This window comes from Centruroides vittatus, unplaced genomic scaffold, assembly GCF_030686945.1.
Source record: "Centruroides vittatus isolate TY-2023 unplaced genomic scaffold, ASM3068694v2 contig_3119, whole genome shotgun sequence".
Lineage (NCBI taxonomy): Eukaryota > Metazoa > Arthropoda > Arachnida > Scorpiones > Buthidae > Centruroides > Centruroides vittatus.
In genome coordinates, this window is record NW_027122010.1 from 107,697 (window position 1) to 168,542 (window position 60,846).

General features: G+C 28.9%; 2 protein-coding genes across 2 annotated transcripts; one reads left to right on the plus strand and one right to left on the minus strand.

Annotated features, from left to right (window-relative positions):
* The first annotated feature begins 1,855 nt into the window (after nucleotides 1-1,855).
* LOC136973228 (BRISC complex subunit Abraxas 2-like) lies at nucleotides 1,856-37,476 on the plus strand. The gene is made up of 8 exons (XM_067267932.1): nucleotides 1,856-2,007; nucleotides 20,740-20,830; nucleotides 20,939-21,042; nucleotides 22,910-23,109; nucleotides 30,877-31,005; nucleotides 32,459-32,534; nucleotides 34,930-35,032; nucleotides 36,430-37,476. The coding sequence occupies exons 1-8, from the start codon at nucleotides 1,924-1,926 to the stop codon at nucleotides 36,657-36,659; spliced, it is 1,017 nt and encodes a 338-aa protein (XP_067124033.1). The 5' UTR covers nucleotides 1,856-1,923; the 3' UTR covers nucleotides 36,660-37,476.
* A 7,471-nt stretch (nucleotides 37,477-44,947) lies between these two features.
* Nucleotides 44,948-50,327, minus strand: LOC136973229 (hexokinase type 2-like). Its single transcript, XM_067267933.1, has 10 exons — nucleotides 50,183-50,327; nucleotides 47,633-47,795; nucleotides 47,423-47,562; nucleotides 46,918-47,127; nucleotides 46,744-46,843; nucleotides 46,467-46,659; nucleotides 46,241-46,396; nucleotides 46,026-46,165; nucleotides 45,824-45,960; nucleotides 44,948-45,750 (listed from the first exon to the last, which is right to left on the minus strand). Exons 1-10 carry the CDS (start codon nucleotides 50,207-50,209, stop codon nucleotides 45,667-45,669), a joined length of 1,350 nt encoding a protein of 449 aa, XP_067124034.1. The 5' UTR covers nucleotides 50,210-50,327; the 3' UTR covers nucleotides 44,948-45,666.
* Between the last annotated feature and the right edge of the window lie 10,519 nt (nucleotides 50,328-60,846).

The following is a 60,846-nucleotide window of genomic DNA, read 5'->3' on the forward strand; positions in this document are numbered from 1 at the left end:
CAGAAGGTAATTTTCGTTTTTTAAATAAAACATAATACAAAATATTATTGTAAATTTTTATAATAAAGTTTTAAAAAGCAAAGATGGTCAATACTCTGATCACTCAATTTGATTCTTATTTTACTAAAGAAAAATCCTGCTACCGAGAATGCCCTTTTCGATTCAATTGATGTGAGTGGAATCGTTATTAATACATTTAAGAGAAGACGGACGTTACGTGTTTTTTCACCTGTAGTCTGGAAGATTTCTAGTTCGTTTTCGAGATGCGTTACGGTACTTCTTTTGCCTGCCAGTATTCTTGATTTGTCTACCCCGGCTACTTTTTTTTTTTTTTTAACTCTTTCCGCCCTGTGGGCACTAAGAGGGCCTCTTTTAGTAGGCCCATTATGGGTTCGGCCAGGCCCACAATGGGGCGACCGGGTGGTGAGGGACGGGGCCCGACATATCCGAACGGACCACCCCCCGAAAAATTCCTGGGGATTATTCGACCCTTTCGGATTCGATCCCGGGTCCCCCAGAGCGGTAGGCTGCCACCTTTACCGCTCGGCCATCCGGCCGTCACCCCGGCTACTTTAATAGCGGCATCAAGCTTACAGCCGGATAATTCGGCAGTTAGTTTGGGTTTGATAATTCGGTTTATGAAGAAAAAATTGCATACTTCGTGCTCCTTTGTATTCTTACATAATTTGCAATAATGCAAATTATGTAAGCTACTGTCGAAATTGTCGAAGCTACTGGGCATGGTCCGATTTGTTGTTCGTTATTCTTCACCTTTACCTTCTTTTTTATCGTTGAGTTCAAAAGCAAAACAAACTTTTTTCTTCACAATATGGCGGTTTGTTGTATAGTGAAGACACTTTCGGTTTCAAGTGCTCAGCTAGTAGCAACAAAGCTTGTCAGGCCGGATGGCTGAGCGGTCAAAGCAACAACCTATCGCTCTGGAGGACCCGCGTTTGAATGCGGATGGGTCGATAAATCCTCAGGAATTTTTCGGAGCGTAGTTTGTCTGGATATGTCGAGCCCATCCGTCCGCTCCATTGTGGGTATGGCCGAACCCATAACGGGCTTGCTAAAAGAGCTTCTCTTAGTGTTCACAGAGCGGAAAGAGTTTTAAACAACCATACAGTATATTATATTTTAATATTAATTATTATTTTTTTCGTAAATAAAAATAATGACCTGTGGAATATTATTAAATTGCACCATTACTGGTTTATGTATTTTTTTCAATTTTGTCTGTTGTATTTCAAAACCATATTTATTTATTTCAGCAAAATTAAAACTTGCAAATCTTGACAACAATTTCACGATGTAGTAATAAAAGTTTTTATTTTCTTTTATTAGTGGGTTCGTATTAGTTTCACTATAAATAATGTAACGAATTCTAAGGCCATTTGTATAAAATACGCAATCGATATCATATTACACTATTGTATTATTTATTATATGAAAAATATATTTTTCAATAATCAGTAATCGGTATTAGAAATGAAATTAATAATTTTCTGTTATATTCAATGATAGATAAGACAGAGGAAAATACATATCGTAACAAACGAATTCCAGTAACGAAATATGTTATAGATTTTTTATATACAGTACTGAATATACAAATTAAGACTATATAAAATCTATAACATACATTACTGAAATTTGTTTTAATTTATATTAATTACACATAAATTAATTTCTAATTAACAACAAAATTAATATAATTTTATTATTGAAATTTGATTACAAGTGAATTCCCTAATTTTTATATTATAAGAAAAATAAATTTTTAAAACGAATTTATTAAATTTTGAAAAATTATTGGCGATAATTCAAAGTAATTTTTTTTTTAATTACGATTTTTCTAAGAAGAATTTTAAGTAAATATATATAAACGTGAAAACAGTACGCCGGACGCCAGTCACAAACAAAATGGCAGCCGATTTGAGTGTCAATATTAGTGGTTCGTTGTTATCTTCCTTATTCTACGAGCATCTAAATGGTCAAGGAGATCAGGTAAGAAAAACGAAAAGAACATTATATGAAGAAGATTAAAAACTCTTAACTAATAACCGTTCCTTATTATTTAACACAAACCGAAAGCAACTTGCGTGCTTTTCCAAGTTTCACTTTCATCAAATTGTTTCTTAAATGTCATAACTAACCAATGTGTAAATTCTATTAAATAAAACTTCATACCCTTTAATTAACTATGACGTTGCTACTTAGCTCTGAACCGATTATTTAATGCTTTTTAATAAATATTGTATTGATAAAAACCGAAACTAATTGTAAAAAAGTTATTACCTTCGTTTCAGAACTATTTGAGGAAGTTTCTATGCAATAGATTCATTTCCTTTATGCTGTATAATCATTTTCTTGAAATTTTTCTTCTGCAAGAATAATTTTGATTCTTTATATAATTGATTTTGCTATATACATTTAATAATGTATTATAATACACTATTTTAGCAAACGATACCAGAGGATAAAGTTGATATAAAATTAATATTTGATTTTGTAAATTACTTTGTGCTATTAGATTGTTTTGTATTTAATTATTAGGATTACCGAGGTTATTTAATTAATTCCGTTACGCCACATAAAGCTACTTCGGATTTAAAATAATTGAAATATGCTAAATATATAATAAAAATGCAACGAAATATTTTGAATTTTTTCTTTATTAAAAGTACAAATGATGTTTTTGAAAATTTCCGACAAAAGGAATCTATATAAACATTACATCTTATCGACAGAAGAATGATGATATGCATGATTTACTTTGTGATTAATTAATTTACTGATATGCAAATAGAAAAATTATTTTTCTTTTAAAAATAATTTATTCATAAACTTTAAATACATCTTTTACTAAATATATATAATGATCAAGAACATACTTTCTGAAATGAAACTATAATTTATAAATTACACATAAAACAAATAATATTGGCATAAATTTTTTGTGATTTTAAATTGAAAAACAAACAATAATAATGTTGATGTTATTGTACTTGGTGTGATTTCTGACACTACTGTTTATCCTCTTGTCCCTGTTTTTGGACACCACCATCATAAGGCAAATTTTTAGCCTTTTTATTTGCACTTTGCATTTCAAATTATTCTTTGTCAAAAGTACAACTTTGGTTTACAAAAGAAATTGGCAATTATTTCAGTAGGATTAGAATTTTTAAAAATTAAAAGCATTCTAAAAACTTACTAATAAAAGGTTGTAATCCTTTTTCTTAAAAATATAAAAATAAAAATGCTATTTTATAAAAACATCTGTGCTTTTTAAATCTTGTTAAGAGATTATATCCTTATTTTTAAATTTTTTACTAAATTAAAATTTTATTGTCTAATAAAATGCAATTTCAATCTTAACTTATAAAAAATAAATTAAATGTGTAATAGTAAATTAAGAATTAAATTTTTGACATAAATTTAAAAAGTTCCGTTGAGATGGAGACAAAAGAATTTTTCCTAGCAGAGTTTGCTGGAAAAAAAAAAATCATAAACACTCCAAAAATGCCTTAAAAATTGCATTAATTACTTTAATCTCTAATATTTTTGGCTGTGTTTAAATGACCTCCTTCAGGTTGGTTAAATAGGGCCAAAAGTGTTAGAGATTAAAGTGATCAAAAATATCTGAAAAATAGCATCTAGTGTTTTTACTATTTTGCATTGCATTTCTCAGTAGTTCAAGTATCATTATGTTAATTTTCTAGTTTAAATATTTTGCATTTATAACAATTAAAAAATTCCCTAACAAAAGTGAATAATTTCGCTCTGAAATCATAAAAAGTTTCTGTAATAACTATTATTTGTCAACTTTAAATTTATAAAGTTTTAACATGTAACATTCAAAGCAGGGAGTCTCCAATCTTTTTCTGAGAAGGACCATGTGAACTGTGAAAGACAAGTCTGGGAGCCGTGTATGAAAGATATAGTCAAAGATTAAGATTTAAATTTCTCCGAATAATAACAGACATAAATCAATGTGAAATTTGAAACTCCTTTTTTAAAAGAATGCCATCAAAATTAAGAATAAGTTTCTTGTGTCATCCAGTATTAAATCTCCTGTTAGAGATTTTAGATTGTTGGGATGATGTTTGATATTTTGATTTCGTGTATTTCCAATTTCAAAAAAATTTTGTTCCCGTGTAGAAGCAAAAATTGAAAATATCTCTAAGCCAACTCCTTAAGACTTATTAAAATTTTCTTCTGGCAGAGATTTTTAAAAATTGAATGAATTTCATTCTTTAAATAAGTTTCCATAAAGATCATTTGCCTCAAGTCTATTAACTCTAGTTGACTTTTGAAAAGTTCATACACTTTAAACTAGTCCAAATGTTGACTACAAAACTTGTTATTGAAAAGGAGCTATAAAGGCCAGATAAATATGCTTTGGGTTGTATTTGCCCCATATACTATCCATGTTAAAGTATTACATTTTTTTCCATTCTGTTTACAATTTTAAAATATATATTTTTTTAAATTGTAAATATCAAAATACCAAAAATTTTTTCTGCTAATATTACAAAATTATTATTAACAAGACATGTGATATTTTGTTAATTTAATTTAATGTAAAAGTATTTATGAACTTACAAACATTATATATAAACTTGAGATGATTGACTTTATTTTGTAGGCTAAAAAAATTTTTGAAAGATTGCAAATGATTCTAAATATAAGAAAAGACTGATTTGTTCTGAATGTATATTTTGGCAAGTTTTACTTTTAAAGAATTCTTTTTAAAGTTAGAAGGAAATACTTTTTTTTTTTTTTTTTTGAAGATAGTAGTTTCAGAGTTTAATTAAAAAGCAATTGAAACAGATCAAAGATATTTTTCAATTTTTATCATTTTAAAATATTTTTTTATACAAAATTTGAAAATATATGAAATCTCACTTTGAATTTATAATATAAATTCAGATTAACATATTCATGTGTTATGAATTTTATTATTAAATTTAATCATCAGAGTTTTGGTTATTTATATAATTTCTCAATGAAAATTTTATTGCCAATTAGATTAAGAATTTTTTTAGTAATTAGATTATTGAATAGGACAGTTTATATATTATATTTTTACATTTTATTTGTTAAGTTCTTCATTTATATTGTGTGCATGTGATTTTTGAGCTAAAATACTTTTTAATAGGCACAATTGTATGGAATATAATTCTGAAGATTTAATTTATATTTAATCCTATAATACCAAATTTGTTTAGATATTAAATGAGAAAGAGTGTTTATTGTATAGACTTGTTAAGTACATACAAATAATTCATAATGATTAAATTATTTTACAACTAAAATTTTTGACTTTTTTGTACTTTCTATTTTTGATCTTCTGTTTATTATACTGCCAAAAGAAGCAATATATTGAGTTTTGTTATGATAATATATTAACTGTCTACCCAGATGCCATGTTGATACAGTACTATAGTGTTAATAAATGAAAAAATAATTATCATTTAAAGTTTTGAAACTTGCAACAATTTATTGTCAATTGTTATTGTTCATTCTTTTGCCACTGTATAAAATGGTATTTTTCAATATCTTCAACTGTAGTGATTGTTCAAAAATTTGATTAATCTTCGCATAAAATAAAACATACAGTATTATAGGTCTCTATACATATGTCACATTCAAACTTTAATTTGAATTTATGTTTCACTTATAAAATTCATATGCACGGTTACTTTAAACTAACGTAGCCCAACTGCAACTCACAGCTAGGTATGTTGTGAGGATTGAACTTATTCTATTTAATACAGGAAACATTACAAGTTTTCTTATTATGTTCAATTTTATTTAAGTAAATCTAAAAGTAACAATAATAAGCCAAATGACTACCAGATTAAATTGGGCTACTTTTCTACAATTATTTTTAATTAGTAGTTAGGCTTATTACTAATATATTAGTAGTGGGTTTTGAGATGTTTGCATAAAAAAATTAGTTGTGTTGTATTCTTGCTATTGTCTGCATATTGAATAATAAAAAAAAAGTTCAATCCACACAACATACCAGTTAGTTACAGAACTATGTAGCTGGCCCTACATTAGTTGAAAGTGACTGTGTGTGAAATTAATTTTACAAAATGACAATATCACAAACATGAAATCATGCATCATGTAACAAATATACTATACTCTTACCTCTGATGCTTTGCTTACAAGCTTCTCTCCACAGTCTCCTATGGTACATTGCTGGATTTTTTCAAAAAGAAAAAAGTTGCTTAACTTTCCTGGCAATGTTTAAAAATTTGGTAGCATTATCTGTTAAATAAACAACTAACCCGTTATATATAAAGACCAACAACTGCCGAATTATCGGGCTAGCAAATGGCTATAGTAATATTAATAATTTAAGTTAATTTGGTACTAGAGTTAGGCGTTAGGCGCCATCTCTTGCTAAATTTAATAATTAGAATTTTAATTAAATAATTTAAATAAATTTAGGCTTAACTGGAAGAAAAGAATCGCCTCGAAGCGGGATACGAACCCGCAACTTCTGCTATCCGTGCAGAAGTTGCGGGTTCGTATCCCGCTTCGGGCTGATTCTTTTCTTCCAGTTAAGCCTAAATTTATTTAAATTATTTAATTAAAATTCTAATTATTAAATTTAGCAAGAGATGGCGCCTAACTCTAGTACCAAATTAACTTAAATTATTAATATTACTATAGCCATTTGCTAGCCCGATAATTCGGCAGTTGTTGGCATCATCTGTTATGATATTTTATTAAAAAACTTTTTAATTTTTATAAAATGGCAAATTTTGTGGGTAGAGATGATTTTGCAAAAAAATTGTAAATGCTAATAACAAATGAAATCATTATTAAGTCCAACCCTACTCAAGATTTGACACATGACCTCCCTTTGTCTCCCACCCCTTGACCTATAACCACCAAAATTTAATAACATCAATCTTCCTAATATAAAAATATCCCAAAATTGGATTTTTTTTAAACTTAAGATTTAAATTGTGGATGTACTTCAAAGATGGACTTCCATGCTTTAGAGCAGCATTTCTCAAAGTGGGCGATAATGTCCCCTTGTGGGCAATGAGTAAATCTAGGGGGCGCTGGAGGCAGGGTACTAAACGGTGACCAAAAGCAAAAGTTGGGGTCACTGACAGCTGTTCCCTTTCCTCTGTTAAACTGATGAGAGGAAACATTGCATTTAATGGTTTCCAGATGTTGAGAACAATGTACGGTAAGGGCACAAAGTGTGAGATTCATAGAAAAGTTTTCCTAAGAATATTTCCAATCCTTTCTCATACAAGAGAGAATGGGTTAGGGGCGTTGGGTATAACTTTATGGAACAAAGGGAGTGGTGGATCGAAAAAGTTTGGGAATCACTGCTTTAGAGAATGTATTGGCTTCTCTGTAATTTATTGCAGTATTCTGAATAATAGCTTAGTAAATTTAGTTTTTCTACATGTTTCAGATTGGTCTTTTCCTTAATTGGCTGTATGAGACTGACTTTGTTGATAAGTACCATACCTGTATATTGTTTTCAGTTGCAAATGACTTCAGTTGCAGTAATACTGTGGTCAGCAGGGCCTTTAGGATAGAATAATGATGTTCCTTGATACAAGTATCCCTTGCATAACATGGTAGTTGCATTTTGAAAAAGTGCTGTGTTATATGAAACTAATACAAAACAAACTTTTCGAATGTAACCCCATGTAATGAAAAAAAATATAATTTTGCTAAGAGAAATAAATTATTGATTGCTTTAATAAACATATTTCCAATGAATAATTAACTAAAAATTATAATTAAAAGTACTATATTACATGTTAATATTAATTTTAGTTAAATGAGGGCATTTTGTTTTTAAAAGTATCATTATTATTTGAGATTTTTTACTTTCCTGGCTGTTATATATAACAGAGGGTAAAATTTTTTGACCAAGGCAATTGGTCAAAAAATGCCTTCCCCAAGATTTTTACATTTTTGGACTTAAAACATCTGGAAATATCAAATGCAAAAAAAAATTTCAGGTTTTTCTGTATGTATGGATATTAGTGTGGGTGTGTGTATGGGGTGTGATTTTGTTCACCCTCTGTGCTTTCTTTGAAAATTTCTGAAATTCTGCAGGGAGGTTTGTTAGGAGATTCATGCTATTGAATTTTGGTGATCAAAGGTCGAGGGCTTGGGGAGATAGAGTATTGTGTATATCTCCAGTAGAGTCAAACTTAATGATGATTTTATTCATTATTAGCATTTACAATTTTTTATAAAACCTATCCCCATCTTCAAACTTAAGCTTTTTGCCATTTTATACTAGTTAAAAATATAAAAAGTTTATTAAAAAAATATTATAGATGGCTTCACCAAAATTTTAAATTTTGCTGGCAAAGTTGATCAGCTTGTTGCTGGTTTATTATTGATCTTATTGATCTTGATCACAAAAATATTAGCAACATCTTCATTTCTTTTATTTTAACCATAAAAAATTTTTATGATAAAATAAAATAAAAATACAGTGGAACCTCGCTTAACGAGCATAATTCAGAGTCTTACTCGTAATGCGAAACACTCGTTAAGCAAAACAATTTTTTCCATAGAAATTAATGTAAAATATGATAATGTGTTCCATGCCGAAAAAATACTCAAATGTTTTATGTGTAACGTTTATTCAAAGAAAAATTGTACAATATACACTGTTAAGGAGCATGAATCATCATCATCATTTCTTCTAGTGCGGAATGAACCATCCTGAAATGAGAATTTGATTTGCAGAAACAAAAAAAAAAATCACAGCTAATATATTTGATAAACACTCCAAACGATATGCCAAATTCTTGGGTTATGTAAAGGCTATAATTAAATATTAGAAATTAATTAATTTGACTAGAGGTAGGCAGTTATGTTTCCATCTCGTATTAAATTTAATAATTATAAATAGTTTATTTTTAATTCAGACATTTCTAAAATTTAATTTGAAATTGGTCATTAAATTTAATGACCCAAAAATTTGGCATATCGTTTGGCATGTTTATTATATAATGGGCTATGGTTGTTGGTGTTTATAAGTAATATGTGTGAACACAACTTTGGAAAAATATGTGATTGCAAGCGACACTAAGATGCTAGCGGAACAAGTGCTAAACACAGACTGATGGAGCATGCCGCATGCACACAACTCGGGACTTCCCCTCTCCTCGTCACTCATTATGTGAAACATCGCTCGTTAAGCGAGGCAAATTTTTATATTTTGTTTTGCTCGTTATGCGAAATACTCGTTGTGTGAGGTGCTCGTTAAGCGAGGTTCCACTGTATGTTGTTAATTGAAAATTTGTTTTAGAGGGTTGCGTTTGTTCGGTCAGGTACTGAGTAATTTTTCTTTTTCTAGAATCTGTATTTGAATACCAAATTGTTTGAGTTGAGAACAGTTAGAGTATTGAGATACTGCTGTATTTTGTTCATCATTTTTACAAATTTTTATGGTTTACCTATAGTTAAAAAAAAAGTTAATAACAGTTTTATCTGAGTGTTTATTGAGGGTTAATAACAGTTACCTAAAAATTCTACCTTTTTATTATAAAACACCTTTTATTGGCTTAAAGGTATGTATATCCCAAATCTTTCATATACTGAGGTATCAGTCTCTATTGTTACATAAGAGTATGCATAAAGAGAACAAAGGTGTAATGAACAGAATGTGTCTTCTAAAAAGTCTAGCAAGATGCAATGAAATCAGGCCTATTTATTAAAGTTATTTAATCTATAAAAACAAAACACAGTGACAGTCTTAGTCTGAAAGCAGCAACATCATCTGATTGAAAGGAAAGCTAGTACAATTTTTTTCTTCTTTGTCCTATCAGTTTTCATTAAACCTGACTAAAAACACAAAAAAAAATTTGAAAATTTCAATATTCTAAAAATTGTGGACAAATTTGAGATAACACATGTGCGTACTTGAATAAAAAATATTGAATAAATCATAGAAAATAAACCTACTTTTACCACTTGGTGTTCCTGTGTGATTTGTTCTCAACAGCAACCTTGTACTAATTCCAAAGGAAATAAAAGTAATTGAGAGAACAGCAAGTAATTAAGTGGTAACAAATAAAGGAGTTTGCACTTAAAGGTTGTGAACTTTGTATGGATGATTTCCCAAATTTTCAAATCGTATTAGAGCTAAACCAGAAACAGTGTTGTATGGGGATATCTCTAATTTTCAAACTGTGTTAGAACAAAACCGTGTTGAAGAAGTGCCGTGTTATATGAGGGATATTTATGTTAACAGCTCTGATGTAGATCCATATCTTGTTGAATCTGTTGTCCATAATGGGGACAGAATAAACCCCAGATAAACTATGCTTGTTGATAGGGACTTTAGCATTTCATAATAAAGAGAATATCGTTTTAAATAGATAAGGAGTCTCTGGATTCTGATGGAATGAATAGTTGCTTGTACTCTGGTTTTCTGTAAACTTTAGTTGAAATATGATCATCAATTAAGTGTAGTAGATGTCAACAATGACATTTAAGATTTAATGTTCAGGAAGTGAACTTGATGGTTGCTTTGTTGTTCAAAGTATATTATTTGCTGGATATTACTGATGTTATTTTGTTATTTGTACTGGGTTATTGCATGTTTTGTTTAATGATATACCATGTATACAAAGTTTTCCAGATACAGTCCCCACTGACACATTAAAGACTACTCTGAATATGAAGGCATGTAGCTGTGATCTAAACTCCTCTTGACAATTTTTCTGGTGTATCTCTTTTATGAATTTGCCATCCTGATGTTTTGATAATCTATTGGCTAGCATTCTCATGGCAGTGCCTAAATATATGTAACTGGAAATGATGTTTCCATACTTAAAGGTATGTATATCCCAAATCTTTAATATACTGAGGTATCAGTCTCTATTGTTACTTAAGAGTATGCATAAAGAGAACAAAGGTGTAATGGACAGTGTGTGTCTTCTAAAAAGTCTAGCGAGATGCAATGAAATCAGGCCTAAGTAGGGATTGAAACACACACACAAACTTTTTGTTGCTGACATCCATGGTAGAAAGTGGGAATAATGCCCTTAAATCTCTTTAGGTTAATGAAATTGAATTTTGCCATAGTGTAACCAACCTTCAGAATTGCCAACTTAACAAGCTTTAATTCTTTAATGCCAAAAAATAATGTGTGAGAATTTATCAAGAATATAGTTTGAATATTTAAATTGTGCAAATTCTTTTTGAAATGTTCTACTTTCAAGTGTACTCTAGTGGAAACATTTCCCTTTTGAGTGTATTCTTTTTAAACCGTAGCTTGAAGACCTTTCTAAATAAAGGACAAAAACATTAGTTTGATTAAAACTTCTATGCTGGAAGTGAAAACTGTTTTATTTTGACTGTATATTATTTAAAATGTTGAAACCATAGATTAAACTGAAAACAGACAGTACATATTTAATGGCAAAAATGTTATACATCCAGATAGAATTATTTGATAACTGCAAACCTTGGCAAATACTGTAGCTATATCTCAAACAGATATATAAGTGATTACAGTTGTGGTCCAGTTGCACACCAGGCATTAATAAGGTTTTGATGAGTAAAAAGGCACAATAAATACCGAGGTTGAGGCCGAAGTTTTAAATGTGAAAACGTGTACATCGGACGTTCAGCGCCGCTTTCCTGTAAGCCTAGAAGTTTGGCAATGGCATTTGGTAAGTCAGTGGAATCATGCTTGACATTCCAAAGACCATTGCCAAACTTCTAGGCTTACGGGAAAGCGGAGCTGAATGTACGATGTACACGTTTTCACATTTAAAACTTCAGTCTCAACCTCTCTATTAATTTATTATTTTTTAAATATTTTAATTTTTAAACGAAGGAAGCACATGCACAAGTCATGTTCTTTTTTTTTTTTTATTTTCCTCTTCTAGTGATTTTATTGTTTTACAATTTCAGTATTTACTGCCTATAAGTTAAGAAATATATATATATTTAGTTATTTATTATTAATTTTTGTTCTAGTTTTATTTTATTTACTTATTTTCTCAAACAAATAACACACATTTACTAATCGATTCTTCTTTATCTAGTGTGTTTTATTGTTCTATAGTTTCAGTATTTTCTGCTTGCTGCCTAAAGTTGCCTATTGCTTAAAATGAAATGTTCTACTAACCTAAGAGAGTTTATCGAAGAGAGAGAGAATTAGTATATATGGACTGTTTCATATAAAGTGATGATATTGTTTCTGAAAAAATAGATAAATATGCATGTATCGTACATCATTGTGTACAAAACAATATTCTCTTTTGTGCTGGCTTGGTGTTAAAAGCAAAGAACAAAATTGGAGAATTTTATTTTTTGACAAAGTAAAGTAATTTTATAACATCAAAAATTTAAGTCGCAATTTAACATTATTTTAAGTAATTTCTACTCTGAATGATTATACATTGTTGTTCCAAAAACTACATCTTAAAATATAATCGAGATGGGTTGATGATAATAAGTGCAGAGCCCAAACAGTTAGGAATTGAAAGTTGAAATTTGGTACACAGTTAGGGTACTTCATGAGAATGTACACTAAGAAGGGATCTTTTGAAATTCCCCCATGGGGGAGATGGGGAGGATTAAGACTTATTCTAAAAAACTCAGCTTCTACTGTACTGTTTTAGATAGTTCTTTTATTTTTAACTGCACTTTAGTAAAGTATACCATGACAGTGCATCCTAATAAAAAATTTTTGGAAACCCCTGCGGGGAAAAGGCAGAGGATTAAAGATTACCCTGAAGAGTTCTGCTTCTATTGTACTATTTTAGATGCGGTTTTCTGTGTTTTTGACTGCATTTTAGTAGGGTAGGCCATGAGAATACACATTAAGAAGGAATTTTTGGAAATACAACTCTCCCAGGGAAAAGGAGGAGAGAGTTAGTTTTAGTCAGTATAAAGTGTAAATAATAAAGAAGGAAAGCAAATAGTGGCACATAAAGTATACATTTTGGAAATTAATAAATATTTTAATCATTTCCACTGTTGGAGTAACCCAAAAACAATAAATCCAAAATAAACGAATTTGAACGAATATTTGAATTCATTCCAAATTTGAAGTATAATGTTCTAAACAAGTTTTCTTAGATTTTAGAATTTAAAATTAATGATGGGTTGATCGAAGAGAGAGAGCACCTGTGCTGGTTGTTGCACCTGGTGAAAACTGGTAAGATCGACTATAATCTAATAATCTTAATCTTTGCTACCATTATTTTCTGCCTGAGCAATGCTGGGCTCATCTGCTAGTAAAGTAATGAATATATGCGATTTTTTTTTTGTATCTGTAGGATAAAAATTTGATTTTTGGTGAATTTTTTAAAATAAAATGTGTAGAGTAACTTTGAGTGACTGCAGTTTGGATTGTTGTTTTGAAGGGTATAGTGCAACTGACTGCATCATAGTAAAGGGGTTAATTAAAATTCTTTATCTAATCTGTTAACATTTTGCTGCTACTTATCATAAAAATTCTTTCGGTATTTTGTAAAATGTTCCATAAAATATTTTACAAAAAATAAATATTTCTGAATCCATCCAAAAAATAAATATTTCTGAATCCAAAAATTACTTACAATGAGCAATTGTTTATTGTGACATCATCACAATGCCAGGCTGCAATTTTTTAGATCTTGATATACAGTGCTCTTGATTTTAGTAGTATCCCTGTACATCATCGTACTTTTCCTGTTAACAACAGTCATACCAGTCGTCATTCTTCTGGAGAAAATTTTTGAATTGAAATAATGTGACTTCCAGACCAAACTGGAAGTTTGTGTATAGTTATTTGGTTAATCGCCTCCAACTCTTTCTATTTCTGGTCTCAACCTTTCATCTATTTAACTCTGTCCTCAAGATTCAGAAAGGACAGACAGACACCAATGACAATTTACAGGTCTGCAATTTTAAAATTGCAGACCCATAAATTCAAAAATACATCCTTACATAAACTCTTTAAATTTCAATAACATCCAATATTGCCTATTGCTTACATGAAACTTCCTAAACTGTCTGTCAGATATTTCTAGATTACAATACAAAACCTCATGCCACATAACCATTACTGCCCCTATTCCTACTACACATAGTAGCCAACCCCTATCTACATTTAAGCTTGTATTATGATTTATCCATTTTGCTTCTTCCAATTTTATGTCTAAATGTACAGTACATAAACTTCTTTTGTTGTACGCTTTTCATTTTTAACTATTACTATTTTCTTAACTATTTCACATCCAGCACTATAACAATGTTGAGCAACCAAATTATAAAATTATTTTTGAACAAATTTATGTGTTCTCCAGCCACATTTTTAGTTTTCTTTTTGTTTCTTCAATATACTTTTTACTATCTTTACAACTAAAACAAAATCTATACTCAACATTGTTCCTCTCTAATAAATTATTTTGTATCCTATCACTATTTCTATTCATGTGATTCTGCATTGTATTCAATTGTTCTGAAATTTTTGGCATGAAATTGTTTTGTGGATCAGAGATTAAATTTCTGATCCGCAAAACATTTTCCTGCCAAAAATGTCTTTAAAGGTCCGAATAAATGAAAATCCTCCTTTTAATTTAACATTGTTAAATTAGCTTCAACCTATAATAAATTACATGTCAGAATAAAAAGAAAGCAGTCAAAAAAGAAAGAGGCATCATGACCATGGTGTCCATCCACAAATCACTGCTGATAAGTTTTTGGCCAAGAACTTGATGCTTTTTGTTTTCAACCTCCATATTTATCAGATTAAGCCCTAACAGATTTATTTTGTTTCCCAAATTAAAATCCATTCTCAAAAGTTACCATTTTGAATTTATTGATGCTATTAAAAAATTTGCTAGAATTGCTGCACATCATCCCAGAAGTGTTCCTTTGATGGCAGAAATGCTGCAATTAGTGCACACACTCAGGAGGGAACTACTCTGAAGGTGACAAAACTAAGTAGCTTCTCGGAAAATGCAAACAACTTCTAATTGCAAAGTTTGCAAACTTTCAGGACAGACCTCATTTAAAAGTTCATCTTGGTTAATTTGGATTCTATTGTTACTCAAAATTTTTCAATTGAAAATGTATCAAAGTGTGAATTTGGCATATTGAAAGCAGTTTAGGAATATCAAAGCATTATGTACTGTCATAGTGAGTTCACTGAAAGGTGAAGATTGCCTGAGTATGCAGTTTAAAAATTAACTGTGAGTAACATTTATTAAGAAGCTATGATCAGATCTAATTACTTTCAATTAAATAGTAAGGAGTGATTACAATATCATAGCAAAGAGACAATTTCCTGTGGAACAGTGATGTAATTTAAATCTTTGGTTAATGTGAGCCTAGGTATACAAAATGGCAGCGCTTCCGGTCGCCTTGATGGCAAGTGTTTTTAGAAAAGAAATGTAGATGGCGCTGATAGTAATGATGCCTTCGTATGCAAATATCCATCAAAAAATTCTCTTCAGGAAACATGAGGAATAATGTGAATTTCAAATTTTGGTTACGATGTAGACGGATTATGTACAGTACTTTGTTAATTTTTTAAGTGTCTGTGTTTTTTCAAAGTTTGTACAATTTACTCGAAGTCTAAAGTTATTGAGGAGGAAAGTTTGTCAATGGTAATTAACATGATAAACGTGTCATTAATGTGTTTAATGCGTGTTAAATGTCATAAAAGTGTATTAAAGGTGTGTTAACATTGTGTAAGTGAGGTAAAAATTTTGTAAAGGGTTTATATGTGGTTCAAATGTATGGCTGTTTAAAGTGTGCAAATGTGTGTTAAACGTGTTAAATTTGTCATAACCAAGGATATGTAATAGTGATTTCTGACACGAAAGACAACCGTGAACGACACATGGAAGGCTAGGTGGCCGTGGATCGCAGGTGCCAACCTCTATGGAGACGCTGCCTATCATAGATGAAAAGTCGAGAGATGTGAATCATAAGACTGCAGTTATTAAGAGGAGTAAAATTTATGTACAATACAGGCAAATTTTGTTCGAACCACTGATATATAGAATCTTGTAATTCACTTCGTCCATGCATTGATTGAATTTATAGGTAGTATGATGACTTTTTTATTTTTCGTTTCTGGTCCAAGAGTTGGAAAAGTAACCAAAAGCAGGGAAAAAAGTAAGTAGCAAATTTACGTTTTAAAAATGTTTCGGTTTTAAAAAAGATTAAATATAGGCGCGTTTATGTTATTGTTGATGGTCGCCATCTTGTTTGCACATTTGCGTGTGCACACAAGATGGCGACCAGAAGCACCGCCATTTTGTATACCTATGCTCACATTAACCAAATCTTTAAACATGAAATTGGCCTAAATCAGCCTTATCTGTTCAAAACGAAATTGGCCAATGGAAAAGCTGTTTGACTACTTTTTCTATGTAACTTACCATGTTTCTTTTTAATTAAACATGGGAAGTTATATAGTTTTGCTTTTTAAACATGTTCGACGCATTCCATATTCGAATTTTACTGGTCAAAAACCTGAGGAAGACCGTGATTATGATTGAAAACATTAGTTTTAACTGAAATTTGTTCTTACTGAGATTTAAAAAGGTTCTGGTGTGTTGATATAACTTTCCCTTGTATCCTGAGGGATAGAAACAATTTAGTCTCTAAAAACATAGAAGTAATTTCAGAGTTTAGAGTTAAGGAATCTTAGTATTTTTTAGGACCACCTCTTTACCTAGATACATATGGCAATAGTCAGTCAGCCACAGAAGCATACAAAAACCATAGGATATCAATTTTTTGATGTATGTATAGGTATGTTCTGAAGAATATCTCCCTGATTAAATATTTTTTTTTTGTATAATGTCTTTTTTTTCTTTTAATGCTGAAACTTTACAGAATGTACATGTCTAACTTGGAAGTACAATGAGTTGAGTATATAAAAAAAATTTATATTTACATTAAACATCCATACAAATATTTTTACAAAATAATCTGTGGGGAAAGTCTTGAGTTACATTCTGAATACAATAGGTAGAATCTCAGAATTGCAAGTTAATGGAAAATAATTGTAAAATATATTATTATACAAAAGAAATACCAAAAAAGAAAATAAATTAAAGAACATTTTGCTATAATAGAAAAAAAATTGCAAGCAAAAATACAGTTGACTCTGCATAAGTCGACACCAGGATAACTTGACACTCGTGGGTTACATAGTCTCATTTTTGTGGTCCCGGCCGACTTACACAGGCATCAATGTTATTAACCTTAAAAAACTCTGTTTACTTGACATCGTTTAACTCGTCACCACTGGATAAATCAACATACTTTTTCTGTTTCACACTTTTTAGAATTCTGATAAGTCGACTCCCCCCTGAAAAATGAGTTCACACCACACAACTTAGTTGTATAGTGTGAACTCATTTTTTCAGGAGGGAAGTTGACTTGTCAGACATTCTAAAAAGTGTGAAACAGAAAAAGTATGTTGATTTATCCAGTGGTGACGAGTTAAACGATGTCAAGTAAACAGAGTTTTTTAAGGTTAATAACATTGATGCCTGTGTAAGTCGGCCGGGACCACAGAAAATGACTAATTAACCTACAGTGTCGACTTATGCGGAGTCGACTGTGTATAAATGTAATAAATTTAAACACAGATATAGTAATTTCCCTGGAGTGGCATGTAATTGTAAATGACATTGATAAAAATAAAAAATTGTCAGAAGGTTAAAATCTATAAGTAGTATAATAATAAGTAAGATGTATATTGCATGATGTTAGATTTATGTGCCATTTTTAAGTTTTAGCAACTATCAAAAAGATGAAATATGTGATGCTGATGAGGATTGTTGAATTGAAATGCATTTATCATAATGAAGACGTTGAAGAGAAGTAAATTAATTTTTGTTTATTCTTTTGTATCTCTTTTAAAATAGTTTTAGCTCAAATAAATAGTCTATAAAGAAGTTTTTGGACACTAACAACTGATTACCTTTTAGATATTTACATAGTAGTGAGATTTTTGTTATTTTTTTCTGTAAAATTTTTCCTATGGCTATTATCTAGTATTCATATACCTAGCACAACTTCTTGAGAACAATGAGGAGTTTTTCAATTGAATAGTTCTTAATCCTAGAAGAATAAATATTCCTTTTCATGTACAAGTTTTGAAATCTCACATGAAACCATATATTCATATTAAAAGATTAAAATGTGTCACAAAAATTACCATTAAGCATCTGTTCTTAATAAAATTTTAAACATTTGGAAAGAGATTTTTTAACAATGTATGTAAATAATTTTAAACTTGGAATGAAGACTATACTGCTAATTTTACTAATAGTGTTAAAAAATTTTTTATGAAGATTTATTGATTTATTTCAGTAGAATATACATATTCAGGCTTTTATTTATATTAGATTACTAAATAAATTATAAGTGGTTTAAGCTTATGTTTGTTAATTATAATACATAAAAATCTATATTAAAAAACAGTAATTCTTTTTTATAATGTATAAAACATAACATATGAAGAAAGATAATAAATTGTACTAATAAATGAAAATCAACAACTTTAGTGCCTTTGACCGGTGTGCTTCTCTCTTCTTTCTCTGTAAAACGCAAACGTTTTCGAACCTCGTTGGTTCTTCGTCAGGCGTAACGGAGAAAGAAGAGAGAAGCACACCGGTCAAAGGCACTAAAGTTGTTGATTTTCATTTATTTTCACTCCGGTGTTGTTCCTTTATATAAATTGTACTAATAATTATTATTGTGAAACTGCCCGAAACTTAGTAGTTTGGTCTTAGCTTCATGATATAATTTAAAATTTTCAAGATGTTGGTAACCTTTTTCATTTAGAAATGTTCATTATAGCCATCTTCAGCTCTCATAGAATACAAAAAAACATTGTAGAATACAAATTCTAAATTGATTTGTTATTTTTAGAAAAAATTAAATTAGAACAAAATTTGAGATGTTAAGTTAAAAATGAAATTAGCCCTTTGCAAGTCCAAGAATTCAATGAGTGACATTCTGCCATGCGCAATGCTAAGAAATTTTTTGGATTTTAGTACTTAAACTTGGACTCAATACTAGATCCGAAATTGCATTCAGAATTTTTTTGTATTGATATAAGCATTGTTTGTATTGTTCTCTATGGCATATCCTTATTTTTGTAACAAGACAATCATCACTCAATAATTTGTGATTTTTTTAATTTCATGATGTTTTCATCACTATTGTTTTTAATATCATAATTATTCATTTTTTATACAAAATCAAATTTGTCTCCACCATCATACAGTAGATTCTCATTTAACAGATTGCAGAAACATGGATTCTCAGAATAATGGATTTTTCCCCAAGTCCTGCCAAATTAATGTAATTTTATCTCCTTTTCAGTGGATCTGTAACTGAGAATAATGGATATTTTTCTAGTCCAATCTATTGTAAAGTAAACATTGTGTTTTTACACCATTTGATTAATATTTAGGTATTTTCTGAGAATTTGTACAGTTTGATGATACACACTTGTTACATCTGGATATGTACTGTATAATGGAAGAATAATGTATAGAGAGTCAGTCAGTCAGCAAACTGATACAATTGAGGAGGAACCACTAGTGAATATTCTGTCACTGGTTCAAGTGTAGTATCAAAATTTAGCAAGACTGAGTCTTTCCAAGTCGTCCTGATGAGTTTCAGCAGAAATGAGCAGGCTAGGTAGCATTGTTAATATCAACTGGTTGTATTCAATAGGCAGAAAAGCAGCATCAAAACAACACAATTTTCCCTTGAAAGATGTTAGATATATGACCAGTATGACTATTTTTAAAGGAAAGTATGATGTACAAGGACAAGCCACTACTAATTTGAGATGGAGAGCATATATTTTAAATTAAGTAAATTAAAAATTGCAGCCCAGCATTGTCACAATAAATATTTGCTCATTTTCTCATTTTCTATGCATAAAAAAATTATATACTGCTTTGCATTCATAATTTTATACACTAGTATTGTCATAGTAATGCATGTTGCTTTAACAGTGCCAGATTTGTGGTGATTATTATTGATGTCACATTAGTGGTGCCTGTAGAGTTATGAATAAAATATGTCAACAAGTACATTTGTATTTTATTTTGTATTTTTTAAAATCTGGATGGGAGGTGATCTCATTTCAATGAAGAATTTGAAATTGAAAATACGTTTTAATTTATAGAATATAGTTTATAAAATATTTTTTCATTAGAAGTATTGAATGATTGAAAAAAGTTAAAATGAAATAATTTTATAGTGGCATATTAAAGACATTATGGAAACATTTTTTGAATTTCCATCATAATGAATGATAAAATGTTTTAATATATTTTGTTACATTAAATATTTGAATAATTTCAAATAGTTAAATGTTTTTAATTCTTATACTTTATAAATAATTATATACAACACAGTGAATGTTAACCGTCCAAATTGTTGATGATATATATATTTTAATATTTAGAGAGTTGATGAACTAACTTTTTTGTAGATTTTGTTATTAATCTCCTGTTGTAGTTGCTTTATTGAAGCTTAATGTTCCAACTTACATACTATGTTTCAGTTACATATATTTTCATTCAATTGTTTTACTGATTCGAAGTATGTGTTTTTATAGAGACAAATGGGAAATCATCTATCCAAATCATTTTTAATGAGGGAAAAAGATAAGAACTAAAAACATGTAAAAATCTGAAAACATTTGAAATTAACTTTCGTCAAATATTATTATTTTAGGAAGGTTTTCTTCTAGGAGAAGTAATAAGTCATATTACTGATACAATCAGCGACTCGCAAATATGTAGTGAAAAAGAAGAAACCAGTTTAAGTAAGATTTTGTTTGCTTTTATTTTGAAGTATAAAATTATTCTAAAACAATTTCTTGTTTAGGTTAGATACTCTAATACTTTATAATATATATTTTTTTTTCTCCCAGATATTTACACAATTGTGCCTTGTGAAAAACCATTTTCTTTTTATGACAGCAGTGGAGCAATTAAGCAACAAGCACTCGATTATATTTTACAAGGAAGGCATAAAGTAAGGATGATTTAATTTACAATTTTTATTTAAGTAATTATTCAATTTATATATAATGCTCTGTGAAGTACATTTATTTACTGATATATCATTTAATTTACAATTTTTATTTTGTATAGTAATTCCTCACTTAAAATTGTTTTATAATTTTGATGAGAAAAAATACATTTGTAATCATTTACAATTATTGTTGAACTTACATCCACATTGACATTAAATTATATATTACATGTTGTTAATATAAATTGTAAATGAACTTTCTCTCTTTACATTTGCCATTTTAAATTTTTATATATTCTCTATAACCTGTTGGAATTGCCAATTGTTTATTTTTGAACTGTGTGGTGGTATTTGCTGTTCAATTTATGCTTTGCAAATATTTATTCTTTAATATTCATATTTATCTATCACCAGTGATGAGAATTAAGCCTCTATCCCTGTAAGTACTGTACATGTTTATTACAACTTTCTTCATTCAGTGATTAGCCAAAAATTGGGTAGTTATCTTACTGGCTGCATGGCCAATGTGATAAGGCAGCGACCTACTCTTGAGACCCAGGATCAAAACCTAGCAAATGAAAATCCCTGGAAAGTTTTCATTAGTGGTCTGTCCCAGATATGTTAGAGCTATTCCTTCCACTTGGTCACCTTTCTTGTGAGACTGGACAAACCCATAATCATGGAAAATGGTCCTCTTAGTTCCCACAGGGAAGGTTTCAAAATAGGAAAAAATATCTTTTCTTAAATGCATATTTATTTTGGTGTTTAATATTGAAGTGCTTTAGGTCTTTATCTAGAAGTTTGGTGATGATTTTTGACAGATAGAAATGCCATAGAAATTTAAATATTGTTTACTGTATTTTACGGACTATAAGACTCACTTTTTTCTTCGAAAAATTGCTTCCAAAATTCAGGTGTGTCTTATAGTCCGTAGTGTCTTGTAGGTATTTTTTTTTTTTTAAATTGCTTAAAAAGTTAAGGTGCGTTTTATAGTCTGTAGCGTCTTATAGTCCGTAAAATACGGTATATCTATTAGGTATGGTCAAAAATCACCACCTATTGTAAAACCAATTTTACAATAGGCTAATAGATGATAAAATTTTTTTTTTTTTTTTTTGCTTAGTCTATTATTTTACTTTCCTGGCTCTGTTATATATATATATAATGGGGGGAAAGCAATGCAATCAGTCAAAAAATGACCCCATGCCAAGATGTTTACATTTTTGGATTTGGGACATTGAAACTTTGAGAAATGCAAAAAAAAAAATTTTTTTTTTTTCTGTATGTATTGATGTTAGTGTGTGGAGGGGCACAATTTTATTCACTCTGTTTGAAGCTTAATAGTGCCTATCATTTTTTTCAAATTTCTGAAATTTTGCAAGGAGGTTTGTGTGTTAGGGGTAGTAATTGGATGCTATTAAATTTTGGTGGTAAAAGATCAAGGGGTGGCAAGATAAAAGGAATTGTGTCATATCTTGAGTAGTGTTGGACTTAATTGTGATTTTACTCATTATTAGCATTTACAATTTTTATAAAACCCATCCCTACCCTGAAAATTAAGCTTTTTGCCATTTTGCAGTAATTAAAAATATAAAAAGTTTTTAATAAAATATCACAACAGATGGCACCACCAAAATTTTAAATATTTCTGGGAAAGTTAAGCAACTTGTTGCTGGAATTTTTTTTAAAGCAATGTTTGAATGTGTATTCATAAATTTTATCTTATCTGAAAAAATAATATAGAAAAAGTTAAGTCATATTTTACAATAAATATCAAGATAAAGCAATAATAATAATAATTTTTAATGAATACAAATGATATATGATAAAGCAAAAATTTTATATTTCTTATTATATTTTCTTTCAGGAGGTGCTGGGATGGTATAAATTCAGAAGGAATACAAGTTTGGAAGTATCTTTAAGAGAACAGAATGTACACACAAATTTGTCACATATCTTAGTCTCAACATATGAAAAATTTTTTATTTTTGGTCTTTTCACCAATTACTTATCCTCTAATGAAGCAACTCATTCTTTTGATCATGTCTTCCTTCGGAACACTGGAATGTAAGTATGGTTCAGTTATTATTATTTTATTATTCTGTTTTGTTTTACTTAAGTTAGCTTGTTACAATGTAATAATTTTTGTTACATTTCAGTTTTCCAAAACAATATAACTAAATTCTTTGTTATTGCAAAACACCTTTCTCACTTTTTCTAGGAAATTTTTAAATTAAACAAACTAATGTTTTCAGCCGGTTTGTTTAATTTAATTAAAAAGTTTGCTAGAAAAAGCAAGAAAGGTGTTTTGCAATAATATATTGAAGTTCTAGCTTACTGCGCATAGAATTCTCTTTTATGTTTTAATGATGTAATTTTTAGTGTATTTGTTATTTTTATCTAATAAAAATATTGACATAATTGTTGTCTTCTTTTAATTGAAAACTAGAAATTTATTTATTTTCTGTAGATGAGATCATTCAATTGTTTTGAAAAAATTTTTCTTGATAAGAATATTTATAGTTTAACATATTTCATATATGTTTGTTTATATTTTTAGACTTTGTTCATTAAATTTTTATTTTAAAAAGCTTTATAAGTTTCTTACTCTTTTTCAAATTATTTTTTTATTATTTTTTTTTTTTTTTGGTGAGAATTATTTTTGTGGTATTTCTCAGAATGATTACAAAAATACCTTTTCGAATTTAACATACATCTTTTTCACATTTGAAAACTTACTCTGAATTTAAGACTACTTCAACTATTCTTTATAAACAAACTTTAAAATAATACTATGAAATTTTTATTATTATTTTCTGTGTAATTATGCTTTATTTTAGATCTAATATTAATGTTTTTATTCTTTAATAAATTCTTTTAAACTTTATTTCTAATTAAGCTATTAAAATATATATATATATTTGTTGTTAATTTTTTAAAAATTTACTAGAAGATAAAATTTTATTATTCATTTTATACGCCAAAGATAAGTGTTACATTAGAAAAAAGATTTTTAAATAAAATAAACTTAAAATAGAAAATTTCATATAGTAAGGATGATCTGATTTTCATAGACATATTAGAATGGTAGATTTCTGTGATCTCCTGTTTAATGCTTCCTTAAAACATTTCTGTTATGGTCTGGTATAAATATAAATTTGTACAATTCAACTTTATTAAAAGGAAATATTGTAACTAACATTTTTTATTTTCTTTTGTAACAAATAGGTAATAAGGTAGGTAACATAAATTTCTAATGCTCAAAGCATTTTCTTATTTTCTTCAAACCCTGTGCATTGATAAAGGGGGTCATTCATGATTTCCACTGTTCTTCCCAGGCCCTTTTTTTTCAGTCACCTAGCCAATAAACTTTGAGAAGTGTATACATTAGGGCAGTGTTTTTCAACCTTTTTCATTGAGTGGCACCCCTGATTGAAAAATAAAAAACCATGGCACCCTTGACTGGCAGTGGATCTAGAATATGAATAATGGGGGGTAAATGAATTTTTTGCAAAAATGAATATTATGTGCAATGCTGGGGTGGGGTCCAGGGAGGGAACTCCCTCCCCGGAAAGAAAAATTTTAAAAATTGACAGTTTTAAGTAGCATTTTAATGCAAAAATAGTGTTTCTACGTGTTCAAAATCAAAATTTGAGTCCATTGAATTTTGTCGAAATACTGACAATGAGTTATCTTGAACTACACTTTAGGCATTATCTTGAAAATTTACTTAAGGTCTTAAACTTTGCGACAGCCCAATCATGGTGCCATGGCACCCAGGTTGAAAAACACTGAATTAGGGTGTCCCTTATTTTGATGAAAAAATTTTCTTGTCAAAATGTTTCACCATCCTCTAAATTTTTTACATTTTGGTCAGAATTACTCAAATATGAAGTTTTATCTCAATAGGATGACATTAACCCATGCTGATTTGAGCACAAAACTTGACTACTAGGAATTATTGATGAGAGGGATATTAAGAAGCAGTAAAAAATTAATAACTAAGAAATATAACATTTTATTAAGTTTTTAATATAGTAGTTGTTTGTAACATTCAATTACAAGAATAGAAACTACTAGGCATACTTTTTTTTGTAATCTGGATATATCTTTTAATCATCTTGCACATAACCCAACACAAACTCCTTTTTGTTCTTCATTCACTGTCAATAATCTGTGAAAGTTTTGCAATAATTTAACAGCTCTTTCAGTAGTGTCATTTAGAGCTATCTCTGTCCTTTGGGGCTGGTAAATACGAAGTATTGTTTTTCCACATTGAAGGTCATTTCTGGAGAAAACTGTATCCATTTGTAGCTGAGAAAAAGTCCTTTACTTTGAATTGATACAAAATCCTCAATTGTTGTCTCTAAAATAAGAAACAAATCAATGACACAAGGTAAATAAAAGTATGTTACTACTGTAAAAAGGAATTAAACTTAACTGAATAATTTGCTATCAATTTCTTCATGCAGAGGAATAAATTTCCTTCCCATACATCAATGTTCTCTGCCCAAATTGATCAATGTTTTTTTACTTTTGGTTTTAAGGTCAACATCATCATCAAAGAGAAATAGAATTGCCAGTTTTTCAGATATATACCACAAGTTTGGCTATGCTTTAAAGCTACTGTAGAAATTATTGTATTTATCACTTTATGATTTTAATGACTTTAGGAAGCAAAGATCTTGATTATGGGCATTTACAGATTCACTGCACTCAAGAGAATTATCACATAAAGCTTCCTCTTTTCTGATGGATAGTTTAAGTTTTGACCTTAGGTGAAACATTTTTAGGGAATAAATTGCTCTTGCAATCCATCAAGCTTGATGCCTAACCTTCTCACTTTTCCCAAAAGATCATGCACTCATGAACTCTAAGATTTGCACTCTCATTTATAGTTAGCTTAACCTCTCGTATGTTGTAAAATAAAATAGCCAGCATTTGTCTATTTGATGGCAGTTTGCTTCTGATTATTTGGTGTTTTACATTCCTTATCAAAAACAAACTATCCTTGGTACTGCATAATTCATGTGACATAATGTAAGTTAAAAGGCACACAAATACATCTAACATGGCCAGAAACCAAATACAAACTGACAGTGCTCCACATACAATAACCAGTCCAGCCCTGAGCAAAGTGCAGCACATCCAGATTTGTTTTTGACACATTGACGCTCAAGTCGGCATGAGTTAATATTCACTGATCACTGAGAAATTAAATATGGACATGTTTTTGAATGAAAGGAAGAAACTGGGCAAGTGGGCATTCAAAAAATTTTGAAGTTGGAAAATAAGGAACACTGTAGTATACATATGTATTTTTGTGTACATGTGGTGTCAAAAGGTGACTTTTTTGTATTTCTGGAGTGCAGTTTGATTTCAATTTTTGTATATGTTTACCAGAACACATTCAAAGTTTAAACAAATACTCATTATTTTAAATTATATAATACTTATATCAATTAACAGAGCTATGTGAATATATCTAATATTATGTTATCAGGACTTTGTGAATATCTTAAAAATATTTTTACCCATTTTACATCACTGTAAATACATTTACAAAAACAATAAATATGTGGAAACCTGATATTTGTGATGTATAATTTTGCTTTCTGGTTGCAAGGTTTTAATTATTTATAATTTTCTAAAATTTTTTGAAATTGTACTGAACCTGTTTGAATACTGTTTCACTGATGAAACCTGAAAGTAGACAAAAGTGCTTTTTTTTAAAAAAAAAATAAAACAATTATAACATTGTTCTGTTTGTTTATTGGTTTTATCTGGTTTAAACTACAAAGGTAAATTTCATAGATTGAGGGGTAGGGTGATTTCATACTATGACTGACTACACAGGCCAGTTATATACAGGGTGTTTCACAATGTTTTGACGATTTCAAAGTTGAATAACTCACAAACTAATCACTAAAAAAAGTTGAAAATTTTACACAAAGTACAAAATTTATTCAATTTTACTTATGAAATACTACATCAGACAAACAACGACCATTTGTGGCTACACAAGACTCGAGGCGTTTCAGCTAGCTTTTGAACACATTTTTCGTAACTGCTGGAGGAATTCTGGAAATTTCATCTCAAATTCGATCTCTTAATTGTTCCAAGCTTCTTGGCCAGTCGGAGTACACTCTCACCTTCAAATAACTCCATAGGTAAAAGTCTGGTGGGGTTAAATCAGGTGAGTGAGGTGGCCATTTGAAACAAGCACATTTGGAAATTATGCGGTTGCCAAAAGCTTCATGGAGAACTTCAAAGGTCTTGTTGTCTGTGTGACATATCATCCATCTTGTTGGAACCAAGTTGACCGGAGATGTCTATGATGGCGAAGGGTAGGGATTAGGAACGTATTCAACATCTCTGTATACCAGGCAGTGTTTACAGTTCCTTTGAAAAAATACGGTCTGACGATGCCACACCTGCCCATATGGTTACTTGTGCATTGTGTAATGGCTTTTCTTTGATGGCCTTTGGATTATCATGTGTAGGAGCCCAGTAGCGATAATTTTGTTTATTCACTGCGCCAGTTAAATGAAAGTGTGTCTCGTCAGTTATCAAAATTTTATCAGGATCAATTTCTTTTTTCTCGATTTTATTGAGCATCTCCTCAGCGAATCATCTTCTTTTTGGATAATCTCTGGGGTCTAATTTTTGTGTCACGGCTGATTTCTAAGGATGATAATGCAGATCATACTGTAATATGCGATGAGTGGATGCCAGCAAAATTTTTAGCACTTGGGCACGTTTTCTTAAGGAACGATGAGGGCTTTTCTGTAAACTGCTACACACACATTTGATGTTCTCGGGAGTTCGTATGGTCTTCCTATGGTCGTTTGACTTTCGATTCGATGCACTGTCAGTTTCATGAAAGTTTTTTGCCCAATTCAGTATTATTTTACTAGCAGGAATTAGCTATCACAGCTGAATCTTAAAATGTTTACAAAATTCATGCTGCACGTGCATGACAGATTCGCCAACATGAAAATAGCACTCTACTGCAAACGCCAGTATGCTATGATACTACATAGTAACCTATATGAGATGAAAGTTGACAGTCTGCACTACTAATAGAGGGTGCCACCGTTGCTGTATCTCAGTTTTAACACGAGTTATTCAACTTTGAAATCGTCAAAACATTGTGAGACACCCTGTACAACCTGACCAATCATATCAGATTAACTAGTGGCAAAAGCATTCACATTGATTACACTTACATCAGTAACTGATTTATTATGACCAATCAGAATGGTTAGTATTTCAATTCTTAACAGGCAATCATTTTAAGTTTTTCTAATTTAAAAAAAAATATATATCTTTGTAATCTGCCTGACAAATGTTGTAAATTTGCAGTTATCATCTTACCTTGCTTATAGACTTTTGAAAGAATTTATTACTATTTTTTCTCATTTACGTAGATTTTAATAAATCTAAAGTCTGATTGGTTGTAGTTTCAAGACTCTCAATGGCTGTAGCTCACCAACTGTTCCAACTCAACTAACAAAATATTAACTTTTTAAATCTGCCTGACTAAAAATACTAGTTGGTTCAGTTGATCATGGTGTAAAATTGCTATTACTTTGTGACATTATATGAAGAATCTGATGAAAGCATAGGGAGTGAAATTTGCAAAATTTGAGTGCACATAGTGAAATAAAACATCCTGAGTAACTGAGATTTAACCTGGAAGACAAAAATATATTGGTAATCATGTAATTGTAATTTTTGAAGAGATACTACTATGAATTATAACAGAAATGGAGATCTGCTTAAGTGCAAAAGAGTGTGTTGGAAAATATTGGTAATGACCTGAAGAAGACAAGAAATGGCTAATTTGCTGTCTTGATCATTTTATGTTGTTGCTTTTATTTGAAAAATGATTTTTTGCATTCAATATCACATTATCAGCAAGTTTTTACTTTCATGTTTCTGGTAATAATAAAAACTATTAGGTAACAAAATTATTGTTTTTTATTTTGATGAATAAAATTATTTTATTGGTCAAAATATTCACTTTCGCATCTAATTTCACAATTACAGTCAAACCTGTTTTTATGTGGGGGATAGGGACCGCATTAAAAAAATCTCACGAAACTTCACGAATGGCTGTAAATAATAGTTTTCGCGACACAATTAAAAAATATTTTTTTATGCGGTCAATAGGGACCGCATAAAAAAAGTCTCACATAGAAAATAACTCAAAACCGTACGAAATAGAATTTATTGACAACAGATGTCAGCACTTGACTGCATCGTCTGGTCTATCGTCTGTTTTACATATTTTTGTCCAGGTGGTGTTTTGTTGACTTAAAAAGTAAATTATTTCATTTTTCACATATTCATGCAATAATATTACTATAATAAGTGCATTTATGCTATAATAAGTTTATTTAGCTATAATAAGTCAACGTAAGACATGACGAATCGCACGAGACTAGTCGCCAACTATACCGCACAAATTAAAAATTCACATTAAAAAAAATCGCGCGCATAAAAACAGGTTTGACTGTATTTCACTTTCTCAACAGGAGGACAATTTGAAAATACTCTTTTTATAAATAATTTGAATGGCTCCTGAAAAAAATCTTCCTTTGTGTTTTGTGGACTTTGAGGGGTATTGTTAATCACAAGTATTTGAATGTTGGTCAAACCTTCACAGCAGATTTGTATAGTGAACAGCTACAAAGAGTATATGAAAAATTAAGGCTAAAACAGACATTTTTATTTGGCAAATCATTGTTTTAGTTTTTTACAAGGTAATGCTCACTCACACTCACTAACATTGGGAAAGTGTAATTGAATTTGAAGGTGAATATTTTGAATAAAATTATTATAAACAAAAAAATACAAGCATTTTTATTTACATTTAAAAACATTATTTATTTGGCTACCTGATATTTAGTGCTTATTGAAGGATTAAAAATTAGTATTCCTAATGAATAATCACAAAAATATCTATTAGCAAAGCAAATATCAAAAAGTATTACTCCAGTTAAAAGGTTGGAGAAAATATTGAGTATATCATCCTGGTGTATTAGAAGTGGAGAATAGTTATCTATTAATTATTTTTGCTTCCCCTTTTTCTTTTCTATAGTAACAGGGTAACAGTGTAACATGGAGTTCACTATAGATTTATGCAGTAAACATGCTGTCACAAAGTTACTACATGTAATGGAGTAAAATTGTGACAAATATTTTTTATAGTATTGTTTAAAAAATAAATTAACAATTAAGAACTCTTCGTAAGAGAGGGAAACGTAAATATTCCTAAAATAACTAATGTCATCTTTGTCAAATAATCTGGTAATTAACATTTAAAAAAACAGTGTCATATTAATCCCAGTTTATGGTATTTATTAAAAGCTTTTTGATTTTAAAAAAATCATTATACTTAAAAAATGGATTTCTTAAAAAAAAAATAGTATAACTTTTCAAAAACTGTTAAGTGAGGGAAAGATGTATTGTAAAGAACTGTCTAAGATCTGAATGACTGGAACATTTATACATATTCTATAAGATAGTCAAAGTGATTTATTAAATTATAAATTTGAAAAACCATTGATCATTTTGAAGCTGGTAATGAAATTTTTCCAAGGACTTTTCATTTGGCATTTTTATGTTTATTGCTATGGAAAATATTTTAAAATTTTTAAATAACAAAGATAATCTGAAACATTAATTTATTATTATTAACTACATTAATATATTTTATTATAATTTAAATATTTATCATTATTAAAGATTATTATTGTTATAAATTTAAGACTTTTTTAAATGTGGATTTAAAATAATTTAAATCAAGTTAATTTTATTTAAATTTAGGTGTTTTGAATCAGTTCCATTGAAAGTAATAAATTTAGGTGGAACAAGTCACTCAGAGTATCGTCTGTATCCACCAGCAGCTATTAACATTCACTCAGGTCACTACAGCCAAGTTATACATTCTTCAAGGTAACTTTGTCTTTGTATGTATGAAAAAATAATACATATTGCTTTTTAAAAATGTTAATAAAGAAACCATTCTTATCCAAAAATATTATTTTGTAGAATATGATTACAGAAGTCATTTGTAAATTAAAATATTATGGTAACTTTTTAAAATTTTAATGTAATTTGATACTGGGCTTTGCATTAAATTTTCAGATATTAAAATTCTTAAATATATAATATATATTTAAGAATTTTATATACACTGGTGTGTATATAAAATATACACTAGTGTGTGCAAAACATTAGCAACAATTGCTTTTTGCTGTAACTCTGCAATAAATCACCTGGGAGACATGAGATTCAGAATATAGAGACAGTATTTTGTACTTAAAGGATGAAGAAAGCATACCATTGAAAAAATGAAGAGAATGCATATAGTATGGAATCAAACAAAAAAAGGCTTTATTGAAAGAGTAGCGTTGGTACATGAAAGAGTTGCATGTCCTCATGTCATTTATGAAGTCGTCTTCCTGATATTTGCATATGAATCATCTTTCTACTGAATTGAATGTTCATTGTACTGATCACAACAAGCCCTTTTCTACAATTTTGTGGCTATCTGCTTAAAAATTTCATCGTTGCTTAAGATTTGCATGCCATTGTATATATGCAATAAGTATAAGTATAAAATCATCAATTATAAATTATAATATTAAAAAACACCTTTTTCACTTTTTCTAGCAAATTTTAGTTTATTTAATTAACGTTTTCAGCTATTTAATTAAAATTTGCTAGAAAAATGTGAGAAAGGTGTTTTTTAATATCTAGAAATTCTAGCTTACAGCACATAGAATTATAGATCATTAACAATATTTTTGCATTAGTGATTTGACTTCCATAATATTTTCTTACTGCTAGAGTCAAAATTATTTAATGTGAAACTAATTTTTTTTTCTCTCCTTAAGTAATCTTTTCTCTTTACTTCTTATTTTTAAGAAATGAAAATATATTTAATATTTTATTCATACATCGAATAATAGTTTTTTTCACTAGTATGTATTTTTTCATGACTTTTTGTTTGTTTTATGTACTTAAATGTCATGATGATCAGGGGTGGCCAACTTTTGTGCACATAAGATCTACTTTTTATCAGAAAAATGTGTCGCGATCGACTTGTCATAGGCATAGTCTAAGTGGGGAGGGGGAAGTGTGAAATACATACTATGTTTATACACTGTTTCAGTACGAAGTGCACTCACTGCTTATGAGTCGAGTCATAACTGCATGCATACAGTTGCGTTCGGTTACAAATATAATACATTAAGTCAAGACATCGCTAGCGATCGACCAAAATTGGCTTGGCGATCGACTTGTTGGCCACCCCTGATGATGATGATTTTAATATTTTATGAAACAAATTTGAGATTTCAGATGTTTAATTTCTACTTTGTTATATAAATTAAATATTTTTTAGGTTAGCTTCAAATGTATGTGATGTTAGTGTCAGACAAATTCAACAAGTTCATTCTGCACTTCAGTCAAAATTAGAGGTATGTCTTTCTTTTATACTTAGTGCATTTTTTAGAACTAGTATAATCTAGATCAGAATAGAGATCTAGACCAATGTTTTTTAACATCACAATCATGTCTAATTTAAAATCATCCATTGCCTAATGTTCTTGATGGTGACATTGACTACATTCTGTGTGACTTCTACTACTCGTGGCAGACCGTAGATGGTTTTCATGCTTATCACTTTGCTTATTACAACAATACTTTGTTCTCTGAGATATCTCCATTTTCATATTTCATTCTTGGCTTCACAGCAATGCTCATAACTAACAAATGCATATGCCATATTAGTTCCATATTCCATGTTGCATGTTAACAATCTTCTATACCTTCAAAAAAACCTTTTCCAGATTAAATTCTCTAGTATCTAGTGATAAACAATCAACAAATAACTTCACTTTAGACATCTTTAAATTTTGAACACTTTCTTCTATTGTGAAATGGCAATTTATATTCTCTCCAAACAGACTACATAATGTCTTTTTTTTTCTATTCAATGTGTAATAATTGAAGTGTAAGTAATGCTTCCAGATTAGTTGAAAATAGTAGCCATTAATTAATAGTTACTATTCTGTTAGCATCCATATTGTCAGAGCACATTTGGATAAGACTGTATCCACATGTTTCCCAAAAGATCCTCTTAATTGTATTTTTTATGTATAAGAAAAGTCTGCAGGAAACTAGTTTTTCTGTAATATTGTTATGTTTGATTCAGGATCACTAAATCAAACAATGCTGTTAAATGATTTTGTCCATACAGTATAGATAATTTCCTTTTTTTTGGACTGGGCCAATCTTTCTGAGGATTTATATTTAGGGGAAGGTGTATGATAAGTATTTCTTCACAGATAGGTTGCTCTTGTACAGTCGTAATGATTCAGTTGTTGTTCTGAGAAAGTCCTTAGACTTAATCAAACGTCTCATTTTCATTACTATGAAAGTAACGCGATGGTATAGTAACTCTTGCCCTTAGCTGTCTTTCTGAGTCAGTTTGGGTGATTTTTCCATATTACTCTCCTTAGTATTTTTGAGACAATTTCTTTTGTTGTGCCTGTCCATTTGCTTTCTTGAGCTTTTCTGCAAAGTTTGACAAACTCCTTGTTGGAAGCCATTCCTCTTTTTATGAGAAGATGTATTCTCATGTCAGAGTCCATCTTTTGTAGGAAACAGTCTGCTACTATAATGTCAATTAGCTGTTGAAATATTGATATCTGTTTGCTACTGAAACAAAGCTTCCAAACAGCTTGTGAATTGATGCCAAATTTCATTAGATAGTTATTTAGTTCTGATAGTGTCATTTGTATTTTGCTAGAGATAACTTACTCTTTTAGGGTAGTTGATTAGAATTGTACATAATCAAGTATGGATTCTTCTGGAAGATGTAGAATGGCAGACCTACACTTTTGTGAGAGAAATGAGTGTGTTACTTTTACTCTCAGTTCTTTGGGGACTTCAAAAGCAGTGAATAATTCATTTAGATTGAATATCAGGTTGGAACTTTGGCACTCTCATCAGGTATTTAAGACAAGACTACTTTCGTTCATTTCATATATCTGTCAATCTCATTAATTCCTGTTGCACTATTCGTATTGCCATTTTGATCATTGCTAATCTTAGGCATTTCACAGCCAGTTCTTCAAGCCTAATCTTAGTTTATAGTTCTATTTGGCGTTTTCTTATTTCCATTTGTATTCTTTTTTCTTTTGCTTCCCAATGTATCATTTTCTCTTCTGCTTTCACTTCAATCTGCCTTAACGTATTTTACAACTCTAGTTTCTTTTAATTTGAACTCATTATCCTGTGTATGTGAATTGTCCTGGACCATAATTCTTCCTATTCCTTTTCAGTTTCCAATTAGATTTCTTCATTATCGGAGTGTTTTGAATGATCCATATTGATATTTGATTTCTGTTTTTGTCTTGTCTTTTGCTTTTTATTGTCCCCAGCTATCATTTTGCTGGAGTTGATTTTGTAGCATAAGAAAGAAATTTTAAGTGTGCACAAGAAATAGAATTGACTCACCTAAACTTTCTTGTCATGGAGTATTTTCTTTTCTTTTCTTCCCATTTTGAAATTCATTCTTGAAATTTTGTCATTTGTAATGTTTGATGTCCTTGTTGAAATTCACTCATTGTTTTGCTGATCTTGCCATGATCTTGTTGAAATTCTATTGACAATTCTATGGACTTTGGCAGTTAGGTTTTGAGAAATGAAAATAAAGAGTTCAACCACTATGATTAAAACACAAGTCAAACATTAATTTTATTTATAAGATTTTGAAGAAAGAATTAAATGGAATGGATATATAATATTTTTGTTAACTAAAATGTCTTGACAATTCAGAAAATATTTTAAAAGAAATCTGTGTTTTAGGCTTTACAAGAACAAGTTGGAGATGGAGAAGCCATTGTTGCTGCCATGGCATTTGAAGTTTCCGAATTGCAAGCAAGATTAGCATCTTTACAAGCAGCTAAAGGTATTTTTCAGTTTTTTAAAATTTCAAAATATATTTTTTATATATATAATATAAAATGTGACTCATGTAAATTTAATAATCTTACAATGATTTGATTTTTTGCTGTTTTGATATTATTAATAGAATCAAGTTCATCTGATTTTTATTTTCATTTTATATAAAAACTTTTTTAAATGGTTTGCCATAAATTTTAATTAATTTTCATCTCATTTTCAAAATTCTGCTATTTTGAACCATTCAATATTTTTATTTTAATTTACCATTTACTTTTAGTTGAAATTTTTTAAATACTTAGTTTGGTTATGGTTTATTAACAATACAAATATATAACTGGATGGATTAGATTATAAATAATTTTTAACTATTGATACACTAATAATTAATCTTTATCCATTTATCTTCTTGATGATGATTTTTTTATTTTGGCATTTCACTGATTTATTTATTTATTTAAAACACAAAAACAGTTTTCAGATTTTAAATATAGTAAAAAAAAAATGTTTAATATTATAACAACATTCATGAAACATTTTATTTAAGACGTTGAAATTTTCAATTAGATGCTAGTAAAAAATGTACACAATACACAATTAATGTGTATTGTAATCTCTTTGGTTATGCATGCAATCTTTAGAAGATGGCATTAAAAAATGTAAAGCTTTTTCTACGGAAAAATCCTTTAAGAATTTTTGGAAAATGGAATCAGATAGAACCAAACAGTTTTTGCACTAGAATATGATTTCATTCTTGTATTAATGTATGGTTAAGAATTTTGAAAATTGAATTTGTTAATTTTCTACAAATTTTTCTGACTAAATATTCATAGATAAGTAACAAATTCAATTTTAAGAATTCTAAACCATTCACTAATAGAAAAATTAAGTAGGATTTTAACACAAATAAGTGTTTGGTTCTATTTGCTTCTTTTCCAAAATTCTGAAAAACAAGATTTTCCCATAGAAAAACCATTAATTTTTAATGCCATCTGCTAGAGATTGTAACCTCTTTGATTATGCATGCAATCAACAAGATTTTACTGATTTTCTGTGAATGTTTGATAAAATTTAGCTTGTTAGTATAAACATAAATAAAAATGTAATGAATTATATTGATTTATTTTCATACATTTTCTATGATAACTTTATTTTATATTATAATTAATTTTTACTGGTTTTTTTTTTCAAATTAATTTTTAACAACTAATTATTTGAAGTAATTGGCTGATATTAATATCAGTTGTTACTTTGAGAATTTGAATTGAGAATATACTGATATTAGGAATGCTCTAATAATCAAACTTCAATAAGTGTTTATCTATTAAAAATATACAATAAATTTATCAATATAATATTCATAATATTATTTAGTTTCTAAAATAGACTAATTTATTTATACAGATAGTGTAAAAGAAGAAAATAAAGAAACGGAATGTAAATCTCCAACGAATCAGCAGTTAGAAGAAACAACTGAGAATTGTAACTTAGTAAAAGAGACCAAAGATGATAAAGAATCGCAAACGCCTGACATGGAACTTCCCCTACAGGAAGTCATAATGTCCAAAGATGCAGACATACATAAAATGTCTGAATTGCAGGACAACAAATTAGAGAACACGCCGGTGACATGACCTTCCACAAGACAAACCACACCAGTGCCATTAAGAATTTTTCTGCCAGTATGTTATTTTTAATAGACCTTGCATTACCCTATCCTTTACAGTCTCACAAATTTCCACAAGAAATATTTTTTATTTTATGCCTATCAATCAGTCACTTTCTGCAAAAAAGAGAAGAATGTTTGTTACATCTAAAAATATTCAACAATTGTATAAATCAATGTTTATTCCTTGTAAATATTTGATAGAAAATTAATTTCAACTATGTAAATTTAACAAATAGTGTTTCTAAGATATTTCATGCCATTTGTGTAAATAGCAGTATTTACAACTGCACAATAAAGGAAATACTTGCTCATTGTTAATGTACTACTTAAGTCACATTTGTCGGAGAAGGGGAGAAAGAAAGAAAAAGAGAAAATGTGGGTTTTTGTTTTGAACCCCAAATTATGATAAAGATTTAACACAGGATAATCACATGGATCCTTCTGGCAGAACAGATTGCAAATATAAATATGCTGCAGTCATTCTGCCAAAAATTATCGGTGACATTCGTAGCTATTCGAAGGTTATCGAACAAATTCAATAGGATGGTAATTTTTAATGTCTAAAATTTTTCTCTAGTCATTTTTAAGATTTTTTAATCAAAAAAATATATATGATTAGATTGTAAAATATGGTCGCAGATAATAGTTTTGTAAAAATGTGGTGGAAATATGGCAGATTTTATTCTATGGGCCAATTCCAAATTTTAAATTGAAATTCTCCTGTTCCAAATGTATATTGTATCCTCTCAAATTATGAATTAAAGCGAGATTTAGAAAAGCTCCATTTTTATTTGATTCCTCCTATAAAAAGATGAATAACATTTAATAGAATTTGTTCAGTGAATTCACATATTAACCTAAATCAAATTTATGCACAAGATCTTTTCTAATATTTAGAAAGGAAAGGATAATGCTACATATTACTAAGAAGCATAAATTATATTAGCTGCCTGAGTTAGATTATTAGTAATTGTATAATAAGTGACCAAGATGGAACATAATGTATTTTTTTTTTTTTAGGAATAGAAGAATACATTATATTCCATTCACAGAAATATTTCACTTTTTTTCTTATTTTGTGTTAAAGTTGAAATTTTGCAAATAGAAAGTATAATTAACCCATAAACTGTCAGAGTACATCTATATTTATTAATTTTAAGCCTGCTTATTAGTTTAAATTTTTGTTTATTATGGCATGTGGCAGATTGTCAATAATCAATATGTAGCCTATTTGTGACAGGACTCTGAAAATGCTCTGTCAGAACATGTAAGCTTCGGGGCAATTATTCCAGATATATCTTAATTTTTAACCATACTCAGTAGCTTCAATAACTGCATTATGTCAGGTTGTGCAAATTGGGCAAGCATACAAACAACCACGAAGTAAGCAAGTACGAAATTTTTCTTCATAAATCTGATTATTAAAGCTAAACGAACTGCCGAATTATCGAGCTGTAAGCTTGATGCCGCTATTAAAGCAGCAGAGGTAGACAAATCAAGAATACTGGTAGACAAAAGAAGTACTGTAACATATCTCGAAAATGAACTAGAAATCTTCCAGGCTACAGGTAAAAAAACACATAACATCCATCTTCTCTTAAATACATTAATATCGATTCCACCTACATTAATTGAATCGAAAAGGACATTCTCAGTAGCAGGTCTTTTCTTTAGTAGAATCAAATTGAGTGATCCGAGTATTGGCCATCTTTGCTTTTTAAAATCTTATAATACAAAAGATTAATGTAAATTTTTACGTTTTATTTAAAAAACGAAAATTACCTTCTAAGTTAAAAATGAATTTTGAAGCATCTTTTTTTAAATTTTAAACTCAATTCAAAGGGTTTTTTTTTATTTGTTGTAAGCAGTTTCCAACAAACTTTAATAAATTTTTTTTATTTGAAAATTTCTATGTAATTCAAAGTAATTTTTTATGCATATTTTACACGGCATTATTTTGGAGGTTGCAGGATGTATAAATATTTTTCATTTTTTAAGTAACTTTATATCATTCAATTTTAAGATTTGTTTTATATCTTAATAGTAATTGATTATATCCCAGTTCACTTTTTAACCAGAATCCCAGGACAAGCAAAAGACCGGGAAATGAGAAACCCTAATTGGTACATTTAGCAACTCTGAAAGAAAAAATTAACTTTTATTTTCCGTCATTGAACACAGGTGTATGTTTAGGTTCGAAATCTCTATAGAAATTTCATCTAATATTGATTTGACATTATGTGAAGAATTTTCATCTATAATTTTATATGGCGGGCTTAAAATCAAGCATGCCGAGTTACCTATTGATACATTTTGGATTGCTATTAAAGAATAATACCCCGCAGAAGATAAACAAGCTTATCCGTTCTGATGCAGTTTGATATTTGTGTGTTAGTATTTCAACCCACAATAGCATCAAAACAAAAACAAAAAAAAACAGAGAAACTACTTTGCATCGAAAAAAAGAGATTTGTCTTTCTCAATTTAAGTTCCAACATTGAAAACGTCGTCAATAACATCACGCGCATATTTATCGTTGATAACTTTTCTTCATTTATTAAATAAAGAAACAAGTTCATACAATTTCTCTTTATCCATAGTTCTAGTTTTACGCAATGTCCATGATGTCTAATACATATTAAAAGAACTTTTCAATAAGTTTTTGAACATATGTACAAAATATGTCAAAACTAAGTCAAAAGGGGTCTAGGGAAATCTAGGGATTTCTGGATGAAAATCTAGGGAACACAAAATTTCATCTGGGAACTCTGTTTAACAGTTTATAGTATTTGACAATAGGAATCCATTGTAGTCTGATTTGATTGGATACTTGCTCACGTGTGACAAAAATGCATTCCTTATTAAACAAAGTATATATGTATATGTATATATATATTCAAAATAAACTTTTATTCATTTTCTCTTAAATCAAGAACAGTATCTGCAATAGGCCTATATATCTTGAATAAATACAATATAATAAAATTATTTGTTAGGCTTATTTTATACATCATAGGAAATTTGTTTATGATTTATTCCTATTGATCTAAATAGACTAAATTCTTTCTACTGCATTCAAATACCTGAACATAAGAATCTCATTTCATGTACAGTACAATAATTTAAAAACTAATTGTACTGGCTCCATAAATTTGCATGTTTGACCATGCTGGTTGAGTACTGGAGTTTGTGACTTTTTTCATGACTTGTCTATGACTGAAAATGCATGTCAGATTTCTCTTTCACAGTGGTCACATTTGTGAGGCTCTCAATGAAGGAAAATCCAGTTGTTGACCTGCATAAACAATTGTGCAACTATGCTGGTTGCAGTTATCAACTTCTGATGCATACTGGCTTATTCTGTTATATGTAACAGCTGAGAAAGTAAAAATGACATCATTGTTTTATATCTGTAACATCTAAAACAGGCTGAAAACTTTTGGTGCCTACCTCATAAGTCTTTACTTCTAACTTTCCAGAATAAAAATGAAATTCAATAATATAGAAAATTATTCTAAAAGTAGAGATCTGACTCGCAAATTAATTTACAGTATAAAATGATACAGCTTAAATTGATGATTAATGAGGATATTTATTAATAATTGTTCAATAAATTTATTAACAAATCATTCTCTTATATAAAATATTTGAAAATGATAGATTTTAAAAATTTTGAGTTTTCAATATAATCTCATAAACTGCTTCAATAAACAAAAAGTTATGGATTTAATAAAAAATAAACCTATATGTATTGTTTGAAATAACTAAAGAAGTGAAAATGCATTTATATTTGGTTTGATTATAATCAATTGAATTTCTTTGTTACATAAAATTATGTTTAAAATAAAACTCAAACGTAACTGCCATAAAAAAATTATATAAAAATAGTGTTTATTCTTCACATTCAATGTTCAGTAGGTTAATTAAATTACAAAAGAATTGCAATCTAAGTCAATCATTTTGCATAATGAGCAGAATTTTGCCATTTTAAATAAATGTTTATGCATATGAAGGAAAAAGAAAAAGAATGAATAGTTAGAAACAAAGATGAAAAAGGATGATTGTTGCATTTAATTTTTGTTGTATGTTTGAAAGCTAAAGAAATGTTTCTATAAATTCAAATAAATGTTGGTTAAGAAAAGCTGTGTTAATATGAATTGTAACCACATGAATCTTTTCCAAAGTTGTTACCCTAAGAGAAGAATTTAAATTGTCTGCAAAGTGTTCAATGTAACAAATTTTCATCAGCTGGTATTGTCCAAATGATATGACATAAGCAAGCATTATTATTAATGGCCAAAGAACATAAATGCTCATCTTCTAAAAGAAAATTACTACTGGTATACATATATGGTAACTAAAACTAAAGTTCTGTTTTAATAAAAATGTAACAATAAATAAAACTGTTTAATATTAGTAATTAATTATTTTTTCTTTACAAATGTATAAATATTTATATTGTAGCATTTATAATACTGTATTTTCCAATTTTTTTTTATATGTTCATATGAACTTCCTTCCCTATTTCTTCTTTTGGATTTAGTGTCAGTTGCTAAATGATGCCTTTTAGTAACCACATTTTTACTTTTCTCTTTACAAAATATTATCATTGCTGCTTCTCCACACCTTGTTTCTTGATAAAAATGTAGTGAAGGCAGACATTTTAGTCAGTCATCAAAAGATGGTCCCTGACTAAAGAGGGAGTCTCCACTCCATTTGCCTTTTATGTTTGTTCCAATTGGTCCACAGCATTCATTGTAACTGACAGAATGGCACATTTCATCTCATTCATTTTTATCATGTCAGTCATCAGACTTCTTATCCACATATAGAACTTTTTTCCACCAAGCAATGCTTGTCCTAAGGCTATCAATACATTTTATACTATTTGCTAGTATGGCATAAAAGCACATTCTGGCCAGAAAATAACCCTAAATGTAACTACAATGCATGCATAATTTTGAATCATGAATGTATTTTGAACAGCACATACCAATTTTTTTATTACATTGTTTTAAAACTGAATTTCAAATAAGTATAATTTGACCCATTATATAATTCTAGAATACAGAAAACTAAGATAATCATTAGAAAGTAATATATAATTAGTTCTATAAATTTCTTCTATTCAAATCTTGAGCTCAGCCAATTTAAAAAAAGGAGTGAATACCAGGTTTTGATTATATTTCAGTAACAGACTGATTATGCTTCCAAATTGTAATAATTTTTTCATTTGCATACTTATGAAAAATTTTATATTGAACAAAATGCACAACTATAGTCTGCACAGTCAATGAATAGACATGAGTGTGACCGAGCTGGAAGGGTCTGTCAGATGAAAGGTGTAGAAGGTGATTTGATTAACACATAACATTAGAATTAAGTGTAAGTAATAAAATTTGTAAAAATTCCAGTAATGAGTTGCTTAACTTTCCCGGCAACATTTGGAAGTACCATCAGATAAAAATTTATATTTAATAAAATATCATAATTATTACAAAATGGCAAAAAACTTAATTTTGAAGGTAGGTATGGGTTTTATAAAAAATTGTAAATGCTAATAATGAGTAAATTTGTCATTAAGTCAGACCCAAGATAGTCACACAACACCCTGTATCTTCCCAGCTCCTCAATCTTTAGCCACCAAAATTTAATAGCATCAATCTCCTACATAAACCTTGCAAAATTTCAATAAAAAGCACAAAAGTTATTAAGCTTCAAAGAGGGTGAATAAAATTATGCTCCACACACACCCATACATACAGAAAAACTCTTGAAATCCTCAACATTTCAAGGTTCTGAATCCAAAAATATAAAAATCTTGGAAGGCCATTTTTTGACCAATTGTCATAATTTCCCTCATATAATAGCCAGGAAAGTAAAAAATAAAATTGTTTATCATAAAGATGGTATAAAAATGCTTTAGAAATGTAAAGAAACAGTTGAGAGATTCAACTTCCAACAAACAGTTGCATATCTCCTTTCATATGACCTAGATCCAGCTCAGGCTGACTCATGTCAACTCTTTTGATGCACATACTATAACATTACACAAATCAAGACAAAGCCAATTATTTTAAAATTGAATTTATCTATTAATTTTTTTTTAACCTGTTGTGTTCCTATAAATACATATTAGACTTCCATGTTAAAGCCTTCATGGTTTTCATTTTTAATCTAAAACTTAGTGGCAATGAAAAATTTTCATAGGACATTTTATTATTATTTTTTTAATAGAAATTATACCTGCAATTGCTTTTTAGTATACTGAAATCTTGAGTCTATGATTTGTATCATCAAGATTAAATGACGACTCAAATTAATTTATGTAACAATCTCCAAATTCAGAAGAGTTTATTTTTTATATAAATTCACAATAGTTGTGAATTTAACAATTTACACTACTATAGTTGTAATACAAGCAAGAAAATTTAATTTTCATAAATTTTATAATGTTTAGGACTTTTTGGTATATTTGATATGAATGCTAATACAAGTTGACAGCATGCTGACTAAATGGATACAAGATTAATTAGTTCAAAACATTTTATTGATCTGGTTATTGAAGATATTCCTGCAGCTCTTCAGGGAGAAAAAGTAAGATCACACTAACTTGCTTACAGTCAAAACTCACACTGTATATACCAAAGTATTAAGTATGAAGTGCTTTTAGATTATATATTTGGATCATATACCTATAAAAGTATCATTTTTTGCCAAATTTGGTTTCAGTAATCATAAAAATTTTACAAATTTTTGTCATCTCTTTAATGTTTCATGCATTTTAACACTAAATAATTACAATTTTAACATGTTCACTGTACAAAAAACAAACTTTCTTATCTTTAAAATAGATTTATATAAAATTTTTATTAGCTAAATGGAATTCTGTTCCCAATGTGTGAAAGCCAAACATTTTTAAGATACAGCTGAAAGTGGGAGGGAGACTTCCTGTAATAATCACATTTACAAAAACAATATGTATTTAATATAGCTAATACCCAAACATTTTTCATACAATCTCCCTATGTGCTATTATGTTGTAAAAAATCTAATATAGCACCAGCGTCTAAGAATCCACAACTCTCATGGTAAATTTCATACTCTGAAAAGTAATTATAAAAATTGATATCCATACATTATCATTAGGATTATACAATGTTTTTATGAATTTCTTTTTAGCATTCTATTAAAGTAAATTTTTACCCGAGAAAATTATTTTAAAAGTTAATACTGTATTCCAGTTTAACATTCTTGTATTTAAAAATTTTTTATGCTTATTACCTTTGGTATAATTTTGAGTTTACAGAAGAAAAATTATTTGCAGAGGTTTATATAATTGTTTTATGTAATTATATAAAATTGTTTTGAATTAATGAATTGAATTTATGGTTGTAAAGCATACACTGTTGATAGAAAAAAAAAATGGGCATTTAGGATACTTGTATGTAAAAGTTTAATCCAGAATCCTCTGGGAAGTAGCCAATCATCTGGCATACAAATTTGTTTAGACATATGGTATCTAAAGACTCCTGGAAATATTTGTGTTTATTTTTGCAGGCTTCTCAATTCATCTTGATACAGTGCTGACTTTACAGTAAAAGTTCAATGCAATGTCCAGTAATCCAGTATCACTCTGGTTCTGTAGTTGCTAGATTAATGAATTCCTAATGTATTTGAATAAGAAAAATAAGGACTCAGAGATTTTGCATTTTAAAATTTGAGGTTCACTATTTACATAGAAAGGTAAGGAAACTTTTAAAATGTCAATTTATAAGACAGCATTAATTCACATAGCAATTTTCAACTGCAGGTGTACAAAATTTCAGTTTAATGGTTATCTAATTTTTCATAATTGATATTTAAAATTTGTTCCAAAAAATATTGTTTTGCAATAAAAAAATTCATTCATTAAAGATTTTTTTTACTATTAATATGTCAATTTTATGTTTTTTAGAGCTTTTTATCTTGTAAAATCTCTTTCTCACATCAATAAGTTAGTAATTTAGCTCCAAAAACTTGATATTTTATATCATCAATTGAATAATGTAAGAATTAAAAATATTAGGAGGAAAATTCAAGTTAATAACTTTCTTAGTTAAGTTTTTCAAAATAATATACTTTTTAATAAATTTTTCTTCAGAAACAAAAAAAAGTTGGCTTCCAAAATGCTTTACAGCATAACTCACTATAAACAATAATAAAACAATAATTAATAAACAATTAAAACACAATTAATTGAATACATTTCAATATAGTTGCATCTATTTATATATAATATATACATAATATATATTATATACCTAAGTTTATTGAAATTAAATTTTAGACAATATATAACATAACCTATCAAACTTAAAATAAAATTCTATATACAATTCATAAATCTACAAAAGTTTAATAGTGGATATTGCACCATTAACAATGTTTTTATATATAATTAAGTTATCTACATCCAATACATATTTTGAAAACGGAACAGTTCATAGACTTCAAACTTTTAAATGCAAGTTGGAAGATTCCAATAACATTAAAAACATGTTATATGTAGTCACATTCATCTGCTTTTCTTTGCACACGAACAAGATCTGGATCCGCGAAATACTTTATCCGTGTAGATCAAATAAAATTTTACAATTACCGTTGATAAAATAATTACTGTGCGTCTTGTTGAATCTATTTCTTAAAATTAACATTAGATAAAATTTTTCGCGGCCAAATCAGAAAAAAGGGAAAAACATCGCAGCTATTTAAAGTATTTATAAATTAAGAATGTCAAATAATAAATATTCCAAAAATATAAATAATTGTCAAACTTATTATGCACCAACGTCGGTCGAGAGATAAAATAGTAGATGGACTAAATACTGTTCTGTTGTCCTCAATGTACTCATTTGGTCAATAAAGATTATGGATTTAAATATTTTCCTAATAAATGCTTAAAATAATTTCTAAATTCTTCAGAAAATCAATTATTTTTTCTCTGTTCTTACTGCAACTGCAGCTACTAGTGCTGCACCTCTACCACTTCCATCTTCTGATAACATTAGATCAAACTAGAAAAATACCAGATTGTTAAATTTTCTTTTTTTTTTTTTATTTTTTAATTTTAAAATATTTTATGTGTACCTTATATTCAGGATTTGTTAATTCTGCAACTTTTTCTTCCATAAGTCTTTGAAAGTGTGGATGATATCTATACACGGAGCCATCGACTCCTACTGTTGTGTGAGGTCGTTGCATTCTGTCTAGAATTGTTGCAATTCCTGTTTGATGATAAATTTATTAGTAAAAAAAAGAAACATTGTGATAATTTAAAAGCAGAAATTACCAGCAGATACAAGATGAGCTGCACGAACTGAGATTCTCGCACAAATTAATTTCATACACTCAAAATCTTCCTCTCTGGCTCCCAAGATATTCATCTTCTCAAGAACTTGTTTTGTTTGCAAATAGCTATTCTTTGGATCACTGTTATGTATATTTAAATAATGTTAATCTAATTCGATTTAAATAAAAAACAAAAACACAAACTCAAAATGTTACCTTTCAATCATAGATATATATTTTGATTTAAAAGCATATGGTGTGTTCATTTTTGTTGTTGTTTTGCCATCAAATAAAAGTTTCTGGTTAATTGCATCAATAAAGACCCTTCGAGCAATTTCTCCCATATACATTCCAGATATCATTTTTTCAAATCTGTGTGAAAAGTTTGCATTAGCATCTTAACTTTGTTTCCAATAAAACAATTTATGAAAATGATACTTACAGTTGCACTCCAGGATTTAAAGAAGCTGCATCAACTTCTCTATCATATTTGGTACGAATAAATTCAAGGCATCCATTATCACCAAAAGCACCCCATTCTGTATTAATTATTACTTGTTTTGGTTCATCACTACCTCCATCCCATAATTTCACATTCTCTAACCGTTCCATATAGCAAGCATTAGTTCCAGTACCTTATTTCAGAAAAAAAAAATTTAATTATTTTCATATAAGATTTACGTTATAAAGCAAAATATTGTGATAAAGATTTTATTTACCAACTATAATTCCAGCTCTACATTTTGGATTTTTATGAGCACAAGACATCAATGTTCCTGTAGTGTCATTTACCACTGCTACAACATCAATATGAACATTCTAAAAATAAAAATTTGAATTATAATTCCATAAAAACAATGTTAAAAAAAATATTAAACACTCAGTTCACACACCTTTCTACCCATGGCATCTCTTAATAATTGAACAACATCTTCATTTTCTACTCCTGTACATTTAAATCCTTTGGTCCATGTTATCAGTTTAGCCTTTGTGAGACCTTCTTGTTTACAAGGGAAACTGAATGTAAATCCTAATGGCAAGTTATTTGGCAGTGATCTAGATTTTATGAACTTATTTAGACAATCAGCAATATGATCAAAGAGCTGAAAGAAATCAAATTATCCAATTTAAAAATAAAATACTTAATGTATAACATTAAAATAAAACACAATTGATATTAAAATAAAAAAGACATAATTTAGTGTACACGTAGTCCGGCTTGAGAAGTTCAAGGTAAATTACATTTCTCAAGAACAATTGAAATGAATTTTTATTGAAAAAATTACAAGGAAAGTATAAACGATTATTTTCAAATTTGGATTATTTTTCTATTATTTCCTCATTTATGAAAAGGTCAATAAGTCTCCTTTAATAAATATCTAACTTATTAATCCTTACTTGCGTTCCACTTCCTAACATTATATATTCTGGTATGGCATAGATTTCATTATCCATCATGAAACTATCTTTTTCCAACTCAATAAGTAGTACTCTAAAGTTGGTTCCTCCAAGATCCAAAGCCAGAAATTTTCCTTGTTCTATTGAGAATAATGAAATTATATTCAAGAATACAAAAATGAAATTTCTTGCAAATCAAACGAAAATTACCAGATCCATTAGGAACATCTCGGACATATGTTATTAACATTTTTAACGTTCCATTGATGGTAGTATCGCCTTTCAGCCCACAGTTGAAGTTATGGAGGAGGATGTTGCTCACCTTCTTAAGAGTATCATTTGGCAGCACAAGATCTCGAGTTAGAGCTTCAATCTGAAAAAAATTAATTAATTATTAAAAATTCTAGAAGAAAAAAAAAAGGAATAAAATTAAAAGTTGATAAACTTGAAAGAATTATTTAAATTTAATGTCCTTGACATAATGAAATATGCAAGGCCATCTTAATATATACTAACATGAAATTTTTATATAAAGAAAATTTTAGTCATAATTATTGTAGTGATGAAATATTAAAATATGACTCTAAACAAATAACTTCATAAAGAAGCTTTCTAGGTCATAACTTTATAATAAAAATGAATATATTTTTGTAATAAGAAATTATATATATCACACAGAAAATATTTGGAAAATATGCATTATATTCTTAAACTGATTCTTGTGATTCATAGGACATTAAAAATTTTAAAGTAAATTTTTATATATATTTTCTTGTTAATCTCTCTAAATATATTTTTAAAAAAATCTAAAAGTTCTGTGAAATAACTTTTAAAATTTTAACCTTCAAATTTTTAAAACCTGTTTCAAAAAATTTGAAATTACACAAAGAATTTAAATAGCTTTAAACATATATTTTTATATTTTCTGAACATTTCTGGATCTTTGAATACTTTTTCAATGCAGTCTTTTTATAAAATGTTATTTGGAAGAAACAAAAATTACAGATTTTAAATTAAAGAATTAAAATTTTTGCAATTGTTGAAGAATCAATACTAAAGTAGCTACACAGTGGTAGAACTTTGGTTAATTCAAAGTTCATTCACTAAGAAGATTAAAATAGACACTCCTTAAATAACTGGAACTGAAACATGTGTTTAAAATATAAATTTAACAATAGTTTCATCTTCTATGGAGATTTTTATGATGGGTTAGATACTTTGCATAAAAATAAATTTCTAGATAATGTTTTCAAAATGTATATATAATATTTACAGAAAGAGATAACATTTGTTTTTAATTCAGACAAGACTGATAGCTACTGATAAAGTTATTTTGAGGCAATGCAGTCTTGTATGTAAAGTATTTATCAGTTAACACTTTAAAAATAATCAAAAAATTAGATACTTGAAAAGAGTTTTTGCAAAGATGATATTCTTGAAATAAAGAAAATGAAAGTAAATAATTCAAGGTTGGCATAGAATATTTTATATAACAAGTTTTTAAATTATGAATAAGTAATATAATTTTAATTACTTTAGTACAGATTTAAAAAACAAATTCCTACAAAAATGAAAACGAAGAATAACTGAAGCCGAAAGTTAATTTTTTAAGTGATGCAATTATTAGAGCATGGCTCAATCAAAGACTGTAAATATAATAAAAATAAAACATGTATATTACAATTAAATTTAAATTATTAAAGCTTAAAGCTTATATTTGATACATCCTGTTAAACTTTTAAACAGTGTGTTACCATAACATACAGCATTTCAAAGTCTAAAGACAAAAAACCAAATTAATAAAATTTTATTAATAAATTCCTGAACAGTAATTTTAAAATTAGATGCAAAGCAATTCAGTTCATTGTCTAAAGCAATTTTTTTTAATCTTATGATCTGTTATAACAATAAAAACAAACCAGTTTGTTGTTTTACTAAACAAATTTTTTTGCCTTTACTAAATTTTTAATACGGAAGACGTTCAATACAATTTAAAACAATTAGAAAAACGAGTAGATAGCATCCTTCCTGCACCCGAGAAACAAAAGAATCGTTTTTGAGAAACACAACTGCACGTATAGAAATAGCCGTAAAAGATTTACGTAAAGTTTAAAAGAAAAATTTCATTTCCTTATTCTAAAAATTTATTTCTTTTTTAAATGATAAGTTTTAGATATTTAAAGAATAAATATTGAAACTTCTAACGGTAGTTAGAAGTTTTTGAATTTAGTAAGTTTTTCATTTAGCCACATTGTAAATGGAGAAGAGTAATATAGATTTATATGGGATTTTTCAACAATCTCTTCCTTTCCAGCTTCATCTCTCAGGTGTAATCTACATATTTATAAATTAAACTATAATAATGTAGGGAGAATGTTAATTTAAATGGATAAAAAAATAAACAAAATCAACAGTTTTTATAATTTATATAATCAAATTAAATTAATTAGACTTCAGATCAAATATATAATATATAATTTAGTTTATTTCTTGTTATATGTAGTGATCTGTTTAATTAAAAAATATATTTTGAAGTAACTGGTTTTTTCGAACTTAGAAGAAACATTGACTAAGGAGAAAAATCAACGTTTATTCCACATTCCTTTCAGAAAGAGATGATGAGATTTTGGAATGTGAAGTTCAGGAGACGTTCGAGGTCAAAACGGACAATCGAATTATTAGCTCTCGTGTTAACATCTAGCCATTTGTACACTTATAAATAGTATCTGAAACGTAAACAGATTTGAAATTGATATTTACCTTAGCTCTTTTATCCTTACTTGCCATTTTCTTCGGATAAGATAAGCGAGACAGTACGATCCACCAGATTTCTAAAGTGACGTCTGATGACGTAGGGACGTACTTTTTAAAAGCTGTATATTTCGCAATTCCTGACGTCACGGAAGGTGTGTTTTCTGATCCAATACGTGAATTAGTACACGTATACAGTCACGTAATTGAAATTTTTATTTAATTCGATGAAAATTATATTTTAATATAAGAGTTATTAAAAGTAATAATTTCAATGTTATATAGACGTTATCTACCTAATTTAAGGATTTTGATTGAGATGACATCATTCTAATGTTTGACTATTGGTGGACACAGGTAATCGTACGATGACGTCATTTACGTGTATTTATTGCGTTTGCTTAACATTAAGTCTTTCCAGGAACTTAATTTAGGGAAAGAGTTGATGCCATTCTGCCTATTTTCATTAAAAGAAATGAAAGTTTTTGTTTATTCTTATTAAAAGAATTGACAACATTGATTCTAAAGGTTTAAATGAATTCAATAATCTTCGACGTATCCTTTTGTTTATTTTTTTCAAATTTATAAATTGATTGACGTCATTTTTTAAATCAACACCTGTTTTTCTATTTAAAACACATTAACAATATAAATTGACTGATTTTTTGAATCAAAATTCAACGTCACATCGATACGTAAATATTTAATCCTTAAATTTAAATTAATATTTACGTAGACAATTTAAAATTTAAAATGGATATTTAAAATTTTAAAAGTTTTGTGACGTTAACAAAATTTCAAATTTTCAATTATGACGTCGATTATTTCCCATTAAAAAAAAAAGCACACTCTCGAAATAGTTCTAGCCACTCCGGAAATAAATATTTATCGATTTACATGCGTTTATTTATTGTTAGTGTATTTCAGTCATTAATTTCTATCTCATTATTTAAGCAACGATCAGTTATGCAATTATGTCGTTAGAAAATGTTATGTTCCAGCAATTTTTTACGTTTGCGTCATTATATCCGCTAATAAAATAATTTTCAGCTATCTTTTACAAGTGTTTATCTATTAGTCAGACTTTTCCCTACTACTCTTTGATATCTTTACTCTTAAACCGCTTTTTTTTCGTTTCCGGGAATTTTTACTATCATTTTTTAAAATCAAGTTCAAATTTTATAAAATGCCATTAAATATTTCTTGTTTTCTACATGAAAAATGCGTCTGTTTTCTAATATAAAAATATTTTCAATGCCGTTTCTTATGAAATTGTGTGTTCAACTGCGTCTAGATACATTTATATGTGTGTAGGCTACACAGTATTTGTTCTTTCATTTGTAAGTCTAATTATTAATGCGTAGGGTTATTTTGAATTCAAGAATATATCAAAAGTTTTACTCGAAATATAATGTTTTCTCGGAACTAATTGGTTTTCTAATTTCCGGACTTTGCCGATCTCTCTCGGGATGTTTTCCTCCTTCAGTAAAATCTTCTAAATTAAACATTAAAACAAGAAATTTATTTAGTTCGTCAGAATATATCTCAGCATTACATCAGAATATATTTCTTTGCGTTTACAGTGAGTGAGCTAATTTAAAAATGACATCAAAGTGCAATTAAAATACAGACATTTACGTGTGTCTTACGTTTCCTTGTTACGCGCATACATGTGTTATATTCTTTTTAAAATGTTATATTTATACAGGTTCTTAAATTTAGATAGTTTTCCGTAAACTTGTTATGTTTTTTTATTACGTAAGAATAACAAACTGAGCTCATGTAAGTTTATAATCTGCCATTATTGCTAATATTTTTATTGAAGATGTTTGAATTTTCAGACAAAATGATCTATAAAATCCTGCAAAACAAAATATTTTATCCCGAACCTCTTTTCTTTTAAGTAATTTTGCAATATATTTTTAATTCCTAGAATATATTTCCAACTTGTTTTAAACGTTACCTCATTCTTCTGTTATTGTCTGAGACAGTGCAACAAGTTCTACAAATTGTATCAAACTGTAGATAGGATTTTAAAGTTTTTTATATATATATATACAATAAGTATTTCCCAAACGGGTCAAGGAACTAATTTTATTATTATTATTTCTTTCTTTACTGTAGATTTTTAAATATATTTTTTAAATTTATATAATGATGTATAAAATATTTCACCTTGAATTGTTTCGTTGTCATAAACTATAATTCCAAAATTGGTCTTTGATCTGTTTAGGATTAAATTTTTAGTACGTGTTCCGCGCTGTTTTTGGAATCTTTCTCATAATATCGCAATATATAATAAACAAATTGATATTTCCTGTTAAAATTTGAACCCGTTTTAGTTGCATTTTCAAATAGAGATCCTAAAAACGATTGCATGTAAATCTGGGTTAAAATGAATTAAACAATAAAATATTTACTCTCAGTTTCTGAGCATATGAATATCGTAAAGTAAAATTAGGTAAGGTCAAAATGAATTTGTGCAATAATGATAACGTATACAAATCAAGTTCGGTCGTTGACACTTAAAAAATTTTTTCCACAAAATATATGAATAATCCAAAAAATGGCAATCCTTAAAGCATAACAGAACGAAACTGCCATCTTGTGAAAATTATTTATACTTTATTAATTCTTTTTGCAGAAAGTGGCTAAAGTTACATCACGTTAGGTACTTGCAAAGCTGTATAATGATCGTTATTAATCATAAATCGTACATTAAATAGAAGTGTGACAATACAAAATTTACTATTCATTGACTTATAATATAATACTACTTAATATACTTAGTCCATGAATTACTACTTATAAATGAATGTTATATTTCTATTCTGATGAATGAATTATTAATTTCAGAGCCAAAGAATCTGAATAATGTAGTATTGCTTTATTATATTACTCAATTCCTTTGGTGAACTGAGCTAGAATGTTATTTAGAGCACTTTTTCGGTTTTATACGTCAAGTTAAATATTTTTTTATTTGCATCACAATTTCGTTTAGTAATAGACTTATATTACAATAAAATGTGTTAATAAAAACTAATCTAATCATAAATAGTTTAAGAACATTTGTTTTCAATTATATTAAATTTTGACCTTGTAAAATTATTTATCGTAAAACTATATTAAATTAGTTTAATTTATTTTATAGTCATTGATTCATTGTCTAGAAATAAATTTTTATATATTCTTCTTTCAATTATCATTTGAAAAAATATAAGGGCCGGCAGTTCATACATTCTAAAATAAATTGTTTCGTTATGAATTTCATTTTTATAATTCAAGGGCATTTATATTCCATCACACATGATCTGGACTAACGACGTTTCACATGAACAGTTAGAAATGAGTCACCTCACATTCACTTTTACTTTCCCGGCAGTTATAACATAACATGGAGAAGTATTGTAATCGTGTCAAAATCTCAACGTACAGAGACCTCCTGACCCAAAAAAAGTAATTTAAAAAATTCCTTGGGTGTGTGTGTATTAGCATCTGTTTCATTTAATACCTCAGGATGGGATAAAGATTAAGAAACGAAATTTGGCCTGGTAGCTCGTGTATAAGAGGCTTTGATGGTATTAAATTTTGGAGTACATAACTCAACGGGGTGGGGAGATAGATAGGATCGTGCGTCATACCTCGAGTGGAGTCGGACTTAACGAAAACTTTACTGGTTATTGACACTTTTGACACTAGACAATATTTTTAAAACCTCATCTCTTCCCCAAAATTAAACTTTTTTTTTGCCTTTTTATAATAATTAAAAGATAGATATTGTTTAAAATAACATAAAAGTTATTTTAAACAATACCTAGGAACAGATGGCGACACACAATTTTAATTTCAAGCTAGTATCATAGTAATTCTTGTATAAATATATAAAAACAACGTTTAACAAATTACTTTGCTTGTTGACAAGTCCACATTTCCACAAACTGTCAACTGGTAACGAACGACGGACGAATAAACGAAAAGCAAAGTAATTTGTTAAACGTTGTTTTTATATATTTATACAACAATTAAATGTATTACCGTCGGCCATGTATTATATTTTATATTTACTTAAATTGTATCATAGTGTTTTTTTTTTTAACCTAAAATCTTTATTTAAAAAAATATGCATAATAATTCAACAAAATTACTCCTTTTAAGCTTTGTTATTATTTAAATTTTATATTCTAATATAATTAAAAGTGATCGGACTCCATGGTTTCCTTAATATCTAGATTTTGTGCTGGGAAAGTCAAGCAAGAACCGTTGTCAGCTTTTTTCAATTTAGGTTTATGTTAAATTAAATACAAACTAATGTAAACAAGCTCATAAGTGAAAATAGTATATAACAAATTTTTTAATTGTGATATATATTAAAAATTATTTGAATAATTCGGTATGAAAAGTCTTTCTCTCATTTACACTCTTACGACAGCTCTACGAGTATCAGTGGATAAGCGGATAATAGGAGGAAATAACACCGTACTTAGGATCTTAAGTAATGAAGTTATAGCCTATAAATAAACATTAAAATTACATTTTATATGTTGGTTATTATCTATTTCTCAAACTGATGGAGCTTGAAACGCAGGGAAATGCAAAAATTTGGGGTTTTTCTTCTATGTATGGATGTTAGTTTGTGTGGGAAGTACGATTTGTTCACCCTCTTTGAAGCTTAATAACTCCTGTGCTTTTGGTCGAAAACTACTGAAATTTTACAGGGAGGTTTGGGTGTTAGAGTAATTGAAGCTATTAAATTTTGGTGATAAAAGTTCAAAGAATGGGTAGATAGAATGGGTTGGACTCAGGGCCGGATTATCGAATAGGCAAAGTAGGCAAATGTCTAGGGCCCGTAATTCGGAGGGGCCCGGCTTCAGTGCAGAAGATTTCTCTGTTTCAAAACGAGTTAAAAATCATGTAAGAAATTCGATAGGACAGAAAAGGCTGTACTTAACAATTCCTACTAAGCTCCGCTCGACTAGCCATTGCCTAAAAGATAAAAAAAAAAGTCAACAGCCACCCGTGCGTCAGAAGTAATATACGCCATGAGATCTCTCGCCATCTAGAAATATTCCTAGAGCCGCCTCTCGTGGTAGTACTAATATATGGTTATGATTTATTTTCTAAATCTTATACGTCGTGACATCGCATATTCGATATAGCGTTCATGTTGCTCGAGTGCGAAGATATTACAATTCAATAGTGTTTTATAAAAGAGTTAAAAAGAGTGACACTACGGTGTGAATTGGGGTGACACCACGATATCCGCACCGGGTGTCACCCATGCTAGCTACGCTAATGTCACATTATATAAGATTTGTTTAGAAGCAACTTATTTAAATGGGGCCCCAATTTAAATTTTGTCTAGGGCCCGCTAGAGGCTTAATCCGGCGCTGGTTGGACTTAATGAAGATTTTATTTGTTATTATATATAATTATTATAAAATGCAATAATATATATATATCATTTTATAATAATAACATAAAATCTTTTTAAAATAAAATCTCATTACAGATGCACACAATTTTTAACACATGCCGGGAAAGTTACGCAACTCGTTGATTGATTTTTACTAGTTGATAGAAAATTGCATTGCCTACCAAATATTTTCATTTGTTTATTTTTATATTTTTGCAGATATCTTTTTATTCATCAAATTTTTAAAATTTTGGAATCGTAAAACTGATTTAAAGGACGATTCGAGTGTATGAAACTCTTTTTACATTTAAAATCAGAATTTCTTGATAAAATAGAAAACAGTTTACCAGATAAAATTATAAAAATATAATCATTATTAACAATTAAAATAATTAAATTTAACATATTTAAGAAATGGGAACTGAAAATATTAATTATTGATCCATTTACTTAACCTTGAAATACTGTACATAAATTAAAACAATTAAATAGAAAAATTAATTCTGCATAATATTAATCCTATTTATTTGAAAATAAAGATGGGACGATTATCGAGTTAATCGATTAATGATAAATGATTAATTGTTAACTAATTGCTGTCAGGTATTTTAAAAAATATTTTATAAACTTTCATTTTTTATTTTAGTTTCTATAGTTCTAACTTATTATAATAATAGTTATGTTTAGTATCTACCAGTTCAATATATAAATATTTATTTTATTAGTGTTTATTCTTGTTACAGTAAAGATTATTAGGACTGGCGATAACTTCTCCTAATTTAACAAGGGAGACACGACAAAAAAATACAAAACAAATATTAAGACAACAATCCTCATAACTTAAAGGTTTAAGAAGATATATTGGACAAATATTAAGTTTAATTAAACAATTATTTATTGTGACAGCGTCACGATTGCAGCCCGGCACTGCAATTTTTAATCATATTCTTAATTTATTTAATTTAAAATATGTTTTCCATCTCAAATTAGTAGTGTCTTTCCCCCATACATCATACTTTTCCTGATAGCAGCAAAGTCATGTCGGTCATAGGCCTATATGTAACTCCATTCAGGGGAAAATTTTTGAATTGAAATCACGTGACTTCCAGTGCAAATCTGAAGTTCCTATGCAATTAAACGGGGTCTCCTGTCCGTAAGCTTTCCATATCTGGTTTTGGCTTTCATTTATCTAAAATCGTTCTCGAGATTAAGGAAGAGTAAACAGATAGACAGCGGACGACAGAGGAAATTTATAGATGTACAATTCTTTTCAATTGCAGCCTAATAAAAAATAGCACAGTAAAATGTGCAACGATAGAAATACGGCAAAATTTACAAAATATATAAAAGGTTTGTTAAAAGGATGTAAAGAACACTATTATTTCTATTAATTTATTCAATTTATCAGCAGTTACGCAGTATGATCGCACTACTAAAAAGGATTTATTGTGCTTATGCATTCACATAATAAAGAAAATCAAGGCTTTTTTGGTTAGCATCCTGTCCACATTGCGTTCTAGCAGACCGCTTACTTGATATAAGATTTATTTAAAAATAAAAAAAAACATAGTCGTTTCCAAACTTGGTCAATCGCCATTTATTTCGTAAAATGTTCTAGAATAAAAATTCGGACGATCCGACCTTCCTTTTTAGGCTACATGATCGCCCAGGAAACAATTCCTTTAAAACAGAAATAATCCAATTAAAAATATAAAATTTGTAAAAATTTGGAATTGATGACCTTACGACGCCTTTGAATTCAAATCCAAATAAAGGAGTCCTTTAATTGGATTATTTCTGTTTTAAAGGAATTGTTTCCTGGGCGATCATGTAGCCTAAAAAGGAAGGTCGGATCGTCCGAATTTTTATTCTAGAACATTTTAACGAAATAAATGGTGATTGACCAAGTTTTGGAAGCGACTACGTCTTTTTTATTTTTACAAAAAATTTTCATCCAGCGAAAATACTAAAATTGATATAAGATGTTAAGAAAATATATGATTGGCTATGTAATTGATTTTTTTTTTTTTTTTTTTTTTTTTTGTAACTCTTTCCGCCCTGTGAGCACTAAGAGGGCCTGTTATAGCAAGCCCATTATGGGTTCGGCCACGCCCACAATGGGGCGACCGGGTGGTGAGGGATGGGGACCGACATATCCGGACGGACCACCCTCCCGAAAAATTCCTGGGGATTATTCGACCCGTCCGGATTCGATCCCGGGTCCCCCAGGGCGGCAGGCTGCTAACCTTTACCGCTCGGCCATCCGGCCGCTAATGTAATTGATTTAGAACTGATGCGATTGGCAACTATATTCATCGAATAAATAAATAACAACTATATTCATCGAATAAACGAGATTCCTAAATTAAAAATACTTGGGCACTATACACTCTTCCTCCGCTCTCTTCATGCCTACGGCTGGTTGTCTTTTATTCTCGGATGGCCAATATAAGTAACTTAACCTATCCATAATTGCTGGGATTACTAACTGCCTGGTTTTGGACCGAACTGTCCGGTTTAAACTCCTTGTCCTAGGTTCAATAGAGTGATCAAACCAAACATCAGACAAATTTCATCCGAATAATGTGTCATGATAATATTCTAATAACTTAGTATAATAAAAATTATCACATAAAACTACTTTTGTCCGTTTCCTAACACTGATTCGAGATAATGGTTCATTTATCATTTTTAATGTGGATTATAAACTTTCTTGGCGATTGTAAACTTACACCACTCTGAGAAAATAGGCGCGATGGCTTTAATATTTCCGGTGGTCGTGTTTTCCACTATTACTTGATAAATGAATTGAATTATGTCACAATCACAATTTCACGTATCGGACATTCTTTCGAGTGCAATGTAGTTAAAACAATAAGAAATAATTGACAATGTAATAATAATCTACATGTTTAAAAATGAAAATTTTATTTCAAAAATAGACAGATGGAGCTGAAAATTAATCACTGAAATGTGATAATTGGCTACGAATTTATTAGTACCGTAATAAAACATTTTCAGTTTGAATAAAAAGAGATATAAAAAAGCTTGTGGTTTCTAACAAAACTGGATTTGTCGCCATGATAGTCTTGAAGTAGCTTTATTAATAAAGTTACCATTTATTTAAACACTATTTATTTTATTTTATTTTTATTGAAACTCAGCAAGCGAAGCGAGTAAGCTTCCTTGGCAGAGACTCAAATTGACAAATCGCTGAAATACGCTTTGCAAAGTAATGAGTCGACTGATTCGAACGAAATTTTCACATTAATTAATAGAATTAATAAAATTTTGTGTCGGAAGCCATGTTTTAAAATTGGACTTAGTTACTTTTAAATGAAAAATTATTAAATTGTAATTTTCCAATAAAACAGTCGTTTACCGATTATTCCGATTGTTAGAAAATTAATTCTTCGTTTGACATTTGTACAATTAGTAAACAATTAATCGGTACATTTCTATTTGAAAATACGATATCGCGGGTCCTGATACTGCTAAAAATGAGATATTCCAATTCGAGGTTGTTTTACGTTAATGCTAACAAGACTTGTGCAATAAAAATAGATGAAAATTATAAAAATAGCAAATGTTCATTTTGAAGTACAAATAATGAATTTACTTTCAATTTTTTATACTTTCCAGGCAAAAAAAATTACATAATATGTTATATAATAAACTATTTTTATCACTGTAAAAATAACCGTGTTATATGATGTTATCTAATAGGTTTTGTTCTAAATGTCATGTTTTCTTAATTTATTTTTGTTTTGGTTTTTGTCCTTAAAATTAATGTATATTTATAGACTTTAATCTTTTCAACTCATTATCTTTGCATAAAAACAAATGATTACCGTTGACAGAATCTGCTGTTTTCTTTTGCTTAATATCGATACGTTGTTGCATTTTATTAAATTATTTATTTATATAATAACACCTAACTTTTTAGAAAAGGATTAAAGGGAACGATTCCGTTAATCTTTCGTGGATTAAAGGAACACCATCATTCCGTTGGTTTACATTTAACAGTATTTGATACGCCTTAATTATGGCAAACAGATAATTGTATTAATTTTAGTTTTCTTAATATTAAATTAGTGTAGTCTGTTCAAATAAGCGGCTTGCTCTTATATACTATAATAAATTTATAATAAAATAACCTTGTGAAAGGCCTTTTATTCTTACTCATCGTGGGTTCGACCAGGCCTGGAATAGAGACGATAGAATGGTGAAGGACAGGGTTCGACTTATCTGGGACAGACCTACCCAAAATATTTTTGAGTAGATTGCTTGGATTCGATCTTGCATGCCCGAACTTTTAACCGCATCGGCCGTTCGGTGGCCATCACGAAAATCCATTTAAATCAACAATAAACAAAAATTTCTGTGCAAATCGACGGCACAAAACTATATTAAACTCAAACCAATTATATGAATTAATATTTATGCATTTATTAATACTTGAATATAATGGAGTAATGCCGTTAAAGGTATGGAAGATATCTTAAATCTGAAAACATTATAGAATATAAGAATTATTGATCTTTATCAGTATTACTTGTCCATAGTCCGCTGATTTGTTATAAAAAATGTTTTGGCAAGATTAATTTACTGGCTCTTGTAAGTAACTTGTTAAGTAACTTGTCACTTGGCTGCATATCTTAAAAGCACCCCTCCGTAGAAATGAGCTATAGTCTAAATTATCCGCCCCGATCAGGCCTGCACGAGTGAAATTAACCCCCGATACATCTCAAAATTCTTCAGTGAATGAGCATTCACTATACACAAATTAACTTTAAATATTAGCGTACTATTGTATATATGTGCTGAAGTTATTATTCATTTATATTATCCACTGCTCTTTCCTTTAAAACATGCCACCAACTATCTCAAAATTTAAAAATTTTTCCGTAACTATCCCCTCTGAACCTCGTTTACTCTGGGCACCCATCCGCAGATTCTCAGCAGCTTTCCAGCAACCATCGAATCCCCGTTGGGGGTATTACCTCTGTAAATGCTTTAAACATGAGAAAAACTTTAAATATATTATATATATATATATATATATATATATAAACCACTGAATCTGATAAAAATGTTCTTACTTTTAATCTGATTTCCATCTTCGATAAAATTAAAATCAGAAACAAATTGCATTCATTCTCTTACATCTATATCAATGATATTTAAGCCCTTCGGTTAATTAAATTATCTGTGATATTTTGATAAAATATGTTTTGACTAAAGATATTATTTAAAAACT

Excerpts from the sequence above, each read along its gene's own strand:
- LOC136973228 (XM_067267932.1), top strand. The coding sequence starts at position 1,924 with ATGGCAGCCGATTTGAGTGTCAATATTAGTGGTTCGTTGTTATCTTCC. Across the intron at positions 2,008-20,739 it reads TAAATGGTCAAGGAGATCAG|GAAGGTTTTCTTCTAGGAGA; the intron begins GTAAGAAAAACG and ends TTATTATTTTAG. Across the intron at positions 21,043-22,909 it reads TTTTACAAGGAAGGCATAAA|GAGGTGCTGGGATGGTATAA; the intron begins GTAAGGATGATT and ends ATTTTCTTTCAG.
- LOC136973229 (XM_067267933.1), bottom strand. The coding sequence starts at position 50,209 with ATGGCAAGTAAGGATAAAAGAGCTAAG. Across the intron at positions 46,660-46,743 it reads TAGAGCTGGAATTATAGTTG|GTACTGGAACTAATGCTTGC; the intron begins GTAAATAAAATC and ends TTCTGAAATAAG. Across the intron at positions 46,397-46,466 it reads TTAAATCCTGGAGTGCAACT|ATTTGAAAAAATGATATCTG; the intron begins GTAAGTATCATT and ends CTTTTCACACAG.